This window comes from Balaenoptera musculus, chromosome 3 (assembly GCF_009873245.2).
Source record: "Balaenoptera musculus isolate JJ_BM4_2016_0621 chromosome 3, mBalMus1.pri.v3, whole genome shotgun sequence".
In the NCBI taxonomy this organism is placed as follows: Eukaryota; Metazoa; Chordata; class Mammalia; order Artiodactyla; family Balaenopteridae; genus Balaenoptera; species Balaenoptera musculus.
The window spans coordinates 143,718,211-143,790,299 of record NC_045787.1 but is presented as its reverse complement, the minus strand read 5'-3'; the positions used below and the strand labels follow the sequence as shown (position 1 = coordinate 143,790,299).

The window sequence follows — 72,089 nt, the reverse complement described above, 5'->3', positions numbered from 1 at the left end:
AATTGCAGAGGAAAGAACTCTCCCAGACTCATTCTATGAGGCCACCATCACCCTGATACCAAAACCAGACAAAGATGTCACAAAAAAAGAAAATTACAGGCCAGTATCACTGATGAACATCAATGCAAAAATCCTCAACAAAATACTAGCAAACAGAATCCAACAACACATTAAAAGGATCATACACCATGATAACGTGGGATTTATCCCAGGGATGCAAGGATTCTTCAATATACGCAAATCAATCAATGTGATACACCATATTAACAAATTGAAGAATAAAAACCATATGATCATCTCAATAGATGCAGAAAAAGCTTTTGACAAAATTCAACACTCATTTATGATAAAAACTCTCCAGAAAGTGGGCATAGAGGGAACCTACCTCAACATAATAAAGGCCATATACGACAAACCCACAGCAAACATCATTCTCAATGGTGAAAAACTGAAAGCATTTCCTCTAAGATCAGGAACAAAACAAGGATGTCCATTCTCGCCACTATTATTCAACATAGTTTTGGAAGTCCTAGCCACAGCAATCAGAGAAGAAAAAGAAATAAAAGGAATACAAATTGGAAAAGAAGAAGTAAAACTGTCGCTCTTTGCAGATGACATAATACTATACATAGAGAACCTTAAAGATGCCACCAGAAAACTACTAGAGCTAATCGATGAATTTGGTAAAGTTGCAGGATACAAAATTAATTCACAGAAATCTCTTGCATTCCTGTACACTAACAACTAAAGATCAGAAAGAGAAATTAAGGAAACACTCCCATTTACCACTGCAACAAAAAGAATAAAATACCTAGGAATAAACCTACCTAGGGAGACAAAAGCCCTGTATGCAGAAAACTATAAGACACTGATGAAAGAAATTAAAGATGATACCAACAGATGGAGAGATATACCATGTTCTTGGATTGGAAGAATCAATATTGTGAAAATGACTATACTACTCAAAGCAATCTACAGGTTCAGTGCAATCCCTATCAAATTACCAATGGCATTTTTTTACAGAACTAAAACAAAGAATCTTAAAATTTGTATGGAGACACAAAAGACCCCGAATAGCCAAAGCAGTCTTGAGGGAAGAAAACGGAGCTGGAGGAATCAGACTTCCTGACTTCAGACTATACTACAAAACTCCAGTAATCAAGACAGTATGGTACTGGCGCAAAAACAGAAATATAAATCAATGGAACAGGATAGGAAGCCCAGAGATAAACCCACACTCCTATGGTCAACTAATCTATGACAAAGGAGGCAAGGATATACAATGGAGAAAAGACAGTGTCTTCAATAAGTGGTGCTGGGAAAACTGGACAGCTACATGTAAAAGAATGAAATTAGAACACTCCATAACACCATACACAAAAATAAACTCAAAATGGATTCAAGACCTAAATGTAAGACTGGACACTATAAAACTCTTAGAGGAAAACATAAGCAGAACACTCTATGACATAAATCACAGGAGGATCCTTTTTGACCCACCTCCTAGAGTAATGGAAATAAAAACAAAAATAAACAAATGGGACCTAATGAAACTTAAAAGCTTTTTCACAGCAAAGGAAACCATACAGAAGGCGAAAAGACACCCCTCAGAATGGGAGAAAATATTTACAAATGAATCAACGGATAAAGGATTAATCTCCAAAATATATAAACAGCTCATGTAGCTCAATATTAAAGAAACAAACAACCCAATCTAAAAATGGGCAGAAGACCTAAATAGACACTTCTCCAAAGAAGACATACAGATGGGAAGAAGCACATGAAAAGCTGCTCAACGTCACTAATTATTAGAGAAATGCAAATCAAAACTACCATGAGGTATCACCTCACACCAGTTAGAATTGGCATCATCCGAAAATCTACAAGCAACAAATGCTGGAGAGGTTGTGGAGAAAAGGGAACCCTCTTGCACTGTTGGTGGGAATGTAAATTGATACAGCCACTATGGAGAACAGTATGGAGGTTCCTTTAAAACCTAAGAATAGAATTACCATATAACTCAGCAATCCCACTACTGGGCATATACCCAGAGAAAACCATAATTCAAAAAGAGACATGCACCCCAGTGTTCATTGCAGCACTGTTTACAATAGCCAGGTCATGGAAGCAACCTAAATGCCTATTGACAGGTGAATGGATAAAAAAGATGTGGCACATATATACAATGGAATGTTACTCAGCCATAAAAAGGAACGAAATTGAGTTATTTGTAGTGAGATGGATGGACCTAGAGTCTGTCATACAGAGTGAAGTAAGTCAGAAAGAGAAAAACAAATATCGTATATTAACGCATGTATACGGAACCTAGAAAAATGGTACAGATGAACCCGTTTGCAGGGCAGAAATAGAGACACAGATGTAGAGAACAAAAGTATGGACACCAAGGGGGGACACTGGCTGGGGGGTGGGATGAATTGGGAGATTGGGATTGACATGTATACAGTAACATGTATAAAATGGATAACTAATAAGAATCTGCTGTATAAAAAAAATAAATAAAATTTAAAATAAACCTGGTGTATAAAAAATAAAATTAAATTTAAAAATTCAAAAAAAAAAGAAATGAATAACAAAAAAATACGGGAAACCCATATATGTGAAAATTATACAACACTCTCTTAAGCAGCGGGTCAAAGAAAAAGTCAAAATGACAATCAAAAAATACTTTGAGGGCTTCCCTGGTGGCGCGGTGGTTGAGAATCTGCCTGCCAATGCAGGGGACACGGGTTCGAGCCCTGGTCTGGGAAGATCCCACATGCCGCGGAGCAACTGGGCCCGTGAGCCACAACTGCTGAGCCTGCGCGTCTGGAGCCTGTGCTCCGCAACAAGAGAGGCCGCGATAGTGAGAGGCCCGCGCACCGCGATGAAGAGTGGCCCCCACTTGCCGCAACTAGGGAAAGCCCTCGCACAGAAACGAAGACCCAACACAGCCATAAATAAATAAATAAAATTTAAAAAATTAAAAAAAAAATACTTTGAGATGAATGAAAATGAAGACACAACATACCAGAATTTATGAGATGTAGGTAAAGCATTGCTTAGAGGGAAAGTTATAGCTATAAATGCCTATATTAAGGGAGAAGAAAAATCTGAAATCAGTAACCTATTCTTCAACCTTAGGACACTGGAAAAAAACAGCAAACTAAACATAAAGAAAGTAGAAGAAAGGAAATATTAAATATCAGAGCAAAATAGAGGATAGAAGAACAATATAGACAATCAATGAAACCAAAAGCTAGTTCTTCAGAAACATTGACAAAATTGACAGACCTTTAGCCAGGTTGACTAAGGTGTTGATGGTGCGCAGGGGGAGAACCTCAGATTACTAGAATCAGAAATGAGAGAGGACATCACTATCAGACTTACAAAAATAAAAAAGATTATACGGGAATACTGTGAACAATTGTATGCCAATAAATTAGATAACTTAGATAAAATAGACAAATTCATAGAAAGACACAAATGACTGCAAAGGACTCGAGAAGAAATAGACAATCTAAATAGACCTGTAACAAGTGAAGAGATTGAACTAATAATCAAAATCTACCCCAAAGATAACCCCAGGCCCAGATGGTTTTGCTGCTGAATTCTACTAAACATTTAGAGAAGAATTAATATCAACTTTGCACAAACTCTTCCAAATGACAGTAGAGAAGGAAACACTTCTGAACTCATGAGGCCAGTATTACCCTGACACCAAAGACATACAAAGACATCACAAGAAAAGAAGAGACTAATACCTTTTACAAATATGGATACAAAAATCCTCAATAAAACGCTGGAAAACTGACTCTCCCAACACAGGCAATGAAAGAGATCCAATTTTATAGTCAAAACAAGTTAAGTTCCTATTTTCTATACAGTTTTGCCTCCATGTCTGATTTATAAACACACCTTCTAGGGAAGAAGACCTCCCCTGCAAGTGTGCATGCAGCTTGAGAAGTCAGCTGCATGGAAAGGGACTGGTGGAAATGAAAATTTTCCTGAAAGGTTCTGAGAAAAGGACGTGTAGAGTGCACCTGTCACTTTGCATGGTGGTCCTTGGCCTCAGAAAGTCAGAGAAAAATCATTTTGCTTGGCTTTGAGACTTTCTTGGAAGATACAATACTTCTTTCCTCTTATATGCACACATGTTTAAGTATTCCTAGGATTTCTCAGAATTCTATCCAGAATTCAAAATTGTCTAGCCATAAGTTGCAGGCTCTCACAACTTTGGCTTAATAAAAGTTCCTAGAGCAAAGTGATAATACATCTCACATTGGTGTTCTATCAGTTAGGATACTTTTGTCCATACACAACAGAATACCGGATCAGCAGTGGCTGAGACAATACAGACATTTGTTACCTCACCTAACAAGAAGCCCACAGGTAAATGGCTCCTGAACTAGTTTATGAGCTCAATAATGCTGTTAAAGATTTAGTTTCTTTCTATTTATTTCATCATCCTTAAGTGTTGGCAAGTGCCCTTGTGCTTGTTGCCTCACTATTGCAAAATGGAAGCTACAATTCTAGACATCACATCTGTGCTCAAGGCAGGAAAAAAGAAGAAGGGCTAGTACCAGCAAACTCTCTTCATTTACTTGTATCTTTTATAAAAACCAAATTCTATTCCAAAAGTTTCCCAGCAGACTTTCACATATATATTGCTGGACAAAACTGGGTCTTATGGCCATGCCTAGATGCAAGTGAAACCGGGAAAAAGTCTGACTAGTAAAAGTGAATGTGTGTCAAGATTGGCTTACAACAATCACGATTCTTTTTTTTTTTTTGAGCCTGGAAAAGGTGCTTCCTTGTACAAAATCAGGATTCTCTTACCAGGAAGGAAGCTGAGATGACTGTGGGGTGGGCTCCTCATAGCATTTGCCACAACTGCCATACAGTGTCCTTTCCCAAGCCCTTTTGTTCTCATATTCTATCCTGTTTCATCGTCACAACCTGCCAGGTAGCCAGGTAGGTTCTGTGTGTTAAAGATAAATAAAGTTAGACCCTAATAGGTGAGTGGCTCGGAGTGCTCTGTAGAGCTTTCTACAATGTGTTTCTTAGAATGAAAACTGGATTCTCTGGTCAGAATCTTTGGACTCTGTTTAAAACTTGCTGTTGAAACTGTTGAAGCTATGTTTAACTCTTGCTGAGTACCTCATAAGACAAGAACTGTGTGAGGTGCCTTAGATGTACTGTCTCATGTAATTCTCTCAGCAACCTTGTGACATAGCTTCTGCTATGATCATCTCATTTTTACAGGTAAGTAATCCAAGTTTTGACAGTTTAAATAACTTTTTCAGTGACACACAGCTGGTAAGTGGCAGAACTAAGACTGAGATCAAGGAAGTCTCTTTCCAAAGCCAGCCCTCTTTATGAAAGAATGCTACAAAGCTAAAAAGATTGCCTTGCCCTAGGACTTCTCAGAGCCTTTACTGTACTAGAATGTATTGTATAAAATAAAATGTATTAGAACCTCCAAGAGGGGGATCTAAATCATTGACCATGGAACTCTCTATTCATCAGATATCTAGCAGGACTTTGAAGGATTAGTGTCATGAGGAGCAGAGCTCTGCAAATACTGGTGAAGTAAAATAATAGATAGATAGATAGATAGATAGATAGATAGATAGATAGATAGATAGATAGATAGATAGATAGATAGATAGATAGAACTTTAAATTAGGAAACATGGATTCTCTCTGACATTCCCCAATCCTATAGCCCTGGTTCTTCCAGCTAATTCTTATTTGCCTCTCAAAACTTCAACATCTCATTTCAGCATATCCTCTCCAGGTAGCTTTTCTGGGTCTACAGACCTGATTTTGGTGTTCTCTTCTGTGATTTCATATTGCTCTATGCAGTGATTTCCCAACAGAGAGCAAAATGTCCCCTCCCCGGGAGACAGTGGCAATGTTTGGAGACATTTTTGGTTGTCACAACTGGTGTTGGGGCAGGGTGCTATGAGCATTTAATGAGTAGAGGCAAGCATAATGAGCATCCTACAATGCATAGGGCAACAGTTCCTCTTCCACAACCAAGAATTTAGCCAGCCCAAAATGTCGAGAGTGCTGAGCAATCCTGATCTATGATTATTTGAAACATGGTACTTACCATGCTGCTTGAATCTTCCATTTATTAGTCTGTGTTGGTCCCTTGCTCAACTGTCAGCTTCCTAACTAGAAACCAGGATTTCTCAGGTCACAGGCAGGTCTCAACCTCAACTGTTGAAGGAAAGAAGTTAGTAATAGGTTGTAGTAGGTTCATCTGGGGGTCTCTACCTTGCACATGGCCCCCCATTCTGGAGCACTGCTGCATATTAAATTGGTGGGTCCCAGAAGCCATGTTTGTACTACACTACTCTGCTCCTTTGCCCTAGTTATTGGAACAGAGGTAGACACCAGCCCCCACCTTAGGCCGTCTGATTTCCTCTCCAGGGAATCTAAATTGATCCTGAGAGGCACTAGTCAGTCTCTGATTGTTATTTGAACTTGAGGCCCTATAGAGCAGCCATCTTTGCCATGGTGCCATGGCGTGTGGAAAAAGTCTGACCAGAGGAAGAGGATGAATCCACTGCAGATGGGTACAGACACAAGAGAATGTGGCATTCTGGAGACAGTAACCCTGGTGTCCAATGGCTTTCCATTTGCTGGTTCCACTTGAGCCCATGAACATTCCTCTTGAACTTTCTTTCTCAGGGTTTCATTCCTGCACTCCTATAATAAACTCCCTCTATTTTATTTTTGTCTGAGTGGGTTTCTGTTTATACAGTACCAAAAAATCTTGTTTTAGCTACAGGTCAGGAAACATAGTCCAATTTTCTTAACCTTTAATATAAGGTTCTTCCTTACCCCCAAACATGAGAGTTTGGAGGAGAAAAGAAAAAATAGGGTCAGAGAGAATCTGTGAAATGGACATTAGAAGGCACCTCTATCATATTTTCAACTACAAAGGGTAGCTGGAAAGACCATTCGTATTTTTAGATATTACCCAGAAAGAGTGACTAATGCCTGGGGGGGCTTGCTTTAGACTCTAAACTATAGAATGCTACAGAGGCTTGAGTTCCTCTCTGTAAATGAAAGGCATTAGCAATCTACTTCAGTTTCAATACATCAAGAGTCTTGTGGAGACAATTATTTGCTGAAGGGCACATGACCTTGTTGGACCTGACATTTATTTTCTCTTCCTTTGAAAACAATTAAAATTACACAGTTGATATTTTGCATTCTAGTCTTTTGCTTCCTGATGATTACCACAAAGAAATAATGATGATGATGATGATAATAATGAATGATTAAATCTATCTGTTAGCTTGAAATAGACTTTGGAGTCCTTTTTTTAAAAAGGAAAAGAGACAAATAGAAAACTTCTCTGGCTGTACAAAGGTTTCAGGGATATGGCTGCACAAATGTGAAGCACTCCTAGCTGTGAAGCCTGGAGAAGTATAGGAAACATCAAGCTTGAGTTCTGTGGCTGGCTCCAAGTTGGCTTGAGAACAGATTCCGTCAATCGTGTGTTTTCATATGCAGGGCCTACCATTTCCCTGAAGTACGCCGACCCTCCCTCTGCTTGTTCCTTGACCTCCTCCCACAAATCTGGGATAATTTTCTAGAGAAATAGCTGTTACGTTCCCTCACCTATTTTGTCCTTGATTTACCCAGCACAAATGCCAAGTAACATTTACATGATGGATTAAGGACCCTCTGAGATCATCACTGTGCTCCATGATAGAGAGTATATTTGCAAAAGCTTGACTACGTTCTGGTTAACAACGGGCCATTTGTTCTTTTTCTTTATCCTTCAAAACGCTACCCCTTATTATTTGGGGCAAGGGGCAGGGGGGGACCTACTCACCTTTGTTTCCAGAGCTCAGAATAATTTTTTCCTAATCTGTTTTCTGTGGTGATCCCCAACTCCAAACGCCTTTCTCCTTGGTGCCGGTTGAATTACAAATTTTTAAAAATCCTGTTTTCTTACATCCTTTACTTTTAGGCTATAGATCTTCATCGGTGCAGAGTGTACTAGGCGAGCCCTTGGTTTGGCAAGTCTTTGCTTTCTGCTCCCTAAACCTTCAGTGTCAGGATTAGATGTGGAAAAAAGAGTTTAAAACATTTTATTAACTTCGTAGTCAGACAGTAATCTCAGATTCAGAAAATTTTCTATTGGCATGAAAGGATTTTATACATTGATTGAAAGAAAAAAAGAGTAGGAAAAAATAAGATGATTTCTTGGATGTAAGGTGAGGATTTCTTTGGAGAAAAATGCCATGCTAGCTCACTCACATTTTGTTCTTTCAGAAGCCTGTACTAGAATGTGGAAAAGCAGTGGCACGGGTTGGGCGGTGGGGGGGAGTCTGTAATTTTAATGGGACTGCAGAGACCACTTTGAAATATTGAACATTTCCATGAGAACAAATATAATAGCTTCCACCTGATGTCACAGCCGCTTGTTCTCTTTAAAAATCCAAGCGTGTAGGAGAGTTTTCCTGACGTAGGATATGACTGGGTCCTTCAGGACACTGAAGGGTGTCACTTGCAGGGCACTGTTGGCTCCCTTCTTTGTGACTCTTCCATGAGTCTAGGCTTTGATTTCAGTGTTCCTTCTCTAAGCCACGGCCACTGCAGCTGGGCATTGACTCAAGCAGATGGCTGACTGTGACAAGCCTCTTCTGATTGGTAATAAAAATACCAGGAGCTACACAGCATTGTGCACAAATACGTGAGGCTATTGCAGATTCCTTTGTATCTCTAGATTCTATTTTGAGAGCGGGTTGATCTTTTCCATGCAGAACCCTCACAGAATGAGCAATCATGCCAGGTGTGTGTTTGAAGCATCTACTGCAGTTTGTGAGAGTCAAGATTTTTTTTTTTTAAATCAGGTTTCTAAACAATATCCTTCCCCTCTAAGGTTTCTGACAGACTGCGCCTGATTTTGGGGTAGGGGAGAGAAGAATTTCTATCTTCTTATGCAAAAACCATCAGAGGCACTCCCAAATTGAAAGGCTAACCCAGATTATAATGCCTCTCTCTTCACTTCAGAGATACTGCTAATGAACAAAACAACGGGAAAATGTAGAATTGAGGGTGGGAGTGAAAGTGGGGACAGAATCTAAATGCTGAGGAAACCATTCCCTGGGTAATGAGTCCAGTCGAGAGTTGATTTTGCTTTACTTAGTTTGTTGCATTGGGTCACAAACATTTCAGCATCAGAATCACCTGGAGCGCTTTTACAAAACTGCAGATTCCCAGGCCCCACCCTCAGAGGTCCTGACTGAGCACATTTAGACTGGAGCCAGGGCATCTGCATGTTGAACAGAAGCCTGGGTGGTTCTAACCTGCTACTGCTGCATTAAAGTGTGATATTATTAAGTTTATAAGTCACGGGGCCAATTGCAACCTGAGTCAGCTAACTGCTAACTCTGTGGCCTCAGTCTGCCAGTCATGAGGATTCTGGGTGGGGCAGTGAGGAGTAGTGGGATGGAGAGAAGAGATAACAGATAAGGGATTGGAAGGTTCAGTTTCCAGTCCTTACCCTGTCATTTATTAGCCAAGTGACCTTGGGCAAATGTCACTGGGAGGCTCAGTGCCTCATCTGTAGAATGGGGCCCATAATTCACACCCTGTTTACCTCACTGCGTCAGGAGGATCAAATGAGAAATAACTTTATAAAACATTACATATTAGAAGTCTTTTATAAAGAGGCAATGTTTTCCCCCTTCAATCTAATGATGGCATACTCACCCTCAGCATCCCCAGACCCTTTGCTCAGTAAACCAAAGGAAGCCTGGTGCATTGTAATGGCTGATGCCAAACACAGTTGTCACAAGCTGGAAGGCAGTGGTTTTCAGAATTGCCAGCTGCATGCATAAAAAGGGAAGATTCTGGAGCTCCATTCTGAATCAGAGTCTCCAGGATTGTGGGAGGGAGTCTGCCATTTTAATAATGCCAGAGATCATCTGTATTATACTAAAAGTAGGGGAGTCACTGGGCATGGTAATAATGGAAGTTGGGGGCCTGAGAGTTGAATGTGATCTTGCAGGCCTTTTCCTTACTTCCTGTGGCCCAAGAATGAACTGTGTCTCTGTGCCCTTATCCTCTCCTTTATCTCCCACCCTTCTCCTCTATCCCCCCCGCTCTTTTTACCTGGCCCCTGGCCGGTCTAGCTGCACACTGCCGCAGCCTTTGACCTCTGCTGCAGGATCATCACCCTCATCAAAACTGGTTCCCCTCCTGCCAGTTCTTAAGCTGCCTGACCCCAGGACGCTTTCCATGATGCTGTTGGTATGTTCCAGCACTCTTAAGGCTCAACTTTTGTTTTTAAACAGATTGTTTGCATTTTATCATTTTATCAAAGCATTCTGTCAAGGCATTCCTAGAAAAATTCCAGTAGAGGAATATGAGTCATCAGCACCAGGTCAGCCAGGATAATATTGGGGAAAGGATCCCTGCCCCCTGGCCCGTGTAGCCATCACAAGCCAGGCCAGCAGGCCTTCATGCCGGTCAGCCTGATTCCTAGACTCCTTCACTCTCTCTCCTGTGCTCTCCCTTTACTTTTCAAAATAGGGCAACAGGGTGTTTCTGCAAGTGGAAGGTCTCCTTCCCCTGGCCTTTCGTCACTTTATTACGCAGCTCCAGAGAGTGTCGACCTCGACTCTGATCTGAGATGGCTGCCATAGATTTCCTAAATGCCGCCAGTTCCTTTTGCAGGGAGCCGGCAGCCTCCCTTCTGGGGAGGGCCTGGCCCAGGGAGCCCTGCTTTTCTGTTTACGGATTTCTGGTGTGACATGGGGCTCATCGTATCAGAATTCTCAAGGCAGATGTTTCCCTAAAGTAACATTAATGAAAACTCATTCATGCGTACTGTGTTTGATGAGGGCAGTGTGTCTTCACCCAACATTTTGAAAGATTGTTTTTGTTTGGTTTGAGGGAACGATATTTTTCTTTAACTTCCTTCTTTTAAATTGAGAGGAAAAATAAAATGGACAGTAGATCAGGAAGATAAATGGGGGTGGGCAGGGTTGAGAAAAAGACTAATGTTAGCAATCTTCAGTGGGGGATGGGAGGTGACAGACCGTCCAGTTGGTATGACAGCAAAGTCAGGCAGCTAAGGGTCAGAGAATGCTGGAAACTAGCAAAACTGGGGGGCCAGAACATAGTTACCCTTTTATGATAGCCTATGTCTTATAGAAATACTTTCAGGAATAATCGGCTGAAAAGTCCTGCTGCATCTCGTCAGCATCTTGAACAGGGGTCAACAAACTGCCATCTGCCTCCTGTTTTCGTAAATAAAGTTTTATTGGAACAGAGCCATGCCCATTCCTATTGTCTAAAGCTGCTTTTACTCTACATCAGCAGAGTCGTTACAGCAGACCGTATGGTTCACAACACCCAAAATATGTGCTATTTGCTCCTTTGCAGAAAGTTTGCTGACCCCTGGTCTAGAATGTTGTATCCCCTAGAGGACTACTTTATAAACTTTTCACTTGGCGACAGAGTGCATTTTTGTAAAGAATGTTTTAAATGTAGACGCCCACGAGAAAGATAAGGGGTGATATGGGGAGGGATATGAGACACGGAGTCCACGAGCTCAGCCTTTCCTGATTCCCCTCCCACAGTGGTGTCCCCAGAACCCAGGGTTCCATGGAATGGAGTTTGAAAATCACTCAGCACACATGCTTCTTGAGGGCAGGGTTCTGACTTAGTTTTTTGTGTGTCTATTTCTTTCTTTTTTTTTTTTAATTAATTTATTTTATTTTTGGCTGCGCTGGGTCTTCGTTGCTGTGCACGGGCTTTTCTCTAGTTCTGGTGAGCAAGGGCTACTTTTCGTTGCAGTGCGCAGGCTTCTCATTGCCGTGGCTTCTCTTGTTGCAGAGCACAGGCTTTAGGAGCACAGGCTTCAGTAGTTGTGGCACACAGGCTCAGTAGTTGTGGCTCGCGGGCTCTAGAGCGCAGGCTTAGTAGTTGTGGCGCATGGACTTAGTTGCTATGCAGCACGTGGGATCTTCCCGGACCAGGGCTTGAACCTGTGTCCCCTGCATTGGCAGGTGGATTCTTTTTTTATTTTTAATTAATTTATTTATTTATTTTTGTATGTGTGGGGTCTTCGTTTCTGTGCGAGGGCTTTCTCTAGTTGTGGCAAGCGGGGGCCACTCTTCATCGCGGTGCGCGGGCCTCTCACTATCGCGGCCTCTCTTGTTGCGGAGCACAGGCTCCAGACGCGCAGGCTCAGTAGTTGTGGCACATGGGCTTAGTTGCTCCGTGGCATGTGGGATCTTCCCAGACCAGGGCTCGAACCCGTGTCCCCCCTGCGTTGGCAGGCAGATTCTCAACCACTGCGCCACCAGGGAAGCCCCGGCAGGTGGATTCTTAACCATTGCGCCACCAGGGAAGCCCTGTGTATCTGTTTCATGACTGACAAATAAAATATACTCAAGATAAGTGTGGTGAATGAGTGATGGAATTAAGTGCCTCCAACCCAAACCCCAAATCCCCATGGCCACTGTCAAATCTCTCTATGACCTCTGTTATCTAAACTACCCCCAAGAGTGATTTCTGCCCACTGTCTCTTTTTCCTATACTCTGATGTAGCTGGTTTCTGACTTCTGCCCCATCACTCTGCTGAAACTGTTGTTATTGAGGTGCCCAATGATATTCTTAATCACCATGGTCCTGGATGTTCTTCAGTTCCTATTTTCTAGTGACATGCTGGACGTTTGACAATCTGAATCTCCCTACACCCAGCTTCTTGTTATACCATAATCTCCTGGTTATTTTTGTCTCTCTCTGAACTTTGATTCCCTATATCTGAAATGGGCTCTGTCTTCTCTGACTTTAAAAGATGGTGTACTTGTGGCGTTGACATCACCTCAATCTAAATCTAAATGTTGAGTACTCACAAGTCACTACTTCCTAAATTTCAGACATTTATCTAATCCTCTGCTGGATGGCTCCACCTGGCATCCCAAACACATCCTGTCTCAATCTGAATTCCCTGTGGTTGTCATGAGCTGCTTCCTCTTTAGTATTCTCTCTTTCACTTGATAACACCATCACCTGCTTTTGTCAACTTCAACCCCATAACTGTGGCATTTCCAATCAAACACCAAACACCAAATAATACTCACTTCGTGATCTAAGGATTTTTTGACTCCATCCCCTTTCTCCATCTCTTATCATCCCTCCTTACTGGTCTGCCGAAGTTTATAGCATAACCCATTCTCCACCGTGCAGCTACAGGATTATGTCACTTATCCCTCCCTCAGCACTCACACACTTACATGCTCTGAATGGCTTCCCAGTGCACATGGGGTAAAGGTCAAAATCCATTAACATGGCTTACGAGGCACTACAAGGGCTGGTGCCTGTGTGTCTCTCCAGTCTCATCAGGCATACTTTTTTTCACTCACTGCCTCCCAGCCACTCTGGTCTTTCTTTTAGTCAAATATGTCGTGCTCCTTCCAACCAAAGAGCCTTTATTCATGCTATTTCCTTTGCCTGATACAGCGTTCCCTAAATAACTCCTTTTCATTCTATGAGTCTTATCTCAAACACCAGTTTCTTGGAGATGCTGCTTTCCCTGACCAAACCAAGTGCAGCCATCACAGGTTCCTAGGGCGTCACGAACATCTCCTTCCTAACTCTTGTCACAGCTGTAATTTTACACTTGTTCTTACAATTATTACTTGATGTATATCTCCACTCACTAGACCCTAACCTCCAAGAAGGCAGGAACCACGTCTGATTTTGCTCTTCCGCATATCCGGTGGCTATCCCGGTACTGCATATCTATAGCCTCTAGCACAGGGCTGGCACCTGAAATTGTTAAGTGAATGAAATTGCATCACTTCATCCAGAATTGTTTCCCTTAAATCTTACCTGAGCACATTCTACCTAAAAGACCCACCAGATCTATCCCTGCCTGCCCTTAAATGTGTCCTCATTGGCTGCAAGATAAAGTCAAGCCTCACACTGTGCAAACCCTGTCATGATCTTGACCTTTCTCTGGGCTCATCTCCTGCCCTCACTGCTGGGCATTTTATACTCCAGCAACCCTGGCCCGATTCCTGTCTTCAGCATACTGTGTCCTTCCTGGCCTATGTCATACCTACAGGCCTTTGCTCCTTGAATAGGCTTCATCAGGAATCACAGATTGTTAACATTTAAGCACATTTGAGCTCTCTCTCTCCCTCTCCCTCTCCCCCTCCCCCTCTCTCTCTCCCTCCCTCCCTCTCTCCCTCTCCCTCTCCCCCTACCCTTCCCCTCTCCTTCTCCCTCCCCCTCTCCCTCTCCTTCTTCCTCTCCCTCTCCCTCTCTTTCTGTATGTGCACTTGGAGGAGCATTTGAGAGTAAGTTGAAGCCATCAATGGTACTTCACCCCTGAGTATTTTGGGAGCCACCATCTAAGAATAAGATCATTCTCCTCCATAACCACAACATAATTATCACACTTGGGAAATTTAGCATTAATATAATACTATTGTACAGGAAAAATTCATATTTCCCCAGTTTTCCCAGTAATGAACTTTACAGCTTCTTGTTTTATTTTCCCTGCTATCTCATTTCATCCCCCCACCCCCCCCAATTATACATCTGGTTTGCTGACTCTACCTTCTCATTTCCACACTGATTTCAGGAAGGGTGGAGATTGCAGGCTGTACATCAAAACCTGTTTCTTTTTCCTGAGCAAATAGCTTGATCTTGTTTCTGAGTCTCCCTTGAAATTAGGTGTGTGATTATGTGGCCAAGTTCTAATGACAGTGATGGGTGCAATGTCAGGGTCAAGGTTTTTATGAAGTAGCGAGATCTCATCCATGCTCTTCTCTTTTGCTAGATGAGTGCAAACAATGAAGACAAAGCTTTAGGGAACAGTGAAGCCACAAGATAGAAGGAGTTCTGGGTCTTCAAATCACTGGATGGAAGAGCGTCTCATGACAAACAGGGATACCTGCCTTGGGTTGTTAAGTGAGCAGAAATACACGACTATTACGTTACAGCCGTTATGTAACATAATAAGCTGTGATCTATTTGTAATTAGGGTTCTATTTGTTAGAGCAGGTAACATCATCAAATGAGGTTAATGATCCTTCTATGGAAAAGGGACTATAGCAATCTTCTTATTCAGAAACTCTTATCTCAGGAGAGAATGAGAAGTACAGGGGAAGGTTTGGACCTCACAGGCTGGAAAATAGGTGGTCTCAGGAGCTATTGCCCTGAGCCAGAGAAGCATGCAGGAGCTCAGAACATGGAGACTCGGGTCCTAGATCTCTATCTTCCAACATGTGGGTGTGTGCTTATGTCTAATTATGCCTTCGTGCAATGAGGAGTCCATTGAAATCTTAAGTAGCATCAGAGAAAATAGTCAACACAGGGGCTTTTTATAAATGCAGAATAACTAACAAAATGGAAAGAGAAAATCCATGAAAGTTTGGTTTGACAGTATGAAAGTAATATGACTAAATAATTACAGCCATTATGTGAGCTTCTCATTTTGTCTAATTACTGCACAGCACAATAAAAAGATTTATCATTAAATATGTCAGATTCGCTTTTTATTGTTGATTTATCTGATCACAATTCCAAACTTTGTTCTTGAATGTACAGTCTACATCGTTTGTTCATGTTGCTGCTCACAGCTTAAAAAATTAGAGGGAAACTTTCTACTCTCCTGTCGTAAACAGCTTTATGGCTGAGTAAAATTTAAGAACATTTGTTGGTATCAAAATTTTATGGTTCTTATTAACTTGTTTTAATTTTCAGCTTTGTGAACTGGATTGGAAAGGTGCTGAGGAGTGAGAACTATTGCCGAGCCAGGGATCTGAGACTTTTGATGAATCCTCTGGTCCGGCCAAAGCCTGGCTGCTTCATGTAGCCAGTCAGACCACACTTGTGGTCACTTAGACCAGCTGGGGTTTAATCAATCTGACTTTGTTTCCAAGACATCAGCATCTCCAAACATTTAATTAATTGCATGTATTACTGGCAATATTACTTGTGTATATTAATTGCATAATAATATACCAGTGACATTAAAGTGTTCAGGCAGAGTTACTCCGTATGAGTAAAAATGGAAAATCTCACACTCAAATACCAGCTGATGCTATAAAATAATAACAGCATCTGACACTTACTGGGCAGATACTATGTGCCAGGCACTGTTCTAACTGTTTTACGTCTTAATGAATCTTTGCAACAATCCCATGAGGGAGGCAGAGTGCTTCACCACTTCCTCACCTAAACTTTGAGAGGATATGGAACTTGCCCCAAATCACAAAGCCCGGGTAACTGGGGCTGTCTTGTAGATGAGGTCAGTAAACTTGTCTACCTTTCCAGCTTCTCTCCATCACTTTTTCTCCTTGGTATATCCTGAGAGAATGCGAATCCTGGCTTAGACAAAACTGTGAAATAGGGAAATTTGTGTTCACTGCTCCTCCACTGTGCCTTGAAGATTTGGGGCATATTGACCTTGATTTGGGTGAGGTAAGAGAGCTCTCATTACAACTATTTCAATAAATATATATTCAACAAGTATATAGTATACCCAGTGTATGTATGTATATAGAATATATATATTTTTAAAAATATATACCATGTGCTAGGTAGTGAGGACAACCCTATTTTCAAGAAGCTTATGATCTACTTGGGAAGGACTGAAGAGTAAACTAGATAATTGTAATGCAGTGGGATAAATGTTGTGATGGGAGAAGTATAGGATTTTGTGGGAGCTTCTAATCCAAATTTGGGGGGAATCAGGGAAGTCTTCCTGGAGGAAAAGGTATATATGCTGAGGTCTATAGTACAGGAGGGAATAAACCAGGAAAAGGGGGAAGGTAAGAAAAGAGGGTCCCAGGCAACAGAACCAGCAGTGCTGTGTGGGCCAGGAGAGACTGTTGCATACAGCCTGTTGATAGTACACAGGCTTCACCAGATAAGACTGAGTGATCCTTTCTAGAAAGTTTTCCCCTGTTTGCTACAGTGCCTGATTTTCTCAACGTTGTGCCATTAACAAATATTTCTATCAATAAATCAATCAGATTTATTAAGTATTTACTATAGAAGGCATTGGGTGAGGCATTGAGAAGAATTTGAAGAACTCTGAGACTCTACCTCTACCTTCAAAGAGTTTGCTGAGTGTGGAGTTGAAACATTGTCAGAGGAAAAAAGAGGAAATTTAAATAAAAATGCAGACATTTAAGTAGGAGGAAGAAAAATTTGAGGATGAAACACTCAGGCTCTGGATTCAGACCCTAACTCCACCACTTTCTAGCTGTGCAACCTTGCACAGATTACTTAACCTTTCTGAGGTTCATTTCACGTCTATCAAATCAGAGTAATAAAAGGTCCCTTTCCGGACCATGGCAGGGATTAAACAAGTAATGCCTGTACAGCACTTAAATGCTGCTCAGCCCAGAGCAAGCTCTCAATAAATGTTTAAGCCATTAAGATATTGTTATAATTAATTCACTACATAAATTCTTGAGTGCCTCCTCTGTAATGCCTTTTATACTTTTCATTTCAGGCCTTCTGGCTTTGTGCCACACCAGCCATTGCCCTAGCATGACTCTCCTCCTTCCATTGGATTCTGCTCTCAAGTCAGCATCATCTTGCCAAAGAAGCATAAACCACAAGCTCTGGGGAAGCTGGTTTGTCTGTCTCACAAGCAGGCCTCAAAGTCTCCTGGCTACCTTTCTAAATTTCCCTGGATGGTATGTCTCACCACACTGTCAGGGTGGGAGGGACCACTCTCTCCTGACCTCTCAGCTCTCTCTCTGCTTTCTTAGCCTTCTCTCCTTGCTCGCTTGGCAGCTAATTGCATACCATCCACTGACATCTTTTACCATGTTATGATATATTTTTATTTATTATTATTTCTATTAACACCTAGCATTTGTTGAGCCCTACTATGTGCTGACAGGACTTGGCAATGGCCTTGCTTAGGGGATAGAGGATTATTAAGTTGGGTTGAAACATCTAGTCCTAAACTATTATGGAGTGCATGCTCAAATAGAATCAGTAACCAAAAGCATATTTGTTTAAAAAAAAACAACAACACCAAGGTCTAATCTATTTACCCATTAAAGAACAAGTAAGGATTTGTTATGTGATGGTTTTGAAATAACAACACTAAAAGCAACTCCTATTTATTTATTTACTTATTTGATGGATGATGTTGAGGATGTCTGCTATGTTTCCCCCCCGCGCAGTGCCTGGGAAAATTGGGGCACCATTAGGAGAAACTGGGGAATGACAGGGGAGAGCAAGTTTGATGGTACTGGCAGGAAATGGTAGTTTTAGAATTGTAGGCAAGTTCATTTCAAGGCTGTGGCAGACCATGCAAATGAAAATTTCCAATCAAGCAGTTGACAGTTTTCGGAATGGAGTTGAAGGGAGAGGAAGAGGCAGAAGTAGATTTAGACATTCTTCCCAGGGGGGATGGCCACACTTTAAGTAAAAGTCTTCTGGTGTCAGAGGTCCTAGTGAGGGGACACACATTAACCATGGTGAGAAAGGCATCACCAGGACTACGCATGCTTCTTTGCCCAAGATGGAGGAAATTGACTGAGACCCAAGGGGCGTGGGGCTGCAGCCCCCAGCAGGCTTACCTTTCAAGTCTCCTCTTCTGTCTTAATACACCGTGTGAATTTTCTAGTTTATTCTGCAGTATACAAATAAGAGTTTAAATTATTTCTGAGTAAAACTGACTCTGTAGGATGACAGGGAGCGTTTAGTCTGTGGCTTCACATAGGACAAATTAACCCTGGGCACACCCACGTGGAAGGGAGCTCGCACTTTGGCTAATGCAGTAAGGAGCATTTTTTTTTTTTTTAAGTTTTTGTTGTTGTTGCTTTTGTTGTTTGGGAAGAAATTTGATCATCAGATTGGCTAGTCAATTAATAGGAGAAGCCCTGGAGAGTGAGTGGGGCCTCACATAGGGATGTTTTGATGAGGGTGAGACCATCAGGAAGGGTCTGGCTGCCAAGTGGGTATATGGTGGAGGGGGTTGTCTGAGGGATGTCAGGTCTTAGGGCCTAATAGGATGGAGTGAAGGACCCTGGAAAGGAGAAAGAAGGGTTGGGAAGTTGAGTCTTGGCAGGACTTTTGATCATAAGTGGAAGGAGGGGTAGAATGCCTTGGCCTGGGTGATCAGGGCACTGTTTGCTTTGGGGCTCTGTGAACTAAGGACACTCTAAAGTTCTCTGTAGGGCCACTAACAAGCTGAGATTTGTCTCCAGAGTGGAAACAGATTGCCAGAACTTCAGTCCCACAGCATATTTCACTGACAGATTGGGTGCGATTTTTCCCAAGATGGGGGTATTTCTTAAAGCAGAGGAGGAAAGGGAGGCTGAGAGGGAGGAGGTGGGTGGGGGAAGACGGCTGTCAGCTTCTTTGTGGCTTCAGGACAGCTCTTGCAGATGTGGGCAGAGCAACAATTGCCAATTCCCTGAGCCGCCTGCGATTCACCAATTCCCAGGATGCGGGAGGGTAAAGGCAATCCAGATTAGAGGGATCCCAAGAAGCTTCTGGACACAGAACCTAACCTCAGGACGGGTTCACTTTGCATGTGAAGGAACATCTCTCCCTGCACCAAATTAAATCAATTTGATCAAAATTTGTAATGCAGAAGAGCATAATTAAATTGAAGATTTTAATTAGGCACAGTTTTGATGAAACTTAAGAGGAGCCAGCAGGAATACTCTTGCTGTCTATTAAACATAATCCTGCCTGGTGAAGAGCTCTTTAGTTGATGATCTTTTTTTTTTTTTTTTTTTTATTCATTTATATGATTTAATGTCTTTTTTTTTTTAAAGAAATTCACGTTCTTTTATTTATTTATTTATTTATTTATGACTGTGTTGAGTCTTCGTTTCTGTGCGAGGGCTTTCTCTAGTTGCGGCAAGTGGGGACCACTCTTCATCGCGGTGCGCGGGCCTCTCACCATCGCGGCCTCTCTTGTTGCGGAGCACAGGCTCCAGACGCGCAGGCTCAGTAATTGTGGCTCACGGGCCCAGTTGCTCCGTGGCATGTGGGATCTTCCCAGACCAGGGCTCGAACCCGTGTCCCCTGCATTGGCAGGCAGATTCTCAACCACTGCGCCACCAGGGAAGCCCATAGTTGATGATCTTTAATGACTGCCCATCTCTCAGCTTCCTCGCTGGCATTCCAGTCAGCCTGGAGGAGGATGGGGAAGATGGGGAAGGGCATAGGGATTGGAGGGGGGGTGGGGAGGGAGGAGTGGGACATGCAACCCTCGGGTGGCATCTCTTTCAAAGCAGTGTTGGTGCTAAACTTTCAGGGTATCCAGTTATTCGCTTTTCATCTGTCAAAGTGGAGAAACAGTGAAGAGTTGTGTGGAGGGCTGTTTCAGGGTAATGAGTCAGGGTGGAGAGGGCAGGGCTCCCTTCTGGTTGAGAGGCGACCCTGCTGGCCTTTTTTACTAATTGCTTTAGCCTCTCAATTTCACTTCACAAAGCTTGAATCTTGCACTGGCCTCCCAGCAGAAAAACCAGAAAGAAGGCTTCTGGGAGCAGAGATCTGGGAAGAGCCCTCAGCCTGCCATCTTGGATGTTAGTAAATGCTGCATTGCTGAAGAAATGACGGAATGAACAAAGCAATAAATGAATAAGTGATTCACCCAGGAACTCTGTTGAGAAAGGAGTTAAAAAGTACAGGCCAGACATGGCTGCTGCCTTTTTACAAAAAGTACTTGGGCTTCAAAGAGAAATTCTCCCTTCCTTCCTCAACTGTCCTTTTCTTCCTTTATCCAACCAGTGTTTACTGAGGCCGCACTGCAGCAGGCACTCTACCAGGAACTATATATTTGATGGGGAATACATAAGAGCCTGAGCTTTCTGTCCTCATGGAGCTAAGAGACTAGTGGGAGACACAGGCAATGGGCACATGTTTAGGACTTATGAGAAGCTCTGAGGAAGAATAGCAGAAGAGTCATACTTTGGTTTAGGTCAGGAATTAGCAAACCACAGCCGAGAGGCCAAATCTGCCTGTTCCCTTCTTTTGTAAATAAAGTTTTATTGAAACACAGTCACGCATATCATTTGCATATTGCCTGTGGATGATTTGCTACAAAAACAGTTGAGTAGTCATGATAGAGACCACATGGCCTGCGTGGCTTAAGATATTTTCTATCTGGCTCCCTACAGAAAAGGTGTGCTGAATCTTAGCCTAGATGAAGAGGGCAAACCTCTTGGAATAGAGATTTAGCTCAGACTGGAGGACGAAAATTTAGCCTGGTGAGGAGTTGCATACATTGGGAGGAGCAGGAGTAATGGCTCTGCAATGGGGAGCAGTTGGGTGTGTTCAAGGACCTAGAGGAAGGTCCATTTGATTGGAGGGTAGTGATGGAAGGACACAGGGCCTGGATGAGATGGAAGAGAAAGGAAACCCTGAAAAGGGGTTTGGATATGATTCTGAGTGCACTGGAACACCACTTGGGGGTTGTAAGCAGGGGCATGAGGTGCTGTAATTTTTAAAGAGCCCTCTGGCCGCAGTGGTCAGAGTGGCTTGGAAGAGAAATTGTCCCAGCTTCTGTTAGATAAAGCAAAAGATGGTGGTGGCTCGGATCAAGGTCATAGAAGTAGAGGTGAAGAGTCATGGGCAGATTTGGAATACATTTGGGAGGTAAAATTCACAAGATTTAGAAATAGACGTGGAAGGGGGTGGTTAGGAAGAGGGAGGGATCCAAAATGATCTCCCCGAGGATTTTGGCTAGAGCCACTGGGTAAATGGTGGTACCATTTGCTGAGGTTGAGAAGATTGGAGATGGGGAAGAAAAGGTTAGGTGGAGTGATTTAAGAGTTCAGTACTTTTCAGCTTTCTTAAAATCGAGATTCGTATGAGACGCCAACTAGAGATGACAAGGAGACAGTTGGATATATGACCCTAAAGTACAGATGAGAGATTCAGGATGGAGGTAAAAATTTGTGAGTCGTCGGCATATAGATGCTATTTAAGCAACAGGACTGGATGAGTTCACCTAGGGTGGGAGGTAAAGAGAAAAAGAAATAGGACTTACATCTGAATATTTTCTGCAGACTGCTTAGCTTCAGCTTGGCCTGTTACTCATTGATATCTATCAAAACATTAGGCTGAGGGTAAACTACTGAAGAGACTAAATTAAGGAATATGCTGAAAGAAATGCAATGAGCTATTCTAAAGCATATGCAGTTACTTTGAGATGAGGCCCCCCCCAAAAGTGGTATCAAATGGAGGGCCTTTTGTTTCTTTGTATAATGAAAATATTGGTAGTATATGCATTCTTGAATGTTGCATGAGAGATTTACTCTTCTGAGCATTTGTACATCCTTCTTCAAGTTGACTGATAGTTGAGTTGTTAAAAGTGGTTGTTCCCAATCACAGCTTCCCAGCAGAGTCATTTGACCAGATAGTTAAAAATATGAATTCCCTGGGCTCCCACCCAGAGTGATTTGTTAGATCTGTGGTAAGTTCCCAGGAATCTGTTTTTAATGAAGACCCCAGGGGATTCTAATATGGAAAACCCATTGTCTGGCATTTGGTAACCACTGTTTTCATCGATATTTCAAAGGCAAACTTGAGATTGTGCTACTCAAATAACCATATCTTCTAAACTGGCAAGGATCTCAATATGTGAGGTTGGGATAAGATATAAATATTGTGCTTATACATACAATGAAATTACTGAGTTTCTTCCTCTTCCTTCCTCTTTCTCAATACCTCACCAAGCCCTGAAGATCTTAGTTCACAAAAATATTTCAACCGACACACATATATACAACACACACACAAATAATATCTCTCCTTCTCTTTCCTTCTCTCTTCTTCTTGCACATATGCATACCCACGTGCACATACACTCATATTTATCTTTGCCAACACTGCCTTGGTTCAGGTCCTCATCATTTTGCAGTCAGGCCATTATAATAGTTTCCTAACTGCTTGATTTGCCAGTCCAGTCAACACCAGCTCTAGTTCATCCTCCAAATTGCTGCTGGAGTTATCTTTCATAAATCTGATTCCTTCAAGCTCCTACCCTGTGAGAAAACCCTCTTAATGGCTCCTCATTGCCTATTGGGAAAAAAATCCAAATCCCCTGGTATAGTGTTCAAGGACTGCTATAGAATTACACTGATCTCCTTGTCAGCACGGCTTCCTCCATTCCTGATCCTAACTCATTCCTGCCCATCCACACTTCACATCTGCACTCACCTGTGCACATCTGCCCCTCACACCTGCTTAGCCACCTCTGCCCATATTCACCTGCCTATCCATACGTGCTCATATATATCTGTCCAAACTCCACTCCATGTCTCGGTCTGAAATTCATTCATCGCTATAACTACCTGGTCAATTCTGACTCATCCTTGTAGATTCAACTCTGTTATTCCCTTTACTCTCTTCCTAGGCTCTAAAGGCAAAGCCTGGTATTTCTTCTTTTGTTCTCAACGTAGCAGTTTGTACATATTTTTACTGAAACATTTACCATGATGCATTTTGATTATTTGTTTCTTTCTCACCAATCCCCAATTCCTAAATCAACCTGAAATTATTCATCTTTGTATCCCTAGCACCTAACTCAAAGGCAGGCTTAAAGTAGGCCCTTGACAACACATTGAGAATTTTTTCCCCCTCTATCCTTGCTGTCAGTTTCTCAATAAGTTGAGCTCTTGAGGCTGCCTGTCTATAGCAGCCCATTTTCCACTGTTTGATTTGCTGGTGGCTAGGAGAGCAGATAGTTAATCTTACTAGAATTTTGTGAAAAACAAAGAGTTAATGGGTTCCTGCAGGCACCAGAGTAACTCTTCAGCTTTAGTGCATGGTCTCCCTGTAGTTTTGTATCCTCCTTCCTTTTGGGTTCTCAGTTGTGTTCTGGTAATTTAGGCTGCTACATACTAATCTTTGGACAATCCAGAAGTGTGTGTTACGTACACACACCATGCTGTTCATTTGTTCATTGTTCTCATACTGAAAATTAAAATGGAGAACAATGAAGAGGAGAGGCGATGAAAATTCATGGACAGTAGTAGGTGTCCTTATGGACATAGTAGGTATCCTTAACCTGGAGTCCACAGATGGGCTTAAAGCATTCCATGAGTCCTTGCTATGTTGTGTATGACATGTGTGCATGTGCATGTGGATTCTCCTGGCCATAGGTTCCATAGTTTTATAAGATTTTCAAAGGTGCCTGAGACCCGTAAGAGTTAAGACCCACCAGTGTAGAATATGTTTTCATGCCTTTCTTTTTTAATGCCCATTTTAAAATTAGCACATGAATCTTAAAAGGCCTTGAGAATGTGAATGATGTCTGTACTATATGTTGACTTCCTTGTCCTCCAGTCTTGTCAAGAATCTCCAGACTTGCTCCATGCACCCATTATTTTAGCCTCAAAGCCAAGGAGTGAGAAGGCGGAATCATTTCTAACAAGTCCTGTAAATAAACCCAGCTTCTGCTGTATTAGATCACTGTAAAACAATTCCCTGCAGCCCAAGGGATTAAATAATAGAAGAAAATGCTTTCCATGAAACCATGCAGATGATAGAAAATATTCTCGCTATGGTAATTTACACAGATTACTTCATGACAAATTGGTTGTTTGAGCTGATCATGCTGATCTCTGAAACCCTGCAGGTTTTCTCCTGAGTTTGGAAATGTTGCAAATGCATTGGTGAGGCCCAGGGCCTTTGTTACTGACTCACCACCATGCAAATGAACTTTAAGAAGTACTTGGTGGTCTTATAGCCAGAGCGACCGTGTTTTGCTTACGAAACAGTGGTCTTTAGTCTTCCTTGTCAACATGTAGAAATTGCCAGGGTTCATTTAACATTTTTTCAGTGGTGCTGCCAACACAGTCTGCTGGGAAAGGGACATGTGATACCACTTGGTAGTGAATGGCCTTGGTGTCTTCATCTCTCTTCCATCTCCCACTGTCCCCAACCTGTTCTTCCCCATGTATTTACATCTCATTAAGTGATACTCATTCACCCACCTGACCAGAGAGGAAACCATGGGCACCATCTGGACTCCTCTCTCTCCTCATAGCCTACTCCTAAGTGCTGTTGAGCTTACTCCCTATCTTCTCATATCTGTCCACTTCCTTTGGTTCAGGACACCAAAATCTCTTGTCTGGATGACAGCTATGGCTCCTAACTGGTCTCCCTCACTCCAACCTGTAACACCTTAACTCTGAGAAGGTATCCTTTTCTGGCGTCTAGGTGCCACGTGCCCATAGGGTGGGATGGGTAGTATTTCTCATATTTGTTCATTCCACCCCAGCCTGCATTTTATAATCCACGTGGGATAGAGCCCACTTTTCTGCTGCAAGTTATGGGCCTATGGAATCCAATTTGAGGCCATTATGTGAGGATTCAATCACTGGTTTCTGTGATTGATTGGCAAGAGGTTTAGAATACTCAATTCAAGAAAGTCCCTCTTGGATAGCAATAATTTTTTGATTGCCTATTCACAGTCTTCTTTTTTCTCTGGAGGAACTCTTTCATTCTCTGAGGCCCTGGTGTGGCTGTCAATTACGGTGTCCCAGCTCCACCATAGAAAACACCTGTGACCCAGACTGGCCAATCCACATGTCCCTGACTTCCTGGGCCACAGTGACAGGCTCATGTCTGGGCATAGAACCAGGCCAGGCCATTTAGAGTCTCCTGAGATTGACAATCGAACACAGACAAAGAGAAATCCTCTTTCCTTTGAGGATGCTATGCTCAGAGGATGTAGGTGTAGGTCTGCTAGTAGCCGTTTTGCCATTGATAAGATTTTATCTGCAAAATGTAGTCAACAAAGGCAAGTGATGATGGTGGTGGCGGCGGTGGTGATGGATAACATTTACTGAGTGCCATCCATATGCCAAGAACTAATCTAAGTGCTTTACATATATTAACTCATTTAATGTTCATAGACCTTGTACTTAATGATCATTATTATCATTATTATTGCTATTATTATCCCTATTTCACAGATGAGAAAACTGCGACATTTAGGGGTTAAATAACTCCAGGTTAAAAAAAGCTCTTAAGTGGGGAAGGCACAATTTGAACCTAGGCAGTCTGGCTCCTGAGCCTGTGCTCTCAACCATTTCACTCTGTGGCCTCTAGCACTATTGACAGAACAGGAAGCGGGGTACAGGAGGAGGAGAGGGAGAGAGGGGAAGGGGGAGGAGGAGGGAGACATGGGTCCCTAGGACATTGCTGGAGTCCTTGGATCCTGAACCCAGGGTTCCTGGATGCCTAGTGGTAACCCAATATATTTAATTTTTTTTACTTAAGTCAGGTTGAATTAGGTTTCTGTTCCTTGCAGCTTGCCTAAAACATTCTGCCTCCCATCCTCTCTCATTCTGTCTCTTGTCTTACTGCCTTGCCTTAAATAATAATATCTTAAGAAAATAATATTCGAACATGGTAGAAATTTGGAGGATATAAAAAGATAATATAAAGAAGATATCTTAAATGAAGATGTCATAACATTTGTATGTGATACAACCAATTCAAGACTATTATTTTTGTTTTCTTCCAGTCTTTTTTCTAATCATTTATATATACATATATACACAATAAGGTTCTACATATATAAGGTTCTTTCCTTTTTCTCTTAACACTATATCAGGTGCATTCCCCCATGTTATATATTTTTGAAAGCAGGATCTTAATGGCAGCATAATGTGCATGTGTGTGTGTGGGTATGTCTTTCCACTGACTTCTCTGTGCTTCCTAGTGCTTGACATCTTTCCTGATTGAACCTTCTGCTCTGGAACCAGGAAGGATACCAAGGGCTGGGGGGTGGGGTCATGCTTGGCTTCTACCTGTATTCCTTGGCCTGTGTCTCAGTGTTCAGGGCCCTGGTGACCAGCCCTGCACCCCACAGCTCAGCTTGCAGCCAGGAAGGAGACTGTGTCAGAGATGTTGGAAGCAGAGGCCATCTTGCCGATGCTCATCCCTCTGCCCATGAGCCAGGAGGGCTCTGCAGCCTGCAGAATGGGAATAAGATACACTCAGGAAAAGGTCTAAGCCTCTTCACAGATCAGCAAGCAGAAAGCCAGGATGGCTTGGCAGTTCCAGGCATGATTTATTTTAAGACATGCAGAGTTACCAGTTAGCACAGTAAGAAACCTCTTGTTCCTGCCTTTTTAACTCCACACATCAATAACAATTTGCTTGGCAAAACCCTGGGTGCTGGACTTAAATATGCACACCACTGGGGGGAAACGCAAGGATAACTTTGAGAAATTAGATTTAAAATACTGAATAAACTCTTTTCACCATATTCCTCTCAGTGAGTGCTGTATAAAGCCTCATAACATTTATGAGGCATTAAATGCCACATAAATGACTAGTTTTTGACGTGTAGATGAAAAAAAGAAGGTGAATGAAGGAGTAAAAATAGCACAACTGTATATAATGCATATGTCAGTCTCCTATTTAATAAACCTCTGGATGTTACCCCAAGCCATGAGCAGTGGTGGATTAAGAAAATAGACTTTAAGCCCCCGAAAAAGGTACTGAAGTCAAAGGCTAGAGACAGAAGGGGTGTTAAGTAGTCAACAGCCAAGGAGAACATGAAGCCAGAGGAGTTCAGAACAGAACAGTCATTCCAAGTCAAGTACAATCACAAAAGCCGAAGCATCTACCCATCCATCCATTCACCCATATTTCATTATCTATCAGCTGTACTATTGCTATCACAACTATTAATTGTTCAGCTTCGGACTTACTATTAATTACTATCATTTATGGAGGGCTAAGTTTGTGTCAAGTATTTTACAAAGTGTTTTGCATGAATCATCTCATTTAATCCTCATAACCATCCTGTGAACTGGGTTTTTGTCTTTACCTTAAATTGATGAGAAAACTAGCTCAGAGAGCTTAAGTGATCTGTGGAAGGTCAAGCAGAGAGCATGTGTCAGACCCACAGACCCATTGATCCAATCTTCCTCTCCTCCATATTGTAGCTGTTGAGTTCCTGCCATGTATCATGCTTTGGATTAGGCATTGGGGCTACAAAGGAACCTTCAATAAGGCCCCTACAGCACTAATTCTGGGGTAGGTGAAGCTGAAATCGACTAGAAGCTTTGGAGTCAGAAACACAGTGGTCTCAGAGGTTGTCACTGGAACACCCAAAAAACAGTGTGCAGAGGGTCATGGTGACCTCAGGAAGAGATACCTAACTTCACTTGGGTGGATTTGGTATAACAACCTGGATCTTGAAGAATAAGTCATGTTCATGAGATAGAGAAGAGGGAAACATAGTCTAGGTGGGGGAAACAGCATAGGAAGAGACAATAATAATGATAAAATACGTAGATTGAAACGTTGTAGAAATTTGAAAAATACACACACACACAAAATCCACGAAGAAAATAAAATTTGCTGAGAAACGTGAGGAATATGGCTGTAGCAAGTGATTCAAAGACCACACAGCAGAAGTGAGGGGATTTGGGAACCAAGGCATCTCCTTTACTAAGCTGTGCATGTTGACGTACAACTTATTGCAGCTGAGAGCCTGAGGGTACAAATGTATCAGTGTCATTGTGAAGTTGACAACTGGACAACCAGACCTTCCCCCGCAACCCCTACCTAAGTCTCCACCTCTCACCCTGCACCCCAGCCCCATTGCTAGATCCCCTTATTTGCTTGACTTTTTCACAGCACTTAACACTGAAATATTATATGAAATTGTTTGCTTCTTTACCAGTTTATTGCCTTTCTTCCCACTAGAAGATAAACTTCAGGAAAGCAGAGATTATGTCCATCTTGTTCTATGCTCCTTCCTTAGTAGGTAGATTACTGTTTGGCATGTGGTATTTGTCAAGTAAATAAGTGAGCACAACAGAAAAAAAGAGCAAGATTCTTCCACTAATGAGAGGTGGGAGCAATGAAGACCTGTTATTGGCCAGGCTCCTGTCACTCACCTGGGACTCATGGTTTCTCCCTAATCACTTTTAAGTGGTTTGGAGTCAAAATCACTTCTATTGCCCTTGAATGACTTGGGGAACATCAGAAGCAATGGTCCTAGACCTGCTATCCAAATGCTTCCTTTTACCACCTTCAGATGCTGGCGGGCAAATTGCTTGCACTTGGTCAACACTTCCCCCTCCTGTGCCCACAGCAGACATTGTAAATCAATCATGGCAATTTTTCTTGTAGCCTTAGAATCCTTGTCAATACCACACTCTAGCAGACGCTGCTAATCGATAGGGGGTGGCATTAGAGATGACACTTTTCATCCTGAGCATGAAAAAAACTAACAGATGTGAGAAGGGAGTAATGTAATTAGATATAAGGAGGAAGGGACAAATCTATATTCTGAGAAAATATTGTGAGCTTTATGTCTTCAGGCTTCCGCAGCAATGACAAATAGAACAGCTTAGGGACTATGTAGCACAGTGATTATGAACATGAACACTGATGTCGAGCTAGCTGGGTTGCAGTCCCTGTTTTACAGTTTTCTATCCATGTAGTTGTGAGCAAGTTACTTAACCTCTCTGAGCCTCAGTGTCATCATCTTTAAAATAGAACTAATAACTCTATCTAACTCATCAGATAGTTGCAGAGGATAACATAAAATAATCCATGAAAAGCACCTAGTCCACTGCCTAGGACACAGTAAGTGATCAATAAATATTAGTTATTGATTGTTTTCAAAATTGACAGATTTATAAGCATAAAATTAACCACGGGCTGGATCTTGAACTCTAGAAATATTTGAGCTGAAATTGGTCCCCTCCCTCTCAGGAATACAGAAGACAAGACCACTTTCCATGCAACTTCAGCAAGTTTTCTATTTCCTTTTTCCGATTTTTATTCATTCATATTTAAACCACCATTATAAAAACATTAAAGTAAATGTTTTAAACAATAGGCACTTCCACAACTCATTTCATTTTTCCCATTCTTTTCCAGCCTTTTCCCAAATGCAGGGTAATTTTTTAAAAAATGGTAATCTAGGTCTTCCTGTTTTTTTTTTTTCATTAATGCTCTGAGCCAGGAGATTTAGTTTTTGGGCCTTTCTCCACCACTTTGTTGCCCCATGCAAGTCACTTGGTCTCTCTCAGGCTTAGTGCTTCCATCTGTCGAATGAGATAATAACAGAAGCATTGCTCACCTCATAGATTTGTTGGATGGAGTAGATGAGAAAATGGATATAAAAATAAGGTTTAAGGAACAGTTGTCTTAACCACCTCAGAGGGGAATTATCTACAGGAGCAAATGAAATGATAAATGTGAAGGAACTTATATAAAATGGTTAAATTATTAAATGAGCGGGGCAGGAGGAAAAGTTGAAATGTGAAACTGAAAGGAAATTAGGAAATAATTCTGTAAATTGTGGAATAGAAGTCCTTTCAAAAATAATAGTAAATCTTATTTAAGTAATTTTCTTTGGTGATTATGGTAAATTGTTGGATTTTCTTGTTTGGTTTTATTTTTTTCTCTTTTCCACAAAACACTTTAGATTCAATGGCAGTTTTTCTTCATAAGTAATACAGTTTCCCCCAAGGTCCTCAAATATTTAGAGAACCTATTAAACAAAACGACCTATATTACACTAGGTGGAAAAGAAAAACTGTCAAACTGAAATCACAGGCAAAAGTAGATAAGCATACAAACTATGTATGAAATCCAGACATCAGCAGTTCCTTCATCTTTCTGGAGCTTCCCCAGAGGAATCCCCTCACAGCAAAGGGTTAGTGAACAATGTTGGATTAACTGAGGACCTCACAGGAGAGATGACAGAGAGAGTTTAACTACAGTGAACAAACTTGAAATCTTCATCAGTCAGGAAAATTGAGGTGATGTTGCAGTAACAAATAATCCCCACATCTCAGGGTCTTAGCACAGCCAAAGTTTATTTCTCACTCACATTGAATGCCCAAAATGGGTTGACAGGGAGATTCTGCTCAGTGTGCTTACTCAGGGAGAAAGACTGATAGAGATTCCATCTTGATATGTGCTTCCATGATCACCTCAGCAAGGGGAAAAAACAATGCCCATAAGTAACACGTGTCTCTTCTCCTCGCTTCTGCACATGTCGCGTTGACTGAAGTCAGTCGCATGTCACACCTGACTTTAAAGGATGTAGGGAAATGTGACTGTGTATGGCTGGGAAGAAAGGCAGAGATGTTTGGTACACAGTAGTAATGACCATCATTACTACTTAGATATTCTTCATCTCTGAGGTCCGTTTATCTCTGTTCTTCCCAAGGAGGGTTGGGGAACAAGGGAAAATAAGGGAAGGGGTGGAGGGAATCTTTTTTTCCCTCCATTTCTTATTTGCGGTATTCAGTTTTCCTGGCTTCTCTTTCTTTCCAGATCATTCCTTGGCCTCTAAATTCCTCAACCTTTTACCATGAGGAGCAATTCCACTGTGGCTTGTAGTGTTATTGCTCTCAAATTTTCATGTCAAATCCATCGCTGGCCTCAGCTAGTAAATAGAACTTTTGTTACCAGATCCCATCTTCTTCAGAAGAAAAACGTATTTTTTTCAAATACATATGTACTGGCAAGTGGATATTTCTCTGAATTTTACATTAGAAAAGTCTTAAGAGGACCAAGCAGTTCAGCTTTGAAGTCAGGAACATGGGATCTGGGGTCAGGCAGTCATGGATGCAAATTTGGCTCCTTCACTGACCAACTGTGTGACTTTAAGGAAATTTCTTAGCTTCTTTAAGCCTCAGTTTCCTAATTTGTAATATGAGGGATAATAATTCCTATTTCTACATAGAGTTGTAATGAAGATCTAATGAGGACAGTACCTGGCACATAGTAAGCCTTCAGTAAATACTGGCTCCTGTTGTAATGCTCATCTCCTCCTACAACCAGGAATCCCTTTCTTTTTTTTTTTAATTTATTTATATTTATTTATTTATTTATTTATTTTTGGCTGCGTTGGGTCTTCGTTGCTGCGTGTGGGCTTTTCTCTAGTTGCAGCGAGTGGGGGCTACTCTTCATTGTGGTGCGCGGGCCTCTCACTGCGGAGGCTTCTCTTGCTGTGGAGCAAGAGCCTAGGCGTACGGGCTTCAGTAGTTGTGGTGCGCAGGCTCAGTAGCTGTGGTTCTAGGGCTCTAGGGTGCAGGTTCAGTAGTTGTGGTGCGCAGGCTCAGTAGTTGTGGCTCGAGGGCTCTAGAGTGCAGGTTCAGTAGTTGTGACGCATGGGTTTAGTTGCTCTGTGGCATGTGGGATCTTCCCAGACCAGGGCTTGAACCCATGTCCCCTGCACTGGCAGGCGGATTCTTAACCACTGTGCCACCAGGGAAGTCCAGGAATCCCTTTCTTAACCTTAAACTTTGTGACTAGCACAGAAAACAGTGGGACCATCACCTCCTTGAATGTGGTGTATTTACCTTTATTAAATCACAATATTAAGATTTCTTTGGTTAAAAGTGTCAGGAAACCAAACTCAAAATGTCTTAAAAGCAAAAAGAAACAAAAAGCCAGCTCATATGACTGAAAGATCAAGGATAGTAGGCTTCAGGCACAGTTGAATCCAGTTGCTTAAATAATTTCATTAGAGGTCTCTCTTTTCTTTATTTTCTTCTTTTTGGTTCTATTATCAGGCTGCTTTCTCCCTCATGGTGATAAAAAGACTGCCAAGCAGCTTCAGGGTCACTTCTTACTTTCCCCATAACCATGCTAAACAGAGAGATTTCCTTTTGCCCAACATTTTAAATAGAAACCTCAGAATTGCCTTTGATTCGTTCTGCTGGGAACCTGATTATGTTTGAAATAATCATTGTGGCCATGGGGATGTGATACACTGATGGGGCAAGCCTGGTATTCTCTATACCAGAACTGGGAGTAGAATCAGCGACACTGGAATCATTTGCACTGAGTGGTGGAGGGGTGTGTATCCAGAGAAAAACAGGTTTCACTTACCAGCAGAAAGGTGAATGGGTATTGGGCAAGGAAAAACAACAGGTAACTTTACACATTTTATGGATACACATCAATTTTGTCCCACTATTGACAAATAGGCAATATCTGTATCGGTGCCCTCCCATTCCTTGCCCACGGCCAACCATGGAAATCAGTCATAACCCCCTTGCCCAGTGAGCTCAGCATGTATGTCAGAATCCTGCTCAACACAGTGTTCCTGGAAGCTGGTACAAATCGACAGCAGTTTCCATGAAAGATGAAACTATTTTCTCTCTCCAGGTTATTTTCAGGTGAACTGTTAAACCATGTTATTCCTTCCTCATACATTCTAGTTGACTTTTTTTAAACTTCATAACATGATGTTTTTACTCATAACGTTCTATCTTGCCAGATTTGGCCTATCGTCCTAATCTGTTGGGATCTTATTCAGTCTTGGTTCTCTCATTCAAGTTTCTGTTATACTTCAAGTTTCATGCCATCCATAAGGGCAAGCCATGTCTGTTTTGATCAATGAAAAATGGAAGGGCCAAGAACTGAGTCCTTGGTATATCTCAAAACGTCACTCTCTAGTTGATTCCAGTTGTGAACAACAAAACTGATTCTGGAATGGGAAAATACCAAGTGCAATATAGTTACACACACATATACATTCAAGTGCTATTACATCTCCATTCTCTTTCTTTCTGTTTTTGATTGACCTGGTAAAATAAACCAGTCATACCTAAATTGATTGAACCTGCAGGGTTCAATCAGGACAAAAAGCAATTCTCTAACAAAGAAGAGAAAGAACTTTGATCTGTCTTAGCTAAGTCCATCATAGCTCCAAAATAAAATACTTTTCTTTTCCCAACATGGCAAGTTGCAGGAAGCACCATGCCCTGGCCCTGGAAAACAATGTGCTTGGGTGAAGCAGAATCAGTTTGGCTTATGTCAACAGTTTGTTTAGCTTGATGTAGGAAGAATTTAGGGGCAAACATGGAGTGGGAGAGCTGTGTCCTGCGTCCCATGGGAATCCAGATCTGCAGGGCGGGAATATAACTCTACATGAGAATACAACCTCCTCCTGGTATTTGGGAATCTGCCTCTTGCGGCTTAACACGGACTCTGTTCTCACACCCCAGCCTGGAAGGTTCAACTGGGATGCCAAGGGACAAGGCCTCCATGGAACATTTGATTCCTATCGTAGAAGTTTAACCAAGAAAGGTCATTGGGTTTTGTTTTTTGTTTTAGTAATGGAAGAGCACACGGAACCAAGGGCTGGGCTGGTTGTTTGTACAATACAGACCCCATCAGTCTTTTTCTTTGGCACCCTGCTGTTTGAAGAGGTCTTCCAGAGTATCATTGCTGGGACTCAAGAAGCCAGAAGCAGAAGTAACATCGCTTCTTGTTAGTTGGGCTTAAAGCATCCCTGTATCCCCCAGCTGATCCTGTAGTCTTGTTTCTTGAGCTAAGACTCTTTCTTACTTTTTCAACAACGTTATGTACCTTCTAGCCCTCTCCCTCATTTCTACCACTGAGATCGTCCTTTCCTACAGTGTGCAGAGGCCTCCAATATTGGAGAAGCTGTCCTAAGCACTTTACATCTATTATAGCTTATATAATATTCACTCGGGCCCTAAGAGAGAAGCAGTATTATGGATTTATTTTGCAAACGAGGACACTGAGGCTCAGAAATACCAAGGTCTGGGTGCACAGGAACAGAAGTGTGAATCTAAGCCAGGCCTTGCCTCAGAGCTAACTGGTACTCAAACGTTCGGCAGCCTTCCCTCCTAGTGGGTAATTCAACCATTGTTGAGTGAGCGCCTACTGTAGCGTGCTGGCCTTGTGGGGATATCATGAGAGATATGCCTCTGTCAAGTCCTTCAAGAAGCTGTCTGTCATCACTTCAAGCACTGATCCAGAGCAAGCAGTGTGTAGCCAATTGGAAATTGTTTCATGGTCAAAAGTAAAGCTCCACCCCTGAGTGGGATCCAGAGACAGCCTTAGATGTGCGTGAATGCTGGTCACCACACACCTCCGAACTCCTCTCCAAAGGCCTGATGATCCTCTATTAGAGATATGGTCCTTCAGCCAAAGATGCCTGTGACAGCACTAGGCACAGGGCCTTGGGGAGGGCCTCTGGTTGCCTGAGTCAAGTCCAGAGATGCAAAGACTGTGTCTACACACTTGACATGATTGAGGGTTTGCAAGTAGGCTTGAAGAAGACACTAGTGAGCCCTGGCTGTTATTTGGGTGGGGCTGGGCAACAGAAAGCCCCTATTAAAAGTATTGCCTCTGAGGAGGGCGGAATGGGAAGTGACTGTTTAATGGGTATAGAGTCTCCTTTGGGGTGATGAAAAAGTTTGCAGCTAGATTGAGCTGATAGTTGTATAGCATGGTGAATGTACTGAATACCACTAAATGTGTACTGTAAAGTGGTTAATTTTATATTATGTGAGTTTCTCCTCTATAAAAATAGTAAGAAAAGTAAAAAAATATTGCCTCTGCCAAGTGCCATAGTGCCTACAGTACTGTTGTTCATGGTAGGGCTAACCATCCTCTACCACCACCTTCCTCCAGCCCCTGTTCCCACCTCGACCCATTAAACAGGACCTTCTGCTTGTCTGAAGCATCGAGGAGGTAGCTTCCAGAACTTGTTTTCTCTCTTATTTTCTCTTCCCTGTGAGAAGAGGTGTGCCTTCCCAGATTGGTGGGGTTAGGGAAGGGAAGTAAATTGTCTCATGTCTTTGTCTTAAGGTTATCCACAGACCTAGTTAGCAGCTCCGGGTTTATAGTGTTACCAGTTTTACTGCACATACACAAAAGGACCTGAGGCCTTTCCAGTGCTGCCCAGAGCCACCTCCTTCCTCACCAGCTGCTCCCTGAGTCACTGCCCATCACCAGGTCAAAGTGTACCTCTCCATCTGTGTTCACGCTCTCGTCTGCAGGAATACATTGGCTTCATTTCTCTGGGAAGAGTTTTTCTATAGGGAACATCTTACCTGCTTTCTCATCTACCTTGAAGTTCTCAGTGTTCAACGACAACCACCAAAAAGTGAAACGAAGCTATTTGTGTAGTAAAAAATGTAGTTACTGATTTCCTTTACATCAGTTTGCATTTTAAATTCAAGTCAAAGGGCCCTTTTCACAGTCAGTCACCAGCTGCTTCAGTTCCATTTGCCCTTCTAGGCTGATAGACACGTGACTGAAGGTTTAGAAGGACAAGTTATCTCATTTTTGTGAAATCTGTCATGTTCAGAAATCTGGAACTTCAAAGGAAAACAAAAGGATCTTTTCATCCCTTTCCTTAGTTTGAGTTGCTTTTTCTTTGGAAGCTAATTTCTAACTGTAATCACAAGAGAAAGGAGGTTTGAGTAATTATGCTGTGAATCTGATCTACAGAGGCAGCCCACTGGGATGCTGTTTTCCTCAGGAGCTATAATTTTGGCCAAAATCATCTGGGAAACTTTCCTCTTCTTCTAATTTATTCTGCCTATGGAGACATTGTTAACCATGCCAAAAATGCTTCACATTTGTATAGCCACTTTAGATTTTTTTCGAAACCCTTTTCACATTAATCATCTCACTTGATCTTTACAAATCTCTTGAGAGGTGGATAGAGAAGGGATTGGGATTCATATATTACAGATGAGGAAAGTGAATCCCAGAGAGGTTAAGCAACTTGCCCAAGGTTACACAGCTTTCAGTCAGAGAGCACCAAGTCTAGAGACCATATTTCCAACCCTCCAGCTTTACGCGTAGAGTGAATCACAGACATGGATTGCTGCCCTGTTGGCCTACCTCAGAAACCCAACTGTAAAAGTTCTAAGAGGTGAAATTCCATCCTCGGACATATTTGGTTCTCCTTCCTCATTAATATCTGACTTGGGCATCACAGTTCTTCTTTTGGAGTTACGTTTATCATGAGGTGACGTGTTGTTCTCTTTGCTGTCTTCCTGATGCTTGCAGAACTCAGAGGGTGGGGGGAGTGATTTGGGTAAATCTTTCTTTGATCTGTTTTAAATGAAATCCTATTTACAAGATACACTTCACTTCTTTTGATGTGCAGCTCACTAATTAGCTCACATCTGAGAGCAGGTTCCCTGGGAGAAAAAAAAAAATTAATTCATTCCATCTCGAAAAGACACAATTCTTGAACTAATTATGGTATCTGAATGATTAATCTTTAAATACACATATGTTCAGGAATTTTACAGTTAGGAGGAATGTGTAATGAGAAAGAAGACAGAAAGCAAAGGGGAACGGAACAAGGTAGAGATTCAAGGCAAAAGTCCTATTGAGGGCCAGGGAGAAAGTTTGGGTATCGTTTATTATTCAGGTGGAATATAATTAATTTGCAAAATGATGCAGTAAGCAATATTTGTTCCAAAACCTTCTCAGGTCTCTAATTTTTTCTTCTTTACCAGCCCCTGGAGGCCAGCATCTTTAAGGTCAATCAAACTACTGTGAACCTGCTATCAGGGAGAAAAAAAAAAGAGAGAGAGAGAGTTATTTAACTTATACTAAATTGTTAATGGCTGATATCACTTTCCATCTAGCTTTACTCCTCCCACAATTATTTACTCTTTAATAAGAAGCTGAAATTGTATCACGATGACTGATCCTCTATTTGTGGATGTTAGGAGATGGCATATATTCCTTTTTGATAGTCAGTGGCTGTCTGATTCATGTCATATCCTGTATACAATAGGGTTGTGAAAAATAATGCTATGATACATTGTGATATCTGCCATGGGCACAGAAATTGGGAGTGGCCATATATAAATCATGTATATACCCTCCTGATTATAGCTCGTAGGAGAAAGCAGTATTATTTAGTGTAGCAGGGAGACTTCTTCACAGTTCATGATATCACATTGTAAAGGGTATCACCTACTCCACTCAACAGGTTGGCTGCCACTATATATTTCCGGTGGGTAAGTGATTTTCTTCACTTTAACATTTATATTGTAAATTCCTTGAGAATAGAAACTATTTCTTTTTGTATTTCAAGGTTATGGCTCTTAGTTGGCCCTAAATAAATATTTGTTGAAAAAAGCACAAAGGAAGTAACAGTGAGTGTGGAAAGAAATGTGCTAGTAAATAAAAGTTGGGTGAGACTGAAGGAAGGGTATAATGTAATAGACCTGTAGTAGTCAGGGTTCTCCAGAAAAACAGAAGCAATAGGATATATATATCCTACTTGACTCATTCAATTATGAAAGCTAAAAAGTCCCAAGATCTGCCACCTGCAAGCTGGAGACTCAGGAAAGCCGATGGTGTAGTTCAGTCCAAATCTAAAGGCCTGAGAACCAGGGCAACTGATGGTGTAAGTCTCAGTCCGAGGGCAGGAGACTGATGTCCCAGCCAACAAGGAACAAATTCTCCCTTCCTCCATCTTTTGTTCTATTCGGATTGGATTGTGCCCACACACATGGGGGAGGGCAATCTGCTTTACTGAGTCCACTGATTTCAAATGCTAATTTCATCTGGAAACACTCTCATAGACACACCCAGATATAATGTTTAGCCAAATATCTAGACATGCCATGCACCAGTCAATTTGACACATAAAATTAACCATCACAAGACCCCTTGGATGAGCTAGTAACTGAAATTAAGCAGGTTTAGCTCCAGTCATCCTGGGAGCCCACACAAAATGAGCAACATATTGAGTTGTAGAATTCTCATTCTATTATTTAAAAACCTATGTGAGTCCATCTGGAGGGACAACATATTTCCTTTCTCTAAGTCCTAGGAGAAATATGTCATGTGGTTTATCCTTATTAAAGACCATTGAGTAATATGAGGGTCAGAGCTTTGAAAAGGGTTTTGTAAATAATTCAGCAATATTTTTTAAATGGAGTGGGATTTTTTTTTTTTTTTTTGGTATCAACTCTCTAAGATGTAGTGGAAATAGCAGTAAACTGTGACCCAGTGAAGATATTTCTGAAATAATATGAAACAAAGTAGTAGTATGGTAGGAGAGTTAGCCTTGGAACTCCCACCAGCCCCACAACCCCAAGGTGGGCTCTAGCCTTCTCTGTGAGCCTTTTCCTTGTGCCTTGCTTTTTTGTTCAGGGCCCTTCTGTGCCCTGGGATGGAACTGAGTCTCTCACTGTGAAGTGGAGGCTGAGTTCATCCTCCTACGCGGAATAACTTCCTCCATCTCAGCCCCATCAAGTAAGCTGAGGCACAGTGTAATGCAAGGAGGAGGAACAGGTGCAGCCCTGCCACTGCCTCACGTGTTCACGGGCCGTTGGGTTAGTCATTTTCTCTTTCTGGGCTTTGCTTTCTCCCTTGGAAAATATAGAGTTGCATTATCAGGACTCTGCAAATTTTTTCTATAAGGATCCAAATAATAAATATTTTAAGCTTTGCAGCCCGTACAGCCCCTTTGCAACAACTCAAATCTTATAGTATGAAAACACTCATACAGACGATATGCAAAGAAATGGCGTAACTGTGTTCCACTGTAACTTTATTGACAAAAACAGATAGTGGGCTGGATCCTGGCCCACAGGCCATAGTTTTCTGACCATTGAATTAGATCATCAAAAGACAGAGCTATGCAACTGCACTAGAATGCAAGCCACAAATACGAGCCATATATGTGATTTTAAATGTTCTGATAGCCACTGTTTTTTAAAGTTCTTTTTTTTAAAGTAAAATTAATATCAATAATATATCTTATTTAACTTAATATATCCAAACATGACCATTTCAGCATATAATCAACATGAAAACTTATCCATGAGATAGTTTCCCTTCTTTTTTTTATACTAGTTCTTCAGAATCTAGGCTGTACTTTACATGCCAGCCCATCTCAGTTGGACTGGCCACATTACAAAGGGCTCAGCAGCCACGTGTGGTTAGAGACTACCATGCTGGACAGCACAGTTCTAAGAGGTTTTTTTCCTGCTCTGTACCTGTTTCCCATATTCTGTCAAAAAACACAAAGCAACAGCCTATTGTTCTGTTTCCTCATCCCTGATAATTTAATATACAAGTCTGCAAAAAATGTGATAATGAATGTCGGTAGGCCAGTGCAGCTTCTGGGTGACTTGATTACTATCTCCACTACAATTAGTAAATAGCTGATAATGTCTTCATGCAGAGCTGCAAGGAGTGCCTCCTCCCACCCACCCTTAGCACCTAATAGGAGAGATGTGTGAACATTCATTCCTGGAGGTGGTGGAGAGTGGAGGTGGGCTGGAGGCTTTGCTTGCAAAAGCCACCACAAGTGAGACATTTCTCTGAAGTCTCAGGTTATACTTTAATGTGCATTCAACTTTGCTTTCTACTCCACAATATAATCTGGTTTAATTTTTAATTTGTATTTCTTAGCAGGTAAAGCAGTCAAACCCCTACCCTGCATAGCCCTCCTCCCTTCCCACCACAAATCTGTGACTAATATTTGTGCTCTGAGAAGACACACCACATTTACCATGGTGCCCTTGGGGATAGGTTTATGTAACAATGTGTTAAACTAGAAGTTTTAACTGAGACCTCAAATGCTACAGTCAGTTGAGGCAGATCATAATGCAGAAATTTTCTTTGGGAATTGGTTAGGTGACTCTTAAATCCCATAGTGAGGGTATAAAAGTGCTGGGAGAGAGGATTTGTGGTGAGCATTTTTTTGGAGAAAGCTGAGCTGCGAGTCTTAACTCTCCTCTTCAGTCCACTTCCCTCTAACCTGAGGCCTTTACCTGGAGCTTGAAAGGTAGCCGGGGGCTTGACGGCACACAGGGACTGAATCTGAAGGGTGAGAGAAGGACTGGTTAGAACCATGGGTAAGCTGAGGAGAGATGGCTGTGCTGGGATCGTCTGGAACTCCCAGAATTTTCCAGAGTCAGGGATCCCTGTGGACCAGACATGGGCCATGAGTGAGGAAAACCAGGTGGGCGGTGGGGAAGATGGAGAAAGAAAGACACTGGTCCCTCTCCCACACCCCCAACCTAGTTGAGGGTGGTGACAAATACGAGTGAATGTCGGAGCTTTGATCTGTTGACCTTCTTAGGACCAAGTAAGACTGCACTCCAGGAGTTAAAGTCATCAGGGCACTTTGTATTGTCTAAGAGTAATCAGAAAAGCACTCCTCCCCCAATAAAAGAAAGAAAATAGAAAAAACATGACTGTGTAATGCAGGAATTAAGATTCTTGGCCTTAGGATACTATAGACTCTTAGATAATATATTTATATTAAGTGACAAACAGGTAATGGAGGAAGTTTCCTGCCCATTGGATTAACTCCAAAGATGGGAATTTCAGGCCCCATTCACCTGGCTGGTCAGGGAGTTATTTGGTGGGGGTGGGGGTGGTTTTTCTGGTTCCTCAAATTATACCAAATTATCACCTATAACAATAATAGTGTCTGTGATGTGTAGCTAGCACTCAGTCTTAGAAAAGCAGGAAGATCCAATCTAGAGGAAGGGATAATCATAATAATAACAGGTAATAATTTACTAAGAGATCAGTCAGTATGTTTTATGCACTGCACTTTTCTTACAACAAAATAATATTTTTATATCTTTTTTTTTTTCTTTTTGGCTGTGTTGGGTCTTTGTTGCTGCATGCAGGCTTTCTCTAGTTGCGTTGAGCAGGGGCTACTCTTCGTTGTGGTGCGCGGGCTTCTCATTGCGGTGGCTTCTATTGTTGTGGAGCACGGGCTCTAGGCACATGGGCTTCAGTAGTTGTGGCGCACAGGCTTAGTTGCTCCACGGCAAATGGGATCTTCCCGGACCAGGGCTTGAACCCGTGTCCCCTGCATTGGCAGGCGGATTCTTAACCTCTGTGCCACCAGGGAGTCCCTTTTATATCATTTCATAGAAGAGGAAAGTGAAACTAAGCAACTTCCTCTAAGTCCCACAGGCAGGAAGGAACAGTGCTGGAATTTGAATGAGGTTTTGTTTACCTTAACCACTACCCCTTGCTGATGCTCTTTCCCAGCCCAACCATGGCCTTGGGGCTTTTACTTTGTTGGCTCTGTTCTCTTCTTCCTTCATCCTCCTCCCTCTCTCCCATGTGATGAGATTTCGTTCTCAGCTAAACACAAGTCCCTCTAATCTCCCCTCACCGGGACACTTGAAATGAACAGACTGGACAACATTGAGCCAGCAAATCTCTGGCTCCAGGGAGTACACCAGGAATCTTAACCCAATCCTGCAAAATGCTGGCCAGGCAAGAAAACAAAGATGGAGAGAAGCAAGTTCTCACTACTTGGTAGAATCAGGTCAGAGTTCTGTTGATGTGGGATTGGGTTAAGGATGAAGAGGGATCTATCTGAGGATTCCAAGAAAATATCACAGTTGGAGCTTGTAGGATAAAAGCAAAAATGCCACCATCTCATTAATTTGTCCGCCCCTGCTGGCTATCCTGAGAAAGCATCTGTTTGGTGTCCCCCACAGTAAAGCGATTTGCCCTTGGAAAATGGTCAGTAGTTTGGCCCTAGTGTCTTCCTTCCTTCTTTCAGGGCAATGCTAGAACACACCCATTCAAAACTGCAGGAGCACCCGACGGCAGTTGCTAGACACTCTCAGAATAGCTGAGCCCCATTAAAATTGTCTATGTGGGCATTGTCTCTTGCTTGCTCTTCCCTGACTCTGCTGAGTTATTTTTCTTAGGCTTCCCATAGTAGAACTGTAAAAGCTAGTTTTCAGACAGCCAATATAATCAACATTTCAGTAGGCCTCATGCTAAAGCAGCACTAGATTCAAATGATATTTTTTGACGGGTAGCATCAGATTTGAGATTTACATGGGACTCTTCCCAGAATGAGCTTCTTGACGTGGGAGGAAGCCAGAGGAGCATTTTTTGCCTGGGTCTTCTTGTGAACTCTGCCCTTGGATGTACATTTGAAAGAAGAGAATAGAAATTCCTGTCTGCAAGGAGCTGATCTGATCCCTGATTAAAATATGTTCAACTCTGAAATTAGTAGAGATCCGTGAAAAGAAGTGAATGATGGCTTGATCCCAAATGCTTTAGCTTCTTGACTGGGAAGGGACAAGACCCAGAGCAGGAAGAGGTAACAATTAATCATTGCTGAAACAGAACCAGGCAAGGAAGATGCAGAGAGATTCATCTGCAAAGTCTTTCATGGATCCACTGATTTTAAAACAAAAAGTTTATTTAGCACCTAGTAGGTTTGACATTGCTTAAAATAAGAAGATGGATGATAACAAAAACAGAAAATAGTTTCTGAGCATATATATATACATCTCAGGCAATTTGGGCTGCTGTAATGAAATACCATAGACAGTGGCTTAAACAGCATTTATTTCTCTTGGTTTTGAAGGCTGGCAATCTGAGATCAGGGTACCAGCATGGTTAGGTTCTTGGTGAAGGCTCTCTTCGGGGTTATATTCTTATATGGCCTTTCCTTGGTGCATGCACAAGATCTCGTGTCTCTCCCTCTTTTTAAAAGAGAGCTCTTGTCTCTTTCTCTCTTTACTAATCCCATGATTCCCATTAAATTAAATGAAATATAAGCTCACAATTTAAAAAATCACCAAAAACACAAGAGATAAGCCACCATGAGGAAAAAGTAATCAAAATCACCAAATTTTATTTTAATTAGATTCCCAAGGACTTCAGATTTTGAAATTACCAAATATAGGTTATAAAATAACTATGTGTAAAATATATTTTAAATGAAATATTTTTATTTGATGAATTAGCTATCAGTGTGACCAAGCCATTATGAAAAAAGTGAACATTTTAGAGATTATAATTATTGCTATTAAGCCTGTGTTAGGGCTAAATAGCATAGTAAGTATAGCTTGAAAGACAATAAGTAAACTTATCTTACAGACGATGGAGCTGAAGAAATTACCTAGAATACACTGTAAAGAGACAAGGAGGGACTTCCCTGGTGGTCCAGTGGTAAAGAATCTGCTTTCCAATGCTGGGCACGCAGGTTCGATCCCTGGTCGGGGAACTAAGATCCCACGTGCCGTGGCGCAACTAAGCCCACGTACCACAACTACTGAGCCCGCAAGCCTTAACGAGAGAGCCCATGTGCTACAAACTACAGAGCCCACGTGCTCTGGAACCTGTGTGCCACAACTATGGAGCCCACGAGCCCTGGAGCCTGTGCTCCACTAGAGAGGGAAAACCCGCACGCCACAACTAGAGAGAAGCCCACACACTGCAACAAAGAGCCTGTGTGCCGCAATGAAGATCCTGTGAGCCACAACTAAGACCTGATGCAGCCAAAAATAAAATAAAAATAAATAAATAAATAAAATGGGACAAGGAGATGGGAAATATAAGTGATTAAGAGAAACGGAAAATAGAAAGAGAAAGTATCATTGCTTGCATTGTCTAACAGAGACCCAGGACAAGAGAATAGAGGAGGGGATTATTCATAGAGATAATGGCTGAGAATTTCCGAGAACTGATAACCAACCTGAGTCTACAGATGCAGGAAGCACAGTGTATAATAAGTAGGATAAATAAAAAGAAACCCATATCTACATGTACTACGGTGAAGCTGAAGAAAAATCAAAGACAAAGAAAAAATCTTAAAAATGGCCAGAGAGAGAAAATATGTGCCCCCCATAAAGACTGATGTTGATTTCTTAATAGTAACAGTGGGTATCAAATCACAGAGGAAAACAGTTTTCAAAGTGCTGAGAGTAAATACTATCAGACTAAAATTTTGTGCTAGTTAAAAACTATCTTTCAAGAATGAGGGATAAACAAAAAATATTTTCAGATAAACTGGGGAAATTTACCTCCAGCACATCCTCATCACAGAACTTCTGTTGTCTTTCAGGGGGGAAGAAAAATGACCCCATTCATAATAAAAACTTTCAGCATATGAGAGATAGAGGGGAATTCCCTTAAGCAATAAAGGATACCTCTCAAAACCCCTACTGCAATCTTATTCTTCGTGGTGATATACTAACATTCTCTTGCAAGTGAGGACCCAGGTGAGGAAGCTGTCACAGGCTGTGTTCCACAGGAAGCAGAACCTGAGAGAGAGATCAGCCTACAAAATGCTTGTTGAAGAGTTCTCCTGAGATCGATATATGTGGAAGGGAGAGGAAGAAAGCTGGCTTAGGCAGAGGGACAAATTGAGCTAGGAAACATTTCTAATGAAGACCTCAACCAAACTCACAGAGTTCTGGAGCCAGGATGGCCCTTTAGAAGTGTACCCAATTGGGACAAAGAGGCTAGGCCTTTATACCATCTTGTCAGTCAGTCATTGGATGAGGGTTGGTCCTAGGAGGAACCGTACCTTGAGTGTGACAGGTTTCTTCAACCAAGGCGATCCCCAGAAAGGACTCACAACTGAGGGCCATTTTCCAGCAGCACTCCCAGCAGCTGTGAAAATGAATCTTTGATTCTCAAAGGGTTGTCTGGATAGTACATTACATCATCCACCACAGTCTACCTATTAACACAGTTTCTATTCAATATTGTCTGGAATTGTTCCAAAGAAGATATACAGATGGCCAATAGGCACATGAAAAAATGTTCAACATCTCTAATTATTAGTGAAAAACAAAACAACAAGATATCATTATCTTACGCCCATGAGAATGGCTATTATCCAAAAGACAAGAAATAGCAAGTGTTGGTGAGGATGTGGAGAAAAAGGACCCCTCATACACTGTTGTTGGGAATGTACATTAGAGCAGCCACTATGGAAAACAGCATTAAGATTCCTCAAAAAATTAAGAATAGAACTACCATATGATTCAGGTATTCCACATCTTGGTATTTCCCTGGAGAATATGAAACACTAATTCGAAAAGATATATGCACCCTTATGTTCATCACAACATTACTTACAATAGCCAAGATATGAAAACAATATAAATGCCCACCAATAGATGAATGGATAAAGAAGATGTGGTATATACATATATAATATAATATTCCTCAGCCATAAATAAGAATAAAATCTTGCTGTTTGCAACAACATGGTTGGACCCAGAGGGTATTATGCTAAGTGAAATAAGTCAGATGGAAAATGACAAATACCATATGATTTCATTTATATATAAATTATAAAAAATAAACCAACCAAAAATAAATAAATAGATAAACAAACCAAACCAAACAGAAACAAACACATAGATACAGAGAACAGAGTAGTTGTTACCAGTGGGGAAGGGCGGCGGAGGGCAAAATGGGTAAAAGGGGTCAACTGCGTGCTGATGGGTGAAAACTAAATTTTTGGTGGTGCACACGCTGTAGTGTATACAGAAGTTGAAATATAATGTTTTACACATGAAACTTATATATTCTATACATCTAAGCAAAGCCGTAAGACATGAAGAAAACAGAGTTATAGGAAGATAATAACAAGTAAATAAGAAAGTGGCCGGACATGAGATTAAAATGTAAAAATCAATTGCATTCCTAAACACCAGCCAAAACAGAGAATTCTTACATCAGGTGGTAGGTTCATGGACTTTTTTTTTATAATTATGCTTTACAAGTTGCACATATATTACAAGTACTCTTTTTTGTATGTGTCAAACATTTTGAAATTTAAAAAATCTTTTTAAAGAAAGAAAATCCTGCATCATGAGAGATACTGGATAAGTGCTACAGTGGAAAGACTGGAAAGAGCTTCATGGAGAAGGTGGATGAGAACCTGGCCTTGAATTACAAATAGGATTTGAAGAACAATGAAACTAATCTGAGTAGCAAGTGACTGAAGGGGAGGTAGAGTCCCTCCTACCACCCAGTGTAGTGACAAGGCAGTACTTAAAACTTTCTTAGGGCAAATGTGCAACCTTTTCCAGAATGAGAGAAACCTGCCCTTGTTTCTGCCTGTGGGGGCTTTATGAAGCGCTGGCCGGAGGTGCAAAAGGAGGAACAATGGAGAGGCTGCCCAGGATGACAGTATTAATACATTACACCTGGGCCCAAGTTCCGGTACCAAGAGAAATTCTAAACTTCTAGAATTTGACCAGAACAAAGCTTCTAACTGCTGCTATATACAGCATGACCACAAGGCCAATTCTTTGGGAATATTCTGGTGTTGCATAGATACAAGTTTAGTGAGTGGACAGCTAATGTTTTTGCCTGCTTGGTGATACCCATCCACTTTTCTTCAAGACACCGTACCTGAAGTTTGCTTAGGAGAATATCCCCTCCGAATTTTTAGCCCCTGCAATTTGGAAGCGTTTTTCTCCCATTACCTCCAGGGATGCACAGTTGACCCAGGTCTGGACAATCAAGTCATTTCTTTTCAGTTGGCGATAGTGATGCTTCAGAGGTAGGGACTCTGGAAGCCACGCCAAAAAGACACAATCCCAGGTTTTTACTAGGACCAAGGAGAGAGAGAATCATTTCTCCTATTGGGGTTGCTGAAGGCATAGGATCTAGGTCTGGTGCTGATGGTGGCCATCTTGCCACCATGAAGGGACAGATTGCCTAAGAATAGAGTGAAAGCAGAGCCAATAGATGAAGAAGAACAGTTTCCTGATACTGAACATTCTGTTATTTACACTGAACGAGACTTGACTAATGCACCTGAGGTGGTTTGAGAAAGTTCTTCAGTGTTGAATTGGGAGAGTCAGTGTGGTGTGATGGAAGAAGTCAGAGAGACCTGACTCAGATTTCCCTCTATAACAAAAACACTATAGCACCCTAGAAAAATTCATTAACACCCTGTGCCTAAATTTCCTCCTCTGTAAAATGGAGATTAATGATGGTACATATCTCCTAGGTTGTCAAGATTAAATGTGATAATGCAGCGCTTGACACACAGAAAGCACACAATAAATATTATGTATTATTCTTCCTATTAGCATTCTTACATACTGACTTTTCTACCCTCTGCTGCTCTGCCATTTGCCTTACTTTTCTTCATATAAAATTATTTCAGATCTACAAGCAGGGAGAGAGAGAGAGAGAGATTGAGATGATTGATCTAGTTTCCAGGACAAATACAAGCAATTTAAGGCTGAAACCAGACGAGAAAATGTAGTTTCTTGCCAAGGAAGATGCTAGCATTGACTGCTTAACAGGTGACAGCCCTGTGGGTTTTCTTTGACTCTGTCAGTCAAGCTTCACTTGAGCTTAATCTGATTGTTACGACTCCAGAGAACTTGTCTGGGAGTCGGGGAGGGTTAATAAACCATACTTCATGGCCCCTGCAGTTGTGTGGACACCTAACACTTGTCATGTTGGATGTGTCCAGATACAATCCAGGTTGCCTAAATGCTACCATGTCATGGAGAAGCTGAGCTTTGGGATAGCAGTGTCACATAAATGCTCCTATTTTCCAAAAGAGATGAGAACTTCTAGAATCCCCACAACACAGAATGCTTGAATGGAGAGGACTAGGCAATTCTCCATTTACAAATCAGAGGCCAAAGTAAGGAACTTGCCCAAGGTCCCTTATTTAGTTGAAATTACAACCCTGTTTGTAGTACTTTTCTTTGCCAGAATAAGGAGGAAATTTGAGCCCAGGATGGCAAATAGATCTCAGCTGACATTCCAACTCCAAACAGTTGTTGGCGTTTGGAGCAGCACTGTGTTGTGAAAGATTCCCAGTCTGGCTTTAGGAGAAAATAGTACTGTAATCAATTAGCAGTGTCTGCCATGGACAACAGGCAGAGGAAGTTTGCTGACCTTGAAGACTGGGCCAACAGGTAGTTGCAGCAGGGGTAGGGGTGGGAAGGTCCAGTGTTAAGTTGGACCTATTGTACTTTCTCTCCTTCTTCCTAGACAGGCCCTGTATTTCTGTTTATTCCATGGTGTATTTGATTTTGCACATGGTCAGAATGACTGTGAATCATCACTCCAGATTACTCCCCATCCTACCTGTGATAAGAAGATAAGCTGCAAAGTCAGGTCCTGGGCTAGCCAGATAACATCTTTGTGTTTGTTTTTCCTCTTCCAGAGGGGTGATCACCTGGTCAAACAGATATCTCTCCAGTGCACGAGACCAGACTGCTGCAGAAGTCTATTGTTGCCTTTTCTTTGACTTCTTTGAGGTAAAGATATCATAGATTCTAGAACATAAGAGAGGCTTCTGGGATCATCTGGTGAAATCAGATTTTACAGATGAGGAAACTGAGGCCCAAAGGAGGGAAATGGCTTGTCCAAAGTTACAGAGGGAAAAGCAGGCTGCCAGTCTTTCCACAGCGCCGTCCGTATTCATTTGCTTTATTCTTTCTCCAACCTTATCTCCCCAGTTATGGTCATCAAATTTCCCACATGGGAATCTTTTGAAAAATAACAAATAAATTAATGGCATGTGACATACTGCAACTTTAGCAGAGAAGAAGCAACATAAATACAAAGTGACCATGACTAGCTTATATTTCAAAGGCAAGCAGCAGAAAGTGACAGAAGACTTGAAATGGTGGTGATAGTATTATTCTACTAAGGAGTGTGTCCCATTTCCTAAGTCACATCAGAAATTTTTTCTAAGACAGAATGTAAAACATTCCTTTATTTGTAATATCTGCTAAAGACAATATATGAATATATTAATAATTGTACATTTTGGTAATTTTGAAAGTTTTGATAGTTTTGCATTTGAACAAAAAATGAGCCCCTGCTCTGTGCCAAGAATGTTGCTGAGTGTTAGGAAGACAGAGATGAATAAAGCACAGTCCCAGATTTGCAAAGCTCATGGTCTGGTTGGGAAGACAAGTGGACCAAAAAAAAAAAGTACAGTGCAATATGAAGGAAATTATAAATGTGTTCAGAGGGTAAAATAATGGCACAGAGGAGGGACAGATTAACTTTGGGAGGCAGCAGGAAGTTTTTACAGAGACAACATCTGAGCTAGGCTTTGAAGGATAAACAGGAGTTCTTTAGTAGCTCTTGTGCACTGATCCACTCAATAAACTTAATAGCTCAGGGCATGCCAATTACTGTGTTCGGCATTGGAGGGTGAGATACGTAAGAGAGAGTCCCTGGCCTCTCAGAACTCATAGACTAGACAAGAGGTAAATATATAAACAAAGAATTACATTGCAATATGTTGAGAGCAAGAGTCATTGAGAGAACCCAAGAGGGTCATAAGGAAAGGCCATGTTGAGGAAAGGACTCAGGGGGTGTTTTCTCTCTATGTTTGTAATGCTCCTTTTCAGCACGTACTTATGGGTCATCATGACAGCAATGCAATATCCACAGGAAAATAACTATTTATAAGATAATTAATGAGAAGATAAGGAAACTGAAAAAGTGATAGAAACCTAGCTAACAACATCCATTTAACAAAAAAAATTTTAAGCCTCTACCATGTGCTAAAGCACCATACTAATTTGTGGGCATACAAGAGAGAGAAATACCAGGTGGGCATAAAATCAAGGGGTTAATGGCATGGGTGATGGAGTCAGCCTGCCTGGGTTCAAATCCCAGTTTCCCAACCTGTTAGCTATGAGATTTTTGGACTAGTTGTTGAACCTCTCCGTACTTTAGTTTCCTCATCTGCAAAAAGTGGATGACAAAATAACTCTGGTTATTGTGTTATTAAAAACAATAAAGCAGGCAAAGGGCTCAACTTAGTGCTGGACACATGGTAAGTGTTCAATAAAAGTGTTACCATGAAGAAGATGATGAGGAGGAGGATGATAAACAGATGCTGAATATGAAGAGCATTGTGATGAATTTGGACTTCCTCTTCAACTACCAAAGCCAATAAAAGGTTTTAATCAAAGAAGTGACATGATCAGGTTAAATTTTAAAAATATTTTTATTAAATAAATTTAAAATATACACAAAAGCAGAGAGCATACTTTAATATACTCTCATATACATACCACTTAGATTCCATAAATATCTAGATTTTGCCACATTTGCCTCATCTATCAATTTTTTCTCTGCTTAAGAATTTTAAAGTATTATAAAACAATCACAGACATAACTGAATCTTTACATGCCTATGAATGCATCTTGTAAAAATATGGATATTTTCTTAACAAGACTACCATGGCATTATCATTCTTACCATTACTGATCCCTTGGTGTTATCTAACACTCACTCTATATTCAGATTTCTATAGTTGTCTCAAATGTCTTCTTAGTTGGTTGAAATCAGGACCTAAAAAATGCCTACATATTACATTCAATTTTAAGCCTCTTGGTCTTTTTAATCCTTTTTTTTTCATACCACAGGTTTTCTGAAAAGAATTAGATTTGTCTTTTTGCTTATTTATGGTGTCATTTAACTTGTTCCTCTATACCACAGTTTTCCTATAAATTGGAAGGTAACTCTAAAATTTTGATTAGATTTGGGTTCAGCAGATTTTGGCAGGAATATTTCATAGTAGTGTGCCAATTATAAGCACTTTTCACCAAAAATGTTCAGGTCTCCATCCCGGTGTATGGTAGAATAGCACTTCCTTGCCACATTAAAATTAACTATGATCATGTGACTTGTTTTGGTTAATTAAATGAGTGGAAGCAAAACGTGTATGTTCCTGGGAAGAGCTCTAAGAGCCAGTATATGATTTGCCTTTTTTCTTTTCCTCTGCCAGTGTGATCATGGGAGGGCATGTTGAGATGCTCTTCTATCAGCCTGGGCCCTGATTAGGTAAGTAATCACTGAAATTTAGGTATATTTGTTATTGCAGCATAATCTTGTCCATTTTGACTAACATATTGCATCAGATCATAAGGTGCATAATGTCTAGTTGTCCCACTTGTAGTAATTGGTTGGTATATTCATGCTTTTCAAGCATACATGGAACATTCTCCAGAATAGATCATATACTAGGCCATAAAATGTCTCAATAAATTTAAAATAATTGAAATAACAGGAAGTATGTTCTCCAACCACAACAGAATTAAATTAGAAATCAACAGTGGAAGGAAATTTGAGAAACCACGAATGTTTGGAAATTAAACAACACATTTCTAAATAATTCATGGATCAAAGAAGAAACCACAAGGGAAATTTGAATTGATTTAAAATGAAAGCAAAATATATCAAAATTTATGGGATGCAACTAAAGCAGTGCTAAGAGGGAAATATATAGCTTTAAATACCTATGTTAAACAAAAATAATCTCAAATCAGTAACCAAATCTTCCACCTTAAGAATCTAGAAAGTGAAGAGCAAAGTAAACACAAAGTAAGGAGAAGAAAGTAAATAATAAAGATTAGAGGGCAAGTCAATGAAATACACAACAAAAAGTTAAGGAAATCAATGAAATCATAAGTTGAATGTCTGAAAAGATCATCAAAATTGACCAAACCTTTAGCTAGAGTAAGGAAAAGACACATATCATCAAATCAGGAATGAAATAGAGGATATCACCATTAACTCTACAGAAATTAAAAAGATAAGGGAAAACCATGAATAGCTTTATACCAAAAAATAGACCAAATGAAAAAATTTTAAATTCTTAGAAAGACACAAATTACCAAAACTGACCCAAGAAGAAATAAAAAATCTGAATAGATCCATAACAAGTAAAGAAATTGAATTAGTAATTAAAAATCTTCCTGGAAAATAAGCCTAAGCCTAGGTGGCTTCATTGGTGAATCCTATCAAACATTTAAAGATATAATAGCAATCCTTCACAAATTCTTCCAGAACATACTGGAGGAAGGAACACTTCCCAACTCACTTTATGAAACCAGTATTACTCTGATACCAAAGCCAAAGGCATAACACAAATAAAAAATTTAGGCCAATGTCCTCAATATAGACATAAAAATCCTCAAAATATTAGCAAACCAAGTCCAATGTCATAAAAGGTTAGACATTATGATCGAGTGAGAATTATCCCAGGAAAGCAAAATTGGTTTAACATTCAAGGGGGTAAAAGCCTACATCCCTCCATTGTAAATTTCCTCATCAATCTTTAATCCAATGATTTCATCCACTGATGATCATTGTCTGAATCAATTATTTCATTAAGAATTGCAGAATGATGAATTTCTAATGCTATCCTTCCTAACACATTTGTTAGTTAGAATCCCTCTGTAAAAGATAAAAAAATTTCCCGCATCAACTAGGACTATTATGCTACTCTGGAATACACTTCCTCCAGGAAAGGCAGGATATATATTTGTTTCTTTCCCTTTAATTGCAAGTTTGCAGAGTAAGGTGTTGGTGACCTAGTTACTGCTAACTGTGTCCAATGATGTCTTTTTCTCCTTCTTTCCTTTTTTATCCCCCTCCTTTTCTTTTCACTTTCTCTTTTTTTGAGTATTACTTTGAATGTATGGTTTTTATATATTCAATGTGTTTTAATCAATTTTAGTCATAATTCTATTGAGGCATAAAATGTCTTGTTTTAGCCAGTGCAAAGTCCCTCATGTCAGATCTTTGTTTTTTTAACTGGACCTCATTACTCTTTGATAGTTTCCTTGCTTCCTTATACAATAACATATCCCCAACTCAGTTATTCTATTTCCTGCCATTTCTACAGCATTTTCTGCTTCCTTTTAGTGGGAAGGTATTTAGAGCCCACAATCTGGGTCCTGGGCTTACTCATTATTCCTGGGTCACCATTGCTTCTAGGCCTTTTTAGTGGACAATTAGGAATAAGTATTTTTGAAAAAGAATCATGAGTTCACACTGATATTTGCAATTTATTTTTAGAGCATTATGATAAGTGAGATAGAAAGAGAAAGACAGGTACTGTATGCTATCACTTACATGTGCAACCTAAAAAAGTTGAATGTGTAAAAACAGAGTAGAATGATGGTTACCAGGGGTTGGGGTGGTGGGGAAATTGGGAGATGTCATTTAAGGGTACAAATTTGCAACTAGTAGACAAGTAGGTTCTGGAGATCTAATGCACAGCGTAGTGATTGTAGTCAACAGTGCTTAGTGTAAACTTCAATATTGCTAATTAGACTAGATTTTTACTGTTCTCAGAACAAAGAAGAGATGATGATTACTATGTCACTGTAGTAATCATATTGCAATATATAAATGTACCAAACCAACACGTTGTACACCTCAAACTTACATAATGTTATATGTCAATTATATCTCTAAAAATTAAGGTATTTATTAACTTCTAAAATAATAGTTGTCTTATTTTGCTAAAAATCTTTGTTCTAACAACATTAATATGATTAATAATTTGTTTTATCCTACAATATATACAAAATATTTCTAAAAGTAATACCAATATTGCTATAATTTATACTATATTTAGAATATATTTATATGAATTATATTACATGTAAAATATGTTAGATTTATAGTGTAAAATAATATTACTATATTTATAATAACATATTAGTATATTTGCAATATAAGAAATTGTCATTTTATAGGTCAAAAATGGTAAAATATTGGCAATTTCATATGGTTCAACCTAATGACTAACAATAAGACTGGCGGAATGAAGTTAAGACTTTATTGCAAACTTTTCTGGTTCTTAAACTACTATTTTATAAGAATGTAAAGTCCAAAAGACTTTTATGAACCTTACTTGAACTAATTATGTTCTTCGTGTGGTTAATAAACAGTTGTTTTTTATTTTTTCATTTTAATTTTTAGAAATCTCTTATTTTATTTTACTTTTACTTAATGTTATTTTTTGAATGTGTAAACATTTACATGATTCCAAAGTCAAGATTTATAAGAGGACACATTCAGAGAAGTTTTGCTGCCAACCTGTGTCCTCAATTGTGCACTTCCTTCTCTTGTATTTTTATAAGTTTTTGGTTTATCTTCCAGAATTTTCCTTTGCAAATATAAACAAATAGTATATACATATGTGTGTGTAGGCATGTATGTGGTTTCCCCTTTCTTATACAAAGTTATGTATACTGTTCTGCATCTTGCTTGTTTCTCATGAGAATATCAGAGTAGCATTTTGAAAAGATCACTCCATCTCCTGTAGGCAGAAGAGATTGGAACCGGACATCCTACTGGAAATAGGGAGGCAAATTTGGAGGCCACAGCAGTTGTCTAAACAAGCAATGTTGGTGGTGGTCAGGACTAGGGTAGTGGCAGTGGAGACGGAGAGAAGTGGACAGATTGGAGATAAATTTTGGAGGTTGGAGGTACAGGACCTAGAGGTTGTTTGGATGTAGGTGGAACCCACAACTTTGTGCAGAAAATCCAGGCCATCCCCCTGGTCACATTTATATTCCCAGTGGGATGCAATTTTCTATGGAATAGAATACTAGACCATATCTATACTCTTTTCTTTTTTAAAAAAAGTTATAATAGAAAATTTCAAACATACATAAACTAGAAGAGTATACTGAACTCCAACATACTAATCACAGAGATCCAACAATGATCAACCTATGGCCTACCTAATTTTATCTATACTCCCAGCTACTCTTATCACCCTCCCCCACCCCTAACAATATTTTGAAGCAAATACTGGGAATCTTGTCATTTTATCTCTCTGTTCAGTATTTTCCAGCACCTTGGGGAGACATTGTTATCCAAATCCCACTGTTCCTTTCTCTGATACCTGCCACTCTACTAACTGACTCATTAAAGTTCATTGCTTTATTGTAAGGCTTTGATCCCTTAAAAAATTCAACACAGCTTGTGTTTCACAGAGATACCCAATGCACAGTTTGACTTAAAAATGGAATCCCTTTGCTTGCTGGATGGTAGTAGTGGAGAAAAAGCTCAGGTATAAAGGTGACTTATTCATCCAGAAACGCTCCTCCCGACTTCCCCATGAAAACACTGCAGTGTGGTTGGCAGTAGAAGCCATAACCAAGTGCCCTTGTGCCGCAGGGCACGTGGCATGTCGTTTCTCCTAGAGAAGCTCCCTGACTCGTGGCAACCAGTCAGCCTCTCCTTTTTGACTTCCCACTGAGCTGTGACTCAGATATAACTTTCTGCTCATGCCACCAAATACTTGGACTAAGTGTGTTACAGCCTATTTACTTGCTGAAGTGGAAGGCCTTTCTTCCCACTTGGAGTCTTCATTGTCATTACTTGCAGCCTGAAGCTATCCTGACTTATCTCAATGTCCTTTGCACCAATATCTGTTTTATTGTACAAGCGTGTCTGTAGGAGTTACCATGCAATGCTCAGTTACTGGCAATTTTCCTAACCTCTCTCAGAACTCCATTTTCCCAGCTCTAAAATAGAGCCCATTTTACCACGTACTTTCTAGCCTTGATGTGATGATTAAAGATGGTACCTAAAGATACCTAGCACTATGTCTCAGACACACTTGTTACTGCATTAACTCATCTCATGGATGCCAATTTTGTCTTCCACATTTACCCCGTGCTCTGAACCCTCTTTCCTGTCTGCTTTGGTTATTATTATTATAGGGAGTAGAACTGTCTGACAAAGGAAAGATTCTTGATCATTGTGAGTCTCAATATTCTCAGGTGTAAAATGGGATTTTAATATGTGTAAAACGTTTTGTGGGTTAAACCAAAAAATGGATATAAAAGTGACCAGCACTGTGCCTGGCACATAATAAGTATTTGACAAAGACTTGGGGGATTGTCAGAGCCTGGGCTGGGTCACCAATTGGGATGGTGTATGTCTCTCTGACAGATTCTTCTCCTCAGGTTGAAAAGATTTAGGTGTCATTCCTCAGGTGGGCAGAGAGAAACAAGCTTTTCCTGCCAGTCTAATAAGTCTCATGTCAGAGGGCTATAAACAGTAGTTGTTCTCCTTGGAAACTATTTGGGCCCCAAAGCAAGCTCAGCTCCAAACATAAAATTATTTGAACTAACCTGAATTGTTTAATAAATGCCACAAATTTCCAGAGTTCTACAGGTATCTTAAAATGAGCTTGTTTCATTATTTATCAGTTCTCTCCACATTATCAACTGTATGTAGTCAACTAATTTATCTTGTCCTAGAGCTAAGAAATCAGTCCATTTTAGGTAGATTATGACTATAGTTCTGGAACTCAGTAGCCTTTGTGCTACTAAACTCAGTTGAACAGGCCCCCAGGGATGAGGGGGTGGGAAGGAGACAGCACCATAGTGGAAAAAGTGGTTTTAATTTTAACTTTTATTCGGTATTAACCATTTTCCCACACTGCTTTGTAAATCATAGAGAGGGAAAAGAACAAAGCAATAAAAGCAAAATATGTTCAAATAAAGCCCCACAGTGTAGCATAGTAGTAGGTGGTGAAGCCCTTGGGGGCTTAATTTTTTTTTAAATGCTTCATTTGCTTCTGAATTTGAAATTTCAGAAGGCAGAAGAAAACCTCAGTTTTGACTTTTTAAAAAAATAGCTTAGATTGCTTTTGAATCAAGACCAAAAAATGCCCCCTCAAAGCTCTCTTCCAGGACACGATTCTTGATTATTATCTCACCCAATTTTTTATTTTATTTTTTTAAAATTATTTGTTTATTTATTTTTTGGCTGCATTGGGTCTTTGTTGCTGCGTGCGGGCTTTCTCTAGTTGTGGTGAGCTGGGGCTACTCTTCGTTGCGGTGCACGGGCTTCTCATTACAGTAGCTTCTCGTTGCAGAGCACGGGTTCTAGGTGCGCGGTCTTAAGTAGTTGCAGCACGCAGGCTCAGTAGTTGTGGCACGTGGGCTCAGTAGTTGCGGCACGCAGGCCCTAGAGTGTGCGGGCTTCAGTAGTTGTGGCGTGCAGGCTCAGTAGTTGTGGCTCGTGGACTCTAGAGTGCAGGCTCAGTAGTTGTGGTGCACGGGCTTAGTTGCTCTGCGGCATGTGGGATCTTCCCAGACTGGGGATCAAACCCGTGTCCCCTGCATTGGCAGGCGGATTCTTAACCACTGCGCCACCAGGGAAGTCCCTCACCAATTTTGTTTAACAAGGGAGATACTAGCCTCCTACTTCTAAGGTTTGTGTAGGGCTGTTTTATTGTTTAGGTCATTGTATTTGTCCATCTCTGGTGTACAGTGGAGTTGCATCAAATACACATTAAACTCTGTGAATTCAGCTGCCTGCATTTGGCAAAAGAGGAGAGAAGCAGACAGGATTTGAGAAGTGTGAGCAAGTCCACCCTCTATTCCACTGGCCCGTGAGCAAATGATTATTGGTTTCATGGGATGCACTAATTGCAAAAGTTCTTCTCCAGACTAAGTGTGAGTTTAGTTCTGGAAACTCAAATTTTTTTATAGTGTGGTCTTAAAACTTCTTTATTGGGTAATAAAAAGAAGAAAAAGCAATATCTTCCACTCCTAGAAAGAAACGTAATGGACTTTGAAGGGTAGTTACAGCTTTATGCACCAACTTCAAACCAACCCCCACAAAGGTGGGACTCTACTGCAAGCCAGATGTAGGAGACATGAATCAGTGTGGCTGCCCAGATTGTAGCAGTTTCCTCAGTAGCACCTTCTGTCCCGTCTTCCCTGGCTGAATAATCCTGGGGCAAAGACATGGCCTAAGCAAGGACAACCAGACTCACCATCCCAGGAACCTGAAATCTGAGTGAAGAGATGCAGACAGAGACATCTCCACAGCAGAGTTATTTGAGTGGCAGCTTCAGTGACTCCCAGGGGTGAAATCCCCCAAGCTGCCCTCGTCCCCGCTCCTTTCAAATCCTAATTGTTTGGCAACTCTTAGGATTCTGTGGGTTTTCCTAATATCTTAAAGGAAGTTAGCCAGAGTTGCTTTTTGTGTTTGCAACCAAAAGAACTTTAATTAATACACCAAGTTATCATCCCATTAATTAAAAGCTTCTTGGAATTAGAACTGAATCATTAACAAAAGCTCAAAGGGCCTGGAGGGTGCCCGCTACACAAACAGCTCTGGATGATGCAAAATGAAGATGCCAAAGGACAGAACCATTGCAGTTCAAGGCTGTAGGCCAGTATTTCTTAAACTGGGTTCCGTGGGACCCTAATCCAGCAAAATGATTTCTGATTTAAAAGATTCCATGGTCAAATCAGTTGGAGAAATGCAGTATACTCTATTCCTTACCTAGAAAGTCATGCAAATAAGCCCCTCAAACTCACTTAAAAGCCCAGCAGTAAAGGCATTTAATTTGCTTAAGCAGAATTTCTAAAATGTATTAGATAGCATCCAATCTTCTCCACCTCCATCCCTCTACCCACCTCTCAAAACACCTATTAACACATATTAATAGAAACTATGGTGGGGAGACAACTGCTAGTGAGATGTTTCCTGGGAACTTTGACTTTACACTCACACCTCTCTGGTAAAGAGATCTGGCCTCTCCATCATTCCTCAGGTGTTTACTGAGAACTGTAATGTGCCCAGCCCTGTGCTGGGTGTTCTAGAGGCAGCCATGGTATGGTGGAAGGAGGCTTGTAGGAGGAGTGAGAAGACCTGGTTAGAGCCCCAGCTCTGATCTGGAACTCAGAACTGGCTTTGTTCACATGGGTAATCCTTGACCTCATTCTGAATCAGTTTCTTTGTCTCCCAAATGGGGCTAGTAATATGGACCTCACCTTACAACTGGATTGTTAAAAAGATCTAATAGGGTAATGGATGTGAGGGCACTTTGTGAATTGCAAGGCATTATATGAATATTAGCTTTTAGAAGGAATAAATAACTTAGAAAATGATGTCAGATGTTTAGGAGAGAGAGCACGCAAGCCATAGGATCACAGGCTTATAGCTGTGATTTTTGGATACAATAAATATTTTAATATCACAGTTGAACGTTAAGTGTGTCAAGACAATTTACTAATCTGATGAAATATGAATTTTTCATTTGTACCTGTATTTGTTATTTTATATAACAAATTACTCCAAAACCCAGTGGCATACAATAATCAATATTTATTTCTTGTTTGTGTGTCTGAAGATTGCCTGCGATTCAGCTGATCTGGGCTGGACTTGGCTGGGTTTGGCTCTAAGCTGTGAGTTGTTCCAGGTCTGCTCTACATGTCTCTTATCCTCCTTGGACACGTGACATTGATAATGGCAGAGTACAAAAGAGCACACCTAACCACACAAGTACGTTTCAAGGCTAGCTTGGTCAAGTCCATTAACATCCCACTGGATGAAGCAAGTCACATGACAAATCCCAACATCAATGGGTGAGGGAAGAAGACTCCTCCAGTGGAGGTAGAATAGAGGTAGGGGAAGAGAATATTCACTGGGCAATAACCCATCTTGGACAGTCTCCATGTTCTTACCTTCTTCTATTTCAAGCAGGTATTCAGCCCCATAAGGGATTACTTCCTCAGGGATTATTTTGTGTCTAAGAGGCAGCAGGAGTAGAAATACTTGAAGACAGAAACTTTTCCTGTTCGTCATAAAAGCCTAAAAATTACTGAAGCAACTATATATATATGTTTGAGGTCAACCGGAAGTGAGAGAATGCCTTTGAAGTTAACCAGAGGAAAAAGGAAGAGAGTTCACAGAATTTAAGTAGAAGTCAGTGAGGATGGAAAAATCATTGGCCAAAACGTGGCTCCTAAGTACAGAGATGCTGTGCCTCAAAAAAAAAAAAAAAGTTCCCCTAGCCCCACAGGGAGCTCACAATAGAGCCCCCATACCTAAAGTGACCACTGAGCGACTGGACACCATGATAGCCTGGAGTTTGGAACACTACCCCTACTCTTTGGACACCACCTGAGGTTCTGGATTGACATGGGGCCCTGGAAAGGTGCAGGGTCCATAATGACTGAGGCTGAATTTCCTGCTGGCTTGGGCACTTGGAAGAAGAATAGGTTGCTCTTTAAAAGATGAAAAAGATTATATAAGTTGCACAACTGTTTTTACAGCCTAAGATTCTTACCTACCACATGGGTTATTTTATTTGCTGTTATAAATGATGTTATGAACTTTTGGGGTGATTTGAAGTTTGTTGCCAGATTTAGTAAATCAAAATACAGATACCCAACTAAATTTGTGTTTCAGATGAACAACAAATAATTGTTTTTAGTATTAGTATATCCTAGGCAATATTTGAGACATACTAAAAATTATTCTTTATTTCTCTAAAGTACAAATATAATTGGGTGTGCTATATTTTATTCAATACCAGTATGTAGGGCTCTGTAAGCATAAAGCATATTTGGACCAGTAAAGGGTGACTTTTGGATGACCTGGCCATTTCTGACCTGTTGTACAGCCATCCAACATACTCTTTGAGAGCTGGGGTTACTCCGAAGTAGAAGGTGGGCTTCCCACTGGGGACACTCAAAGGGTGCTGAGCTCTCCTGTCCCTGATATATCGAGTGCTTTGCCCACGACTTGCCTCTCTATTCGGAAGACATGTCAGGCAAGAGCAGCAGGAATTCTCACATCCAGCCTGCTTCTTCCCTGCCCTTACTAATTTAGGATGGTTTCCACAATTTTGTGGACATAACTGTGTAATCTAATAAAGGTAGATTAAATTACAGTTGAGTATTTTCAGATCTGAACGTGGGAAAAATGTATCCTGTTTCAAAAAAATGATCAACTGCCCCGCACTTGTTTTGTTTTTCTTTTATCTGGGAACTGGGCAAGCAGGAACTATCTTGGGTTATTGTATGTGAAAGTCTTGAAGCTGTGTTGGTTTTGTAACAAAAAAAACAACAACAAGAAAACCCTCAAATCCACAAAATTTTGTTCTACCACATACCAAAGATAGGAGGAACCTGAACTACAGCTTTGGAAATAGATATTTCACGTTAAGATAAATAAAAGCACTCATCCTGGTCACAACCACATAGCACACACACACACACGCACGCACGCACCATTTCTGAAGACTCTTCAAGTGAGAAATGCTGGCTACTAAATCACTTTGGTAATTCTGTGAGCAGAAAAAAGAACATGAATTTGAACCAGATGAAATATTGGCTCTGTTCAGGTTCAGCTGGCAGCATATTTAGATACAGAGATTTTGATCTGGTTCAGTAGGTATAGAGTATTAGGGTGGTGAACTCTGGTTTTTGGTTCACAGTGGAGGTTGAGTCCCAAGAGAGAGAAAATGATGTTCTCCCCCACTTCACATCTTTAAAAAAAGACCTCTTGTTTCCATTGATTGATTGACTGATTGTTTGGCACTGTTAGCTTTGCCCTGTGGTCTAATGCATAATAGCACATCTCCAGTGAAGTAGAGTTTGTTTGCTAAAAACTTATGGGTGTTTCTTGGCCATTTCCTCATTAGTAGAGTGTGATGGGCAGGAACCACAGCAAGTCAAAAAGGCTAGTGTTGAACATAAGACCACTGGAAATGCAGTCTAATTCTATTTTGGATACCCTCCAAGCAATGTTTTCTTCTTCTTGCCTCAGCAAATGGATTTGGAGCTTTCCAGAACTCAGAAGATTCAACATGAGATGCTCAAAGCTCCAGAAAGAATAAGACGCTTTCCTTAATTCATGCAGTACACATATATAATCTGTTGGCTGAGGTTGACCTCTCCATGTTTTTAAGAATAAAATATCTGAAAACAAAGTGAGAATGTATGCCAAAAAAACCCCCAAACAAAAACTCTTTGGAGGAATAAAATTAAAGTGTCCAGGGGGCTTCCCTGGTGGCGCAGTGGTTGAGGGTCCGCCTGCCAATGCAGGGGACACGGGTTCGAGCCCTGGTCTGGGAAGATCCCACGTGCCGCGGAGCAACTAGGCCCGTGAGCCACAGCTACTGAGCCTGCGCGTCTGGAGCCTGTGCTCCGCAACAAGAGAGGCCGCGATAATGAGAGGCCCACGCACCGCGATGAAGAGTGGCCCCCGCTCGCCGCAACTAGAGAAAGCCCTCGCACAGAAACGAAGACCCAACACAGCCAAAAAATTAATTAATTAATTAATTTTTTTTAAAAAAGGAACGTTTAAAGTGTCCAAGGGAGCAAATATTTTAACACCGTAGAACTCTTTAGAAACACCTAAATATTCAGTGTACAAATTACAAACAATTCTTAGTTGTTTATTTTAATTTTTTAAATGAAATATAGTTGACTTACAATGTTGTGTTATTTTGCTGTTGTACAGCAAAGTGATTCAGTTATGCATATATATACATATTCTTTTCCATTATGGTTTATTACAGGATATTGAATATACTTCCTCATGCTATACAGTAGCACCTTGTTGTTTATCTATTTTATACATAGTAGTTTATATCTGCTACTCCCAAACTCATAATTTATCCCTCCCCACCCCCTTTCCCTCTTGGTAACCACAAGTTTGTTTTCTATGTCTGTGACTCTGTTTACGTTTTGTAAATAAGTTCATTTGTGTCATATATTAGATTCCACATATAAGTGATATCATATGGTATTTGTCTTTTTAAAAAATTTTTATTCTATTTATTTTTTATACAGCAGGTTCTTATTAGTAAAATAGATATATTATTTTACTAATTAGTAAAAATATATTTGTATATTAGTAAAAATAGATATATTTTATACATATTAGTGTATATATGTCAATCCCAATCTCCCAATTCATCCCACCACCACCACCACCTCCACCCCACTTTCCCCCCTTGGTGTCCATACGTTTGTTCTCTATATATGGGTCTCTATTTCTGCCTTGCAGACTGGTTCATCTGTACCATTTGTCTAGGTTCCACATATATGCGTTAATATATGATATCTGTTTTTCTCTTTCTGACTTCCTTCACTCTGTATGACAGGCTCTAGGTCCATCCACGTCTCTAAAAATGACCCAATTTCGTTCCTTTTCATAGCTGAGTAATATTCCATTGTATATATATACCACATCTTCTTGATCCATTCGTCTGTTGATGGGCATCTAGGTTGCGTCCATGACCTGGCTATTGTAAATAGTGCTGCAGTGAACATTGGGGTGCATGTATCTTTTCGAATTATGGTTTTCTCTGGGTATACACCCAGTAGTGGGATTCCTGAGTCACATGGTAATTCTATTTTTAGTTTTTTAAGGAACCTCCATACTGTTCTCCATGGTGGCTGTATCAGTTTACATTCCCACCAACAGTGCAAGAGGGTTCACTTTTCTCCACACCCTCTTCCAGCATTTGTCATTTATAGATTTTCGGATGGTGCCCATTCTAACTGGTGTGAGGTGATACTTCATTGTAGTTTTGATTTGCATTTCTCTAATAATTAGTGATGTTGAGCAGCTTTTCATGTGCTTCTTGGCCATCTGTATGTCTTCTTTGGAGAAATGTCTATTTAGACCTTCTGCCCATTTTTGGATTGGGTTGTTTGTTTTTTTACTATTGAGCTGCATGAGCTGTTTATATATTTTGGAGATTAATCCTTTGTCCGTTGATTCGTTTCAAACATTTTCTCCCATTCTGAGGGTTGTGTTTCATCTTGTTTATGGTTTCCTTTGCTGTGCAACAGATTTTAAGTTTCATTAGGTGCCATTTGTTTATTTTTGTTTTTATTTCCATTACTCTAGGAGGTGGGTCGAAAAGGATCTTGCTGTGATTTATGTCATAGAGTGTTCTGCCTATGTTTTCCTGTAAGAGTTCTATAGTGTGTGGCCTTACATTTAGGTCTTTAATCCATTTTGAGTTTATTTTTTGTGTATGGTGTTAGGGAGTGTTCTAATTTCATTCTTTTACATGTAGCTGTCCAGTTTTCCCAGCACCACTTATTGAAGACACTGTCTTTTCTCCATTGTATATCCTTGCCTCCTTTGCCATAGATTAGTTGACCATAGGAGCATGGGTTTATCTCTGGGCTTTCTCTCCTGTTCCATTGATCTATGTTTCTGTTTTTGTGCCAGCACCATACTGTCTTGATTACTGTAGCTTTGTAGTATAGTCTGAAGTCAGGGAGCCTGATTCATCCAGCTCCGTTTTTTTCCCTCAAGATTGCTTTGGCTGTTCGGCGTCTTTGGTGTCTCCATACAAATTTTAAGATTTCTTCTTCTAGTTCTGTAAAAAATGCCACTGGTAATACGATAGGGATTACATTGAATCTGTAGATTCCTTTGGGTAGTATAGTCATTTTCACAATATTGATTCTTCCAGTCCAAGAACATGGTATATCTCTCCATCTGTTTGTGTCATCTTTGATTTCTTTCATCAGTGTCTTATAGTTTTCTGAGTACAGCTCTTTTACCTCATTAGGTAGGTTTATTCCTAGGTATTTTAGTCTTTTTGTTGCAATGGTGAATGAGATTGCTTCCTTAATTTCTCTTTCTGATCTTTCATTGTTAGTGTATAGGAATGCAAGAGATTTCTGTGCATTAATTCTGTATCCTGCTACTTTACCAAATTCATTGATTAGCTCTAGTAGTTTTCTGGTGGCATCTTTAGGATTCTCTATGTATAGTATCATGTCATCTGCAAACAGTGACAGTTTTACTTCTTTTCCAATTTGTACTCCTTTTATTTCTTTTTCTTCTCTGATTACTGTGGCTAGGACTTAGAGAACTATGTTGAATGATAGTGGCGAGAGTGGACATCCTTGTCTTGTTCCTGATCTTAGAGGAAATGCTTTCAGTTTTTCACCATTGAGAATGATTTTTGCTGTGGGTTTGTCGTATATGGCCTTTATTATGTTGAGGTAGGTTTCCTCTGTGCCTACTTTCTGGAGAGTTTTTATCATAAATTGGTGTTGAATTTTGTCAGAAGCTTTTTCTGCATCTATTGAGATGATCATATGGTTTTTATTCAGTTTGTTAATATGGTGTATCACATTGATTGATTTGTGTATATTGAAGAATCCTTGCATCCCTGGGATAAATCCCACTTGATTATGGTGTATGATCCTTTTAATGTGTTGTTGGATTCTGTTTGCTAGTATTTTGTTGAGGATCTTTGCATTTATATTCATCAGTGATATAGGTCTGTAATTTTCTTTTTTGTAATATCTTTGTCTGGTTTTGGAATTGGGGTGATGGTGGCCTCGTAGAATGAGTTTGGGAGTGTTCCTTCCTCCGCAACTTTTTGGAAGAGTTTGAGAAGGATGGGTGTTAGCTCTTCTCTAAACATTTGATAGAATTCGCCTGTGAAGCCATCTAGTCCTCACCTTTTGTTTGTTGGAAGATTTTTAATCACAGTTTCTATTTCATTACTTGTGATTGGTCTGTTCATATTTTCTATTTCTTCCTGGTTCAGTCTTGGAAGTTTCTACCTTTCTAAGAGTTTGTCCATTTCTTCCAGGTTGTCCATTTTATTGGCATAGAGTTGCTTGTAGTAGTCTCTTAGGATGCTTTGTATTTCTGCAGTGTCCATTGTAACTTCTTTTTCATTTCTAATTTTATTGATTTGAGTCCTCTCCCTCTTTTCCTTGATGAGTCTGGCTAAAGGTTTATCAAGTTTGTTTATCTTCTCAAAGAACCAGCTTTTAGTTTCATTGATCTTTGCTATTGTTTTCTTTGTTTCTATTTTATTTATCTCTGCTCTGATCTTTATGATTTCTTTCCTTCTGCTAACTTTGGGTTTTGTTTGTTCTTCTTTCTCTAGTTCCTTTAGGTGCAAGGTTAGATTCTTTATTTGAGGTTTTTCTTGTTTCTTGAGGTAGGATTGTGTTGCTATAAACTTCCGTCTTAGAATTGCTTTTGCTGCATCCCATAGGTTTTGGATCATCGTGTTTTCATTGTAATTTGTCTCTAGGTATATTTTGATTTCCGCTTTGGCTTCTTCAGTGGTCTCTTGGTTATTTAGTAACATATTGTTTAGCCTCCATGTGTTTGTGTTTTTTACGTTTTTTTCCCTGTAATTGATTTCTAATCTCATAGCATTGTGGTCGGAAAAGATGCTTGATATGATTTCAGTTTTCCTAAATTTACTGAGACTTGATTTGTGATCCAAGATGTGGTCTATCCTGGACAGTGTTCCATGTGCACTTGAGAAGAAAGTGTAATCTGTTTTTGGATGGCATGTCCTATAAATATCAATTAAATCTATCTGGTCTATTGTGTCATTTAAAGCTTGTGTTTCCTTATTAGTTTTCTGTTTGGATCATCTGTCCATTGGTGTACGTGAGGTGTTAAACTCCCCCACTATTATTGTGTTACTGTCGATTTCCTCTTTTATAGCTGTTAGCAGTTGTGTTATGTATTGAGGTGCTCCTATGTTGGGTGCATATATATTTATAATTGTTATATGTTCTTCTTGGATTGATCCCTTGATCATTATGTAGTGTCCTTCCTTGTGCCTTGTAACATATTTTATTTTAAAGTCTATTTTATCTGATATGAGTATTGCTACTCCAGCTTTCTTTTGATTTCCATTTACATGGAATATCTTTTTCCATCCCCTGACTTTCAGTCTGTATGTGTCCCTAGGTCTGAAGTGGGTCTCTTGTAGACAGCACATAGATGGGTCTTGTTTTTGTGTCCCTTCAGCAAGCCTGTGTCTTTTGGTTGTAGCATTTAATCCATTCACGCTTAAGGTAATTATAGATATGTATGTTCCTATTCCCATTTTCTTAATTGTTTTGGGTTTGTTTTTGTAGGTCTTTTTCTTCTCTTGTGTTTCCCACTTAGGGAAGTTCCTTTAGCATTTGTTGTAGAGCTGGTTTGGTGGTGCTGAATTCTCTTAGCTTTTGCTTGTCTGTAAAGCTTTTGATTTCTCCATCAAGTCTAAATGAGATCCTTGCCGGCTGGAGTAATATTGGTTGTAGGTACTTCCTTTTCATCACTTTAAGTATATTATGCCACTCCCTTCTGGCTTGTGGAGTTTCTGCTGACAAATCAGCTGTTAACCTTATGGGAGTTCCCTTGTATGTTATTTGTCGTTTTTCCCTTGCTGCTTTCAATAATTTTTCTTTGTTTTTAATTTTTGCCAATTTGATAACTGTGTGTCTCGGCGTGTTTCCCCTTGGGTTTATCCTGTATGGGACTCTCTGCGCTTCCTGGACTTGGGTGGCTATTTCCTTTCCCATGTTAGGGAAGTTTTCGACTATAATCTCTTCAAATATTTTCTCTGGTCCTTTCTCTCTCTCTCCTCCTTCTGGGACCCCTATGATGTGAATGCTCATGCATTTAATGTTGTCCCAGAGGTCTCCTAGGCTGTCTTCATTTCTTTTCATTCCTTTTTCCTTATTTTCTTCTGTGGCAGTGAATTCCACCATTCTGTCTTCCAGGTCCCTTATCCGTTCTTCTGCCTCAGTTATTCTGCTATTGATTGCTTTTAGTGTAGTTTTCATTTCAGTTATTGTATTGTTCATCTCTGTTTGTTCTTTAATTCTTCTAGGTATTTGTTCTTTAATTCTTCTAGATCTTTGTTAAACATTTCTTGCATCTTCTCGATCTTTACCTCCATTCTTTTTCTGAGGTCCTGGATGATCTTCATTATCATTACTCTGAATTCTTTTTCTGGGCGGTTGCCTATCTCCACTTCATTTAGTTGTTTTTCTGGGGCTTTGTCTTGTTCCTTCATCTGGTACATAGTCCTCTGCCTTTTCATTTTGTCTATCTTTCTGTGAATGTGGTTTTCATTCCACAGGCTTCAGGATTGTAGTTGTTCTTGCTTCTGCTGTCTGCCCTCTGGTGGATGAGGCTATCTGAGAGGCTTGTGCAAGCTTCCTGATGGAAGGGACTGGCGGTGGGTAGAGCTGGGTGTTGCTCTGGTGGCCAGAGCTTAGTAAAAGTTTAATGTGCTTGTCTGCTGATGGGTGGGGCTGAGTTTCCTCCCTGTTGGTTGTTTGGCCTGAGGCAACCCTGCACTGGAGCCTGCAGACTCCTTGGGCTCTGGAAGGGCTCACAACAAGGAGCACTTCCCAGAACCTATGCTGCCAGTGTCCTTGTCCCCACTGTGAGCTTCAGCCACCCCCCACCTCTGCAGAAGACCCTCTAACTCTAGCAAGTAGGTCTGCTTCAGTCTCCTCTGGGGTCACTGCTCCTTCCCCCTGGGTCCTGATGCACACACCACTTTGTGTGTGCCTTCCAATAGTGGAGTCTCTGTTCCCCCAAGTCCTGTCGAAGTCCTTCAATCAAATCCCAGTAGCCATTAAAGTCTGATTCTCTGGGAATTCCTCCTCTCGTTGCTGGACCCCCAGGTTGGGAAGCCTGACATGGGGCTCAGAACCTTCACTCCAGTGGGCGGACTTCTGTGGTATAATTGTTCTCCAGTTTGTGAGTCATCCACCCAACGGTTATGGGGTTTGATTTTATTGTGATTGTGCCCCTCCTACCATCTCATTGCGGTTTCTCCTTTGTCTTTGGATGTCGGGTATCTTTTTTGGTGAGTTCCAGTGTCTTCCTGTTGATGATTGTTCAGCAGTTAGTTGTGATTCCAGTGCTCTTGCAAGAGGGAGTGATCATACATCCTTCTACTCTGCCATCTTGAACCAATCTCCTTGTTTTTCTTTCTGACTTACTGCACTGAGTATGATAATCTCTAAGTCCATCCATGTTACTGCAAATGGCCTTATTTCATTCTTTTTTATGCTTAAGTGGTATTCCATTGTATATACGTACCACATCTTCTTTATCCTTTTATTTGTCAATGGACATTTAGGTTACTTCCATGTCTTGGCTATTGTAAATAGTACTGCTGTGAACCTTGGGGTGCATATATCTTTTCAAATTATAGTTTCCTCAGGAGTGAGATTGCTAGATCATATGGTAGTTCTATTTTTCATTTTTAGGGATCCTTGATACTGTTTTCCGTAGTGGTTGTAGCAATATACATTCCCACCAACAGTGTAGGAGGGAATTCCTCTCCGTCTCCTGCATTTGTTATTTGTAGGCTTTTTAATGATGGCCATTCTGACCAGTATGAGGTGGTAACTCATTGCAGTTTTGATTTGCATTTCTCTAATAATTAGTGATGTTGAGTATCTTTTCATGTGCCTCTTGGTTTATCTGTATGTTGCCTTTGGAGAAAAGTCTATTTCGGTCTTCTGCCCATTTTTTGATTGGGTTGTTTGTTTGTTTTTGTTTTGTTTTGTTTTTTATTGAGTTATATGAGCTATTTGTATGTTTTAGAAATTAAGGCCTTGTTTGTCACACTGTTTGCAAATATTTACTCCCAGTCCGTAGGTTGTCTTTTTGTTTTGTTTATGGTTTCCTTTGCTGTGCAAAAGCTTGTAAGCTTGATTAGATCCCATTTGTCTATTTTTGCTTTTATTTCTATTGCCTTGGGAGAGTGACCTAAGAAAACATTGGTATGATTTATGTCAGAGAATATTTTGCCTGCGTTCTCTTTCCAGGAGTTTTATGGTGTCTTAATATTTAAGTCTGTATGCCATTTTGAGTTTATTTATGTGTACAGTTTGTAGGTGTGTTCTAACTTCATTGATTTACATTTGGCTGTCCAGCTTTTCCAACACCACTTGCTGAAGAGACTGTCTTTTCTCCATTGTATATTCTTGCCTCCTTTGTCAAAGATTAATTGACTCTAGGTGTGTGGGTTTATTTCTGGGCTCTCTATTCTGTTCCATTGATCCATATGTCTGTTTTTGTGCCAATACCATGCCATTTTGATTGCTGTAGCTTTGTAGTACTGTCTGAAATCTGGGAGGGTTATGCCTGCAGCTTTCTTTTTCCTCAGTATTGCTTGGCAATTCTGGGTCTTTTATGCTTTCACATAAATTTTAGGATTATTTGTTCTAGATCCGTGAAAAATGTCGTGGGTAATTTGATAGGGATCACATTAAATCTGTAGATTGCTTTGGGTAGTATGGCCATTTCAACAGTATTAATTCTCCCAGTCTAAGAGCATGGGATATCTTTCCATTTCTTTGAATCATCTTTAGTTTCCTTTATCAATGTTTTATAGTTCTCAGCATATGTCTTTCACCTCCTTGGTCAAGTTTATTCCTAAGTGTTTTATTTTATTTTATGTGATTTTAAAAGGGTTTTTCTTAAACTTTCCCTTTGTGATATTTCATTGTTAGTATAAAGAAATGCAACAGGTTTCTGTATGTTAATCTTGTATCCTGCTACCTTGCTGAATTGATCAGTTCTAGTAGTTTTTGTGTGGCGTCGTTAGGGTTTTCTATATATAGTATCATGGCATCTGCATACAATGACAGTTTTACCTCTTCTCTTCCAGTTTGGATACCTTTTATTTCTTTTTCTTGTCTGATTGCTGTGGCTAGGTCTTCCAGTACTCTGTTGAATAGAAGTGGTGAGAGTGGACATCCTTGTCTTGTTCCAGATTTTAGCAGGAAGTCTTTCAGCTTTTCAGTGTTGAGTATTATGTTTGTCATAAATACCTTTTATTATATTGACATATGTTCCCTCTATACCCACTTTGGTAAGAGTTCTTATCATGAATGGATGCTGAATTTTATCAAATGATTTTTCTGCATCTAGAGATGATCACGTGATTTTTGGTTTTTTCTTTTGTTAATATGGTTATCACATTGATTGATTTGCATATGTTGAACCATCCTTGTGACCGTGGGATGAATCCAACTTGATCATGGTGTATGATCTTTTTTATGTGTTGTTGGCTTCATTTTGATAACATTTTATTGAGAATTTTTGCATCTATATTCATCAAAGATATTGGCCTGTAGTTTTCTTTTTTGGTATTGTCTAGTTTTGGTATCAGGACGATGGTGGATTTAGAGAATGACTTTGGGAGTGTTCCCTTCTCTTACATCTTTTGGAAGAGTTTGAGAGATACTTAGTTGTTTATTTTTAATGATTCCCCAGAATCTTTAAGAAGAAAGAGATAAATGCCCTCCCACCACCACCACTCCACAAATATACATCTCACAGCTAAAATACATTTTAAAAGCCTGAGAGGTGTCTGTCCTGGTTTGATTTCATACTCAGCCCAGTATTCTAAAATTGCTGTAAGTGCAGACTTTTAAAGTCAGGAACATAGAAATTTCAAGCTCTCCAGAGCATAATACCTTGATTTTTCAGATGAGTAAACTGAGGTTCAGAAAGGTGAAGTGATTTACCCAAGGTCACATGATTCATGCTTTATGGAGCCAGAACCAAAACTTGAATCTCCTGTTCTCAGGTCAGAGCATAAAAAGAATTAATATTCACAGTACTGTTCCCAAAGCCTCACAACAGCTCAGATCATCCCAGAATGACTGTCCTGGAATGACTGACCTTTAGCCATTCTGCAGTCCTTACTAGGTAAGAAAGAGAACATGGACATTCTGGAAAGATGTTGAACTATCCCAGGATTGGAGCAAAAGGATTTTTTACCTCACCCTTAATTACACACAAAAGTTCCCAAACAACCCAATTTCCATAAGCATTCATTGCTGTTTTGCATCACTGGGGGGCCCTTACATTCTCTGTATCCCCTTTTGTCCTATCAAAAAAAAAAAAGGTCTTTGCTAACTCAGGCTTAAGCCACAGGATTTTCTAAGCTGTCCTAAGAGGGTCCTGCATGCCTAAAACTTGTTTTTCCTTAAGGACCTAGGGTCTTGACTTGTAGGATGCTGCTATTTGTTAAGCATCATGGGATGATTAATCAGTATTTTGCCATCTCTCTTTTCAACTCCATGAGGAGGACATAGTTGTTTAGCTTCCATTCTTCCTTTATGGCAACACCTGCAAACTGTGACTCTTGGTTGACAAAGAAGAAAAAATTTGTAAACATCCTGGGATTAATTACTACT

The 72,089-nt window shown here is 40.5% G+C and overlaps 1 long non-coding RNA gene across 1 annotated transcript; it reads left to right on the top strand.

Moving 5' to 3' along the window:
• The first annotated feature begins 17,518 nt into the window (after window positions 1-17,518).
• LOC118892919 lies at window positions 17,519-51,361 on the top strand. The gene is made up of 3 exons (XR_005019373.1): window positions 17,519-17,701; window positions 48,715-48,808; window positions 51,305-51,361. It is a non-coding gene; the product is annotated as an uncharacterized LOC118892919 (long non-coding RNA).
• Window positions 51,362-72,089: the final 20,728 nt, after the last annotated feature.